A 54,274-nucleotide genomic window follows, 5' to 3' on the forward strand; every position below is an offset into this window, starting at 1 on the left:
CAGCGAGAGAGGGAACACAAGCAGGGGGAGTGGGAGAGGGAGAAGCAGGCTTCCCATGGAGAAGGGAGCCCGATGCGGGGCTCGATCCCAGGACCCTGGGATACCGACCTGAGCCGAAGGCAGACACTTAACTGAGCCACCCAGGCACCACGGCACTGTGATTTTCCTTTAGGGAACCACCCCTCCCTGCTCAATGCAATTCCTGTTGAGCTGACCCAGCCCTGACCCTTCAGAGCATGTCATCCTCTGCCAGGTGACCTGCGCCTACCCTGAGGTTTAATCTTGAGACTCTGGTTCCAAGAGTTGGGGAAAAAAAATCACTCCTTCCTCGTTGAGTCTGGAACTGGCAGAGGCTACCATATGGAGAGTGAAGCCAACACTGGGGAAGAGAGAGCCAAGAGATGGAGGAATGAGTGGGGAGAAGAGAGGAAATGAAATGCACAACATAGTATCCTGGAGCCCCAGGATTCAGCCATGCCTGAAAGCCATGTCAAGGCTACCCTTGACATCTTGAGTTATTGACACCTGTAAAGTGTTGTACTATTTCTCTCCCTACCACCCACCTCCTCCCCCTCTCCTTCTTCCTCTCTTCTCCTTCTTTTTGTATAAGCCATTTTGCAGAGCTTAAACACATTCGTTTCAACTTTAACTCCAGCTACTAAGAGGTGGAACGCAATTAAGAAGAACCTTCCAGTCAGCTATCTCAGATCCAGCTTCCTGCTGTACTCGGCTCCCTGGCTCTGACCTGTCTTTCTGAGATGGCCCAGACCCTCCCCTGGTCTGACCAGTATTTTCACTGCTGACTTCTCACCAGTGTGTGTGCTCGCTCATGAGAGGGCTCTGGCACACACCTCTGGCCTCCTTTTTGTGCAGCCCATTAGCTCATGTTCTGGGGCCCTTGGTAGCCGATTCTCCCAGCTGCCTTTGGGCCCCCGGCTCCTCCACCCACAAGGCTGGGAGTCACCGCATCCTGGAGCTTTGGCACTGAGCCCAGACCCAAGGCCGAGGGAGGCGGTCCAGCTGCCCAGAGACCCCAACAGTGAGAAGAAATGGAACACTCACACAGTGAGAAGAAATGGAACACACTGCGCACACACACGCATATGTCCCTTGTACCTCCGTGTGTGCGTGTACCTGAAGGGAGAAATCTGGAGGACACACTCAGAAAATAGTGGTGATTGATTGCTCTGGGTGGTGTGACTTTTGCTTGCAGAGTATCTTCCCAAATTACCTGAGTTTTCTAAAATGAGCATGCATTATCTTTGCAAATGGAAGAAAATATATATTCATCATTCTGTTTAAAAATTAATTGCAAATGTAATACATGTGAACAGTTGCAAAAAAAAGAAGATAAAAAGTTTCAAAGAAAATGTAATCATTATTCCCCAGAGCAAATGGAAGTGCTCATTTTATCCCAGCTTTTCCAAAATGAGAACTAATCAATTCTTATAATTTTTACCAATCCAATGGGCAAAACCTAGAATCCAATTTTTTTTTGATTTAATTTGTAGTTTTCTGATTAGTGAGATTGAGTGTCTTTTCATATGTTTATGGGGTGTTTGTTTTTCTCTGTGTGTGAATTTCCTGTTTATATTCTTAGCCATTGTTTCTTCTGGGCTGTTTGTGTTTTGCTTATTATGTTAGGAGCTCTTTATCTCTTGTGGATATTAGTGCTTTTCCTGTAATAAATGTTGTAAGTGTTGTCTCCCAGCCTGACATTTGTGTTTGAAATCTGTTTATGGTGTCTTTTCCCACATTGTCGTATGTTCTCGAAAGGGCTTCCTTTACAGTCCCCCGTCCTTGGTTTTGCTTAGAAAGTCCCAAGTTCAGACAATTTGTGCCACAATTTTTCCTCATGTTTTTATAGATTCTTTATGTCTGGAATTTTGATCTATCTGACATTTATTGTTGTGTGTGCTGTGAGGTAGAATGCCAATTTATGGTGTTCAAGATTACCATTTATTCAGCTCTTCAGAAAAATTCTGTTGGGTTTTTGCTTGCTGTTACATTGAATTAATTTATTAATGACTGTACTTAGTAATTGGACGCCAGGCAGGGGTAAGACATTGAGTTAATTATTAATACCTGATCTCACCGTCTACTATCATTCCTCCATGCAATGTCTTTTTCTTATTTTGTAGTAATTATTTTTCCCTTTCTTTCCTGATCCCATCTCCTATGTAGGCACCTACTAATTTGTTTGCTCAGTGTCTTTGGATAGTTCTTCATCCTTGTAAAATATTCAGTATTGTTTTGTGTCAAAATACTATACATTTTTTTCCAATCATCATGATGTTTTAAAAATATGTCCACGTGGCTGGCTGGCTGTATATCAAATCCGTTGCTTCCAGCAGGTGCATACTATTTCTTTGGCAGCAGAGAACAGTTTTCTTTTTCTTTTTTTCCTTTTTAAAAGATTTTATTTATTTAAGAGAGAGATGGCATGCACGATGGGGGGAGGGGCAGGCTCCCTGCTGAGCAGGGAGCCGGCTGGCTGCGGGGCTGGATCCCAGGACCCTGGAATGATAAGCTGAGCCCAAGGCAGATGCTTAACCAACTGAGCCACCCAGGCGCCCCAGCACAGTTTTCTTAAACAGTCTCCTAGTGGTGGGTACCGAGGATGCCTCCAGCCGTCTAATTCCATAAGTGATACTCAGATGAACCTCCTGGTACGTGTCCTCCTGTGGGTATCTGCTCACGTTTTTCGAGGGCCTGTAATCGGGAATGGCTTTACTGACTATATCACTTAATTTTCAGTAAACGCTGTCTGATTGCTCTTCAGTATGGCTGCACCCGTTTTTACTCCCACCCAATGCATGAGTCTTCCTGATTCTCTGTATCTTTGCCAATGCAGTATATTTTCTGACTTCCTAATTTTTGCCTCTGTGATGGGGTAATTGTTGGAACGTGCATGTTCTGATTACGAGTGAAGTTAAGCGTCTCTTCGTGCACTTAAGAACTATTTGGGTTTCCCCTGCTAGGAGCTGCCTCATCATATCCCGTGTCCTTTTGCTATTCGGTTGATTATCTTGTTGTTAGTTTGCAGGAGTTCCTTGCATATTCCTGGGTTTTAGATATTCCTCAATCTATCACTTGCCTGTATCTTTGCCTATGTGTGCTTATGGAACAAAAATGCTTCATTTTGATATAGTTGAATGCATCTTTTTTTCTACTTTATGATTTATACTTTTCTATCTTGTTTAAGAAGTCTTCCTTCATCCTTAGGTCACAAATATATTCTCCTGCACTGCTTTCTCTATTAGCTTGACAGTGTTAGCATTTGTGTTCAAGTTCACCTTAGTAAACAATCAATATATACTTCGAATATGAAGTTCTCTTTAGTATATAGCCAAAGGTAGGATTCAATTTTATTTTGCTAAATGTAACGAGCCCATTTCCCCTACTACTGTCTTCAGTAGTGCTTGGGCAAGGTTGAACAAAGTGCTCAGACAGGCATCCATGACTGATTTCTCATCTTAAAGAGAATATATCTACCGTGTTTGTGTCCAAAGGATGGTGGCCTGGGGGTCTGGGTGTACAGCCTTTACGTGGCTGAGGAAGTTCCTGTGTATGACCATACTTCTTGGAGTTCTTGTAATGCATAAATAAGCATTGGACATTAATAAATGCCATTTCTGTGTCTGTTGAGATAATTCTGTGATTTTCCCCTTAGGCCATAAATGGGCGGAGTTCATTGATAGATATTCTAATTTTATTTTATTTTAGTTTAGTTTAGTTTTAAAAAGATTTATCTATTTATTTTAGAGAGAGAGAGAGCGTGGGAAGGAAGGGCAGGAGTGTCTTAAGCAGACTCTAAGCTGAGCTGAGCGTGGAGCCCCATGCAGGGCTTGACCCCACAATCCTGAGATCAAGGCCCTGAGATCATAACCCTAGCCAAAACCAAGAATTGGACGCTTAACCGACTGCACCACCAGGCGCCTCTAGATATTCTAATTTTAAACCATCCTTCCCTTCCTTGTATAAATCCTACTAGGTATGTTACTTTTTTTAAAAAAAAAGAATAGTTCAGAGGCTCCTGGGTGGCTCAGTCGCTTAAGCATCCAACTCTTGATTTCGGCTCAGGTCGTGATTTCAGGGTCATGAGATGGAGCCCTGTGTGGCAGACTCTGCGCTCAGTGGGGAGTCTGCTCAAGATTCCCTCTCGCTCTCTGCCCCTCCCCCCCCCCCGCACGCTCTCCTTCTTTCTAAAATAAATAAATAAATAAATCTTTAAAAAATAAAAGAGAATTGTTCCTTGAAGTGTAACTTGCATACAGAAGAGAGAAAGAATAAGTGAGCACAATCCTGGGAGCAGAAACAGAACAATGATCATCTGTCCCCTCCTGGTCCTCAGCCGGCAAGGGTGACCACATCCTGTTTCTGACACCACTGATTAGTGTTGTCTGCTTTAAAACTTCATATAAATGGAATGGTAAGATGGATTACATTTGAAAATACACTGTTGGGTTTGATTAGCAGATGTCAGATTTCGAACCTCTGCAGCTATATTTGTAAGTGGCACGGCTCTGAGATTTTCTTTCCTTGTCTTGTCGTCGCCCAGTTTTGGAGCCGTTATCATTCTTCGTAAAATGACCAGGGCAGCTTTCTCTCTTTCCTTAGTTTCTGGAACAACTTGCTTCTTATTGAGATCTGGTCCTCGAAAGTTTGGCTGAACTCACTTGTAAAATAAGTTTGGCCCTGAGGTGTTTGCGAAAATGGGTATTTGAGACTATTTGGGCTTCTTTAATGGTTATTGATCTATTCAAGCCTTCTATTTCTTCTTGCTCCAATTTTGGCATTTTATGCTTTGCCAGACATTTATCTGTTCTGTCCAGGTTCTCAAATATATTAGACATACGGTTGTTCGTAATATTCATTTACTTGGAACATTTTTTCTCGTGTCTGTAATTATTTTCTTTTTGTTGTTGTTGTTCTGTATTTTATTTATTTGCAATTTTCTCCCCTTTTCAGATATGTGAGGAATTTTAAAAAGTTATCCCTTTGTTCCTGATTTCATTTTATCACGTTATGGTTAGAGAATGGATTCATATGATATTGATTTCTCTTTTAATTTAGAGAGGCTTCATTTGTGGTTTACTACATGGTTGATTTTGTGACTGTTCCATGTGCCCTCAAAAATAACACATTTTCTCTTTGTTGGAATATCTCTGCTTCTGTTTGTTGTTTGGCTGATCTGTTTGTTCTTGTGAGAGATGTGTGAAGATCGTCAACCACAGTTTTGGTGTAATCTATTTTCTCCATAGTTCTTTCAGTTGTTATATATTTTGAGGCTGTATTTTAGGTGAACACACGCTCACTGTTATTATTATAGAGTCCAATCCATTGTCCTTTTTAACAAAATAAAATGTCTCTTTTTGTCCCTTATGAAGTTTTGGCCTTGAATCCTGTTGTTTTCTCCTTCTGAGGCTACCGTTGCCGTGCTGGTTCTCTTTTCTTCCTTATTTGCCTGTTTCTTTTTTCCCCCATTTCTTTTATTTTCATCTCTTTAAGTGTGTCTCTGCCAGATTCATATTACTAGATTCTTTTTAAAAAATTCCTCTAAGACTTCCTGCCTTCTGTTTGGTGCAGTTATCCCACTTATACTTAGTTTAATCCCTGTTCTATCAGGATCTATTTCTCCCGCATTCTTTTTTGTTTCCTATTTATCATACTTTCTTTATTTTTACAAATTTTGCCATATTTCCACAGACAGATCTTATCTTCCACTGCTGGTGAGAAAGTTGGGCATTCCATTTTAATCTTCTAGTGCTTACCCCTGACACATTTAGACTCTGACTTAGGAGCGTTTTTATTCATTGCACATTATCAAAGTAGCTTCACCTTCTGATGGGAACTAGGAACTCCAGAGGGGAAAAAGGCAGCGTCCTGGGAGCCGGAAGACTTGGGGAGATGAGCAAAGGTAAACAAAGATCCTTCCTCGCTGTACTTGCCTGCTCTCACTCCTCGTGGTTCATAGGATAGGGCAGGAATGACAGTCTGGGCCAGGTGGCGAGAAAACTTCAAGCATCCTTGAGGCTTTTGGAATTCTAGTGCTCCATCCCTCTCTGGCCCTCACTGTCCTGAAGGGAGAAGCCAAGCCCCACGGAGAGGAGGCACCTGCAGGCACTGGACCGGCCTCCCAGCTGACCTGCCAGCCCACAGTCACTTTGGGTGTCCGGCCCAGGCTTCTGTGGCCGGAGCCACCACCTATGGGCAGCTGCATGAGAACCCCGGCTACGAGGATGGCGACGGCTGCCCAGCGGAGCCCAGTGAGTGCACGAGTAAATCGTTACTTTAAGGCACCGAGTTCTCGGTGGTTTGTTACCCAGCATTAGATACCCAGAACAAGTGCAACTAAGAACCAACCATTTAAACCCTTCTATTAGGGGCGCCTGGATGACTTAGTCATTGCGCGTCTGCCTTTGGCTCAGGTCGTGATCTCAGAGTCCTGGGATCGAGCCCCGCATCGGGCTCCCTGCTCGGCGGGAAGCCTGCTTCTCCCTCTCCCACTCCCCCTGCTTGTGTTCTCTCTCTCTCGCTCTCTCTCTCTGTCAAATAAATAAATAAAATCTTTAAAAAAAATAAAATAAAAATAAACCCTTCTATTTTAAGGACCTTGTCCTGAGGCGTGAAGGGGGAGGGGCAGGGGGATGTCTGGGACTGAGCCCTCCTTTTGTCATCTGCCCCACAGGGCAGCCAGGAGGGAGAGCGGCTTCACTGCTGTTTCCCCGGATGGTGACGCTGGCCTTTTCTTCCTCAGAGAGGGGGTGAGTTTTCAAAGGTCCCCGGAGACAGAGAGAGAAAAGAGCCAGTACAAATGAATTTCCTGTCCTTAGCCACTGCCACCATACCTGTCTTTTCCACTCCGGAGAATCATCCTTCCCCCTCCCTACATGCACCACTCACACACACACAGACTCACACACACCGCACACTCACACAAACACAGACTGTCACACGCGATCACACAGACTCATACACACCGCACACTCACTGTCACACACACAATTATTCATACACACGGACTGTCACAACCACTCACACACACAGACGCACACACACCACACACTCACACACACAGACTGTCACACACACAACCATTCACACACATAGTGTCACACACAATCATTAGGCACACAGATTGTCACACACGCAGTCATACACACACAGACTCTCACACAATCATTCATGCACAGACTCTCGCATGCACACACGGACTCACACACACTTTCACACTCCACACACTCACACGCACACTCCCACACACACACCGGCACTCAAACGCCTTCTGTCTCACAGTTTTCCGCTAGCTGCTCGGATCTGTCACCCTCCCTTCCTCCTCTGTGGCGTCACCGGTGTTGGGTGTCGGGCAGGGAGCCAGCAATCTGTGCTGGGTATCTTGTTTGCACTGAATTTGTAGACTCCTTGGGGGGAGAATTGATCTCTTTGTGTCCAAGAACCTAGTATGTTTTTCTACTCAAGTTTTCCTTTATGTAAAGTTTGATTATTTCTTTCATATGGATCGTGTTACATTTATTACTAATGATTTTTTGGGTTTTGTTTCTTTGGTGAATGGGATACGATTTTTGCCCAGATATTTTCTAATTGGTCATGGCTATTGAGTCTGACCACTTGCTTTACTCTTTTTTCCATTTTGATAGTTTTTCCAGGTGGGCAACCGTATCATTTGCAGATAATGACAGTTTAATTTTTTTTTCCTTCCAGAGACCCCTTTTTTCTTGTTCTTATTGCAGAGCCTTAGGACCCAGCCTTCAGGATTCCAGAACATTAGTTTCGCTGGCCCACCACCAACCCCCCCATCCCCAGCCTCCTGCAAGCCTCTAGGGCTAACCCAGACCCTAGGGGGTCAAGCCTGGGTACACCATCTTGTGCTGTGCTCTCTGGGATCTCTGCAGCTGGTTGAGTAGTTGGACGGAAGTAGGCATCCTTGTTTTGTTCTGGACCCTGACAGGAATGCTTCTCAAGATCCACTTTAGGTATCAGGTTTGCTCAAAGTTTATAATACACAGTCTTCATTAAATCAGGGAATTTCCCTTCTGTATCTAGCTTGCTAATGGTTTTATAAGTCAGAAACGAATGTCAAATTTGATCAAATGCTTCTTTGGGGGTATCCACGTAACTGGTCACATGCGTTTCCGTTTTCCTCTGTTAATATGGTGGACAATGTTACGTTCACGTTGTCGAGCTATTCCTCAACCCCTGGACTGATCGTGACCTGCCCATCTTTTGATTATGTTGTGGCTGTAATCCATTAAAATTTTATTTAGGCTTTTGGAGAATTTTTAATGTGTGAAACGGGTTTACATATTTCCATTTTTAAACTATCCTTTCCTAGTTCTCTTGGAAATAGGTGGAACGTTTTCCATCTTCCTCTGCCTTCTCAAAACTACGTATACAATTGGAAAAAAATTTAAAACTCCCTTTCATAAACAACTCTTGAGGCAAAAGGTAAGTCAAAAGAAAAGTTGCTTAAAAGTGAACAGCAATGAGAGCACAATATCAAAATTTGTGGGCTGTTGTCGAATTAAAGCAAACACTTATTTATAAGAACACAAAAGTGCATTTATTTGGAAACAAAAATGCCTGGAAGTAACTGTTGGCTGAGAATTCTCCAAGACACACTTTAAAGGAGAAGTAATTTTTTGAACTCTAGGGACGAGTATATGAATACATACGTAAATGTAAAACCAGGACTGAAAAATACCCCCCAAACTATCCACAGAGATTAGCTCAAGGAGGAAAATGAAGTTGGAGAGAATGACAGTGACTAAATGATTAATGATTATTTTCCTGTTTGATTCTATAAACATCTATACTGTCTGACCCTTTTACAGGCAGAATATATTTTCATATCACCTTTGCTTTTTAAAACCAAATTAATAAAAAAAATTAAACAGATCATGCCAGCCACTTTGTCCAACCACAGTTCAGATAAAACGAACTGAACAAGAGGCTAGCATCCCCAAATCTATCTGCTTGGAAACTTAAAAACAAATCTAAGTAACATGAATTAAATAATAAATCAAAACTGAATTACCAACTATTTTAATAAAGGCACTACATATAAAAACCCACAGGATACTGCCCCAGACTTGTGTACTTAGAGGAAAATAAATAGCTTAAATGTAGTCATTAGAAGAAAGATTGAAAAGACAAAGGAACTAAGTGTTTACTTCAATAAGCTAGGAAATGAACATCAAAATAAATCTGAAGAGAGCAGGCAGAAGAAATTAATGAAGAACAGGAACAGAAATTAATGAAATAGAATAAAACAACAGTAGACTTGAGCTATAAAAATGAAAAATAATTCTTTGAAAAAATTGAGAAACTAGACAAATCTAGCAAGCCTGATCAAGGAAACACATCAGTAACCATAAAAATGAAGAAGGGGTGTGACAGATACACAGATACGTGAGATTATAGGAAAATGCAAATTTTATGCCAATTCATTTGACAATCTAAAGTAAAATGCACAATTTTTAGGGAAAAAACATATAAATACCAAGTCGCAGATGTTGCAACCTGGCTAACCTGACATCCACCCCAATTCCCTCTGAGCTGCCTCTCTCCACTCCAGAAACTACATTTCCCATGTGCCCTTGCAGCTGGACTTGAGCATGGGACCTGGACCCAGACAAGGGGATGCACCAAAGCAGGACTCCAGAGGTGAAAGTGAGGAGCAGTGGGTGGAGTGGGTGGGGTGGGGGTGGGGGTGGGGGTGGGGCTGCTTGTGCAGAGACCAGCTCTTGTGGCAAAGGCACTGGGTCCCACCGCGGCAGCGGTGGCAGAGGTGGTTCCTGGTGGCAGGTGGTGGAGGCAGTGGGGTTTCAGCTAGGACAGTCTCTTGGAGAGGGTGGGAATTTCTTCTCACTCTTGTCCGTGTCTCTTACCCTCCCAGAAATTCAGGAAATTGTCTAAACCCTGTAGTATATGAGTTTTCTGCCTTACTTAACCAGTTGTGGTCTACAACCAGGCACTTTGACTGATATACCAAAATTGATTCAAGAAGAGGAAAGGAAAAAAAAAAGATCTATCCAAAAAAAGAAACTAAATCTAGCCTAATGCAAACCAGGAGGGGGGGAGGAGGGGGAGAAGAGGGAGGAGGAGGAGGTAAAGAGGAGGCATCAGATCCAGACAGTTTGACGGGAAAGTTCTACCGAACCTTTAAAGGAGTGTGGCTTCTATGGTGGTTATGTTCAATCTCCCAATTTTTATATGTTGTTAATGAATTCAAGTTTACAATTTAAGTTTACATGTGTTGCATTCTAACAGTGTAGATTGAACAAAACCGACTTCCAGACTGGAATTTGCTTGTGTGGGCCTCTAGTTTGTCCTTCTAATGTGGTCCAGACCCTCATGGTAAAGGTGGAAAAAATGGGGCCCAGAAGATGGGGAATGGTTCATGAGCATCCTGCCCTCTCTGAGCACCCCGCATACCCGTGCCATTCTAGGCATGAAGATTACAGCAGCGTGCAAAGCAGACAGATCCCTGCCATCACAGAGATCTGGGGATGCTCTCCTAGCAGAGGGAACAGCCAGTGCAAAGGCCCTGAGGCAAGAGCGTGCCTGTCAAATTCAGGGAACAGCCAGAAGACCAGGGTGGCTGCAGTGAAGGCCGGCCCAGGAGGAAGTAGGGGGAGATGAGTCAGAGAGGAATGAGGTCAGACCTGAGCGAGCATGGGAAGCCACCAAGGGGTCTGGCTTTTTCTTTGTGGTGCCATTGTCCAGATGAGGGGCTGGGGCCACGGTGGTAGTTGTAGTGGTGGGAGAGGGGGAGTCTCACCCCAGATGTCTACAGGTAGGGCTCACAGCATTTGTAAATGGTTCCATGTGGGGCTGAGAGAAAGAGATGTTGAGGATGGTGCCCAAGAGATGTATGCCAGGTCCGGCGCCTGAGCTTGGAAGCCCAGGCCCCCACACTGGGTTGTGGGGAAGGGTTTCCCTGGGCCAGGACAGGGGTGTGTGGCAGGGCTGCTGTGCGTGACTCTCCGCGGACAGAGGGGCAAAAGGGGACAGAGTGGGGGGGGGAGGGGGAGGTGATGAGTGGATGGCAGAATCAGGACCGTTTCTGGCCTCGATCATGCTTCTAACTGCATTTCTAAGCACATCTTTTTTTTTTTTTTTTTTTTTAATTCGCGTGCTCGGAAGTGCAATTTTGCTGCTATTGAAATACAATGTGCCTTCTCTTTCCTTGGTCTCTCTGCTTTAATTGTATACCCCTGGCTCTGCGCCTCTGTGCTGGCCGGCTTGGAGATTCATAATTTCAGGCTGACACCATAGTAACCACTTAGTTTGATTCAAGATTCCAGTGTCATCCCTGGCTGCGCTTGAATAGGACAGGGGGGAGGGGGGAGGAGAGAGGGGGGCCATCTGAAGACGGCTTCTTACAGCAACAGCAATTATTTCTTCGTTTCCAGGGAAAATGTAAACAGAAGGTCAGCTTTGGCCAGGCCTCTTAATTTCCCTCCCTTTGTGGTGACAGGTTGATTTGGGGAAACTGGGTCTGTTTGTTATTTCTCCTCCTGGCTTCCCCTCCCCCCTCCAGTGACAGAAGCAGTGGCAGCTGCAGTGACAGAGAAGGGACAGGGCACTGCGGGGTAATGCTGGTCCTTGCAGCTGCAAAAGCTGCCAGAGCCTGCCTGGTGTCCCCAACAGCCCCACCCCATGCTGTCCCCACCCTAGTTGCGCAGCCCCAGCAGGGAGCAAGGCTGGCTAACATTCAGGGAGTGGCCTGGAGTGGGCCCTCCCTGCCCACCTGCTCAGCAAAGGCCTGGAGCTGCCACCTGTGTGGCCCAGGACCCAGTCCCTGAGTTTGCAAGTCCTCTGCAGCTAAGATTCCGAAGTGCCTTCCCCAGCAGCTGGGGCAGGAGCCCAGCTAGCCGGGATACCCCCGCCCCTCCCGTCCCTGCCTCTGGCCTCAGGAGTGCCTCCCAGCCTCAGCCGCAGCTCTGCTTCTTCAGGCTTCCTGTGGGTTCCGACCCCCCTTGGCAAGACCGTGCTCTCTGGAGCCTGCATTTGACCCCATCTGTTCTGTGAGCCCCTCCAAACCTTGACACCGCCAAGTCTCCCCGTGGTTCTGATGCCTGCCCCTGTCTGAGACTGTTTCCTCATCTGTTAAATGGAGACTATAATAGCACCCTCCTTCCAGGGGTGTTGAGAAGGTTTCAAGCTTCTCACGGCACTCAGAAAGGGTGTCTCTAAACAAAGCTGCAGCCTCTTCCTTCTGGAGGTCAAGTGGGTCAGCCTGCTTCCCCCAGCGTGCTGAACTGAAGGTGGCAGGAGTGGCCAACACTCTGCGTTTTCTCCCCCAGCGCCCCCACCACTCAGCGTGGAAGCATGCAGCCTGGGTCCCAGGATGGCACTGCCTGCAGTTTGATGCAAGACAGGTCAGGGGCTGGGGCACTGCATGGCCTCCTTACCTCGCGACTTAGCCAGCTCCACATCGTGGGGTCTGTCTCTCATGACATCCCTTTCCAGGCAGCAATGACTGTGTTAATGAAGCCTCTTTTGGTTGTAAGTGGCAGAGCCTGGGAAGGCCAGGGGAAGTCCTTCAGGCACAGCGGGATCCAGGGCTCAGGTGATAACATCAGCTCCCCTTCTGTGTGTCTAGCTTTATCTCCCTCTAGCTGTTGGCTTCCTTCTGCGGCTCTCTAAGGAGAGATGTGGCTGTTGGCTGTTCCAGATTTACTTCCTGCCAGTTTAGCAGAAAGAAAACTTCTCTGCCTCAGCATTTGTAGGTCAGTCCCAGGGAGGGTTCTGAGCGACCTGATGGGTCCTGTGCCCCCAGCTTGCTCTGCTGGGACCAGTCTGTTTCCAGGGGGTAGTGGTCGAAAGTTGGTCAGTCCTGGGTGGCACGCCTCTGCCAGGGCTGGGGCTTGTGCATGTGTGTGCATCTATGTGTGTGTGTGTGTGTTTGCGCGCACGTGCGGCTTCCCCAGGGCTGCAGGCAGTGGAGATCATTGTCCTTGAGGCAGGGAAGGGATGTGACCAGAGGAAGAAGGGCAGACGTGGGGGGCTATTGTCCTGGCTGCCCAGAGCCCTCAAGGCCATTCCCTGCACAGGGCACCAGCCCCAACACCCTGAAACAAAGAGCTAATATGCCGCTCGCTGGTCCCAAGTTCACCCATGACTTTCCGGCTAGCCCAGCACAGGGAGCTCCCTATGGACTGACTTCGCCAACTGCCACATGCCCCAGTCCGGGCCATGTTCCCCAAACATGCAGGCCCCTCACCCCCATCCTCTCCCTGGAGCTGCTCTCCCTCCTCCTCACCCTTCCTGCCTTCTCTCCTTTCTACCTTCCTTCTTCCTGCCTTCAGCAAATGTTTGCTGAGCACCTACCGTGTGCTAGCGCTCTGCTATAGGCCCCGGGGGCCCACCCAGGAGCCCCAGGGACCTGTCCCTGCATTCTCTGCACTTAAGGGCTGGCGTGGAGGAAAGAGACATGAATTGGATGGTCACACAATTATAGGATTATACACTCTGGAAAGTTCTAGGAAGAAGGAAGTTGCTGGGAGAGCATCCGGCAGGGGCCCTGGCCTGGCTTGTGGTGAGGGAAGATCTCCAGAGGAGAGAGCTAAAATGTGAGTGAGAACTGGTTCTTCAGGGACAGTGGGGACGCAGGACTGTTCCAGGCAAAAGGTACAGCGTGGGCAGAAGTCCTGAGTTTTAGGGACGCACAGCCTGTGTGAGTATGGTGAGGGGGAAGGGGCAATGGGTGACGGGGTGGAGTGTGGTGAGGCTGGGGCCAGGCATCTGGCCAGCTACTGCTCCTTCAGGAGGCAACTGAGGTTTCGCCTCCTCCAGGAAGCCCTCAATGACTTCCCCAGTCCTTGCTGTCTGAGCATTTACATGCCAAATGGTGTTTAGTTGTGCACTTGTCTGTTTTCTTCTCTAGGCTTTGAGCTCTTTAAGGAAGGGGGAAGTCTGTATTATCTCAGAGTCCCTCGCGCCTGGTAGGAGTCCTGTCGCAGAGTAGGGGCTCAGGAAATGTTAAGGGGGGATCGGGAAAGGTTTCTTTCAAGTGGCAGCCGAGTCCTAGAGCACAAGCCAAAAGGACAGGAGCACTGGCAGTGGCCCTCTGGTTGAAGGACGTTTCCTTCCTCAGCTCTTCTGGATGGTCATGTCAACGGGGCAGGGGGCAGTTTTAGGTCCAGGCTGGGGAACTCAGAGCCACAGTTTCATTGAAATAGTCAGGACAAAGCAACTCAAAAATCCTGTGTGTCATTTGCTTCTACCAAGAGCTGATGAACGACTAGGAAGCTGCGGCTTCTGTGTTTGGCTGAGCGGTAGATGAGAGTGATCTGTTTCCAAATGCTGAAGGAGGGGTGCTGATGGGGGCTCCTCTCAGGAAAACAGCCAGGTTTATTCTTTCTTGATTCTACTAAATTACTGACCTCCTCATTACAGAACATCGGAAAATACTCAAAAGTAGAAAGGAGGTGGGGCGTGAGGTAAGGAGAGAGGAAGGGACAAAGAGATGAATGTCGGTTGCTACGGCTCACGGAAGATAGTGTCTTCCAGAAAGACTAAAGCAGCAACCTGAAATTCCAGCTTTGTCACCTGCCAGTTTCAGGGCTTGGGAAACTCCTCCCCCTCTCTGAGCACAGGTCCTTGCCTGTGGGGCATGGGGTGGGTGCAAGGGTGGTCACATGCTCCCGCCCCCGCCCCCCCCCCGCCCCCCACAGCCCGCAGCCAGGAGCCTGGCTCAGGAAGGGCTCCAGGGGCCTTAGTTGTTGGTATTCAGCACTCTCCCTGTTGCTAGAAAACACGTTTTAGCCACGTTTTTAAAAAGTCTTCCTATTGTGGAGATTTTGAGACCCCAAATTAACTGCATTCTGCTGCTTCATCAAGGCGGGCTGAGTGGCTGTGTCTTTGAGTAAGTTGGGTGCCTTTAGGGTCCCCAGAGTACCCGGGGGTACTCAGCCAGCAGTGGCGGCAGCCTGGGGGTCTGGGCTGAGCTCACCCGGCCTCCTGCCCCCACTTCTGGAGGAGCAAGCAGTGCTCATTGCTCACACCGCAGAAGGAGGTGTGTGGGGGAGGGGCTGCCTGTGGCAGGATGCACTTGGCCCGTTTCCTAGGAAACCCAGCCTTGAGTGAGAAGGAACTGTTGGCCGCTCCCCGGACTCTCAGGGCACGGGAGAAGGCCCCATAGCCGGCCCTGTAGCTGACCTGGAGTGCTGCCAGCTCACTGGGGTTCCAGCACCCATGCCTCCTCTGCGTCTTAGTTCCTACCAGGTGTGCATGTGTGGAGGGTGGAGGGTGAAGGAAACTCTGATGCTGTGATTTCTGAATGCACTGTGGGTTCTGCCTACCTGTGTTGCATGCTTAGTCTTGGGCCTGCAGAGGCACCGCCCCTGCTAGCATCCTCCTCCAGGAGCCCCTCACTCCAGTGGACTGGCTAGATCTTGTCCCTAGTGAATCCTCAGCCCCAACCTGCATCCACTGTGCCACAGATCTGCCCCTGCTGGGGTTCCTGGCAACAGCCAGGGGCAGGTGGTCTTTCTCTGCTCAGGGTAACTTCTTTACCACTCCGGGACACCCCCTGCGAGGTCAAGGGAGCCCTTGTGCCATGCCTGGTCAGGGGCAGGGGCACTGTTGGCCCTCACCTTCAACCATGCTCATGATCTCATCATTTCCTACCTTGCCTAGCCTGATCTCTTTCCCAGAGGCCCTGCACACAGCACCCTTTTCTGCCCACAATTTGGAATAGTAAGAGTAGGTACCACTTTCACGCTCCTGCTATGTGCCGTATGCATCACATCCATCACCTCCGACTTCACAGCAACTGGAAAGGAGGACATGAAGCCCATTGTGCAGATGGTGAAACTGAGGCTCAGAAAGACTTCGACTCTGGCAGAGCTGTGGTGCACATCAAGTTTTGGGACAGACCACACAGACACCGGGGCCAGGCCACAAGAAACGGGTGCAGTGGGGCCGGGGGGGCGGCGTGTACAAAAGCCCTTCCACATCCTGAACTTCAACTCAAGGGTCTGATCCCCTGAGAGACCACTGTGAGCACCCAGGTTGGCTCAGGGAGAAAAATAAACCCCAGGTTGTCAGCTGCAATTACTGAAAGCTACGGCCTTGTGCTGGTTGCTATTTTTGGTGATCTCTGTGACCGCAGAGAAGGCATTTTAAGACTGTGTTTGAAGAAATTGTCATGACTTGTTTTTATAAATGTGCATTAATGAGCTATGTCCTGGCTAAGACGTGGGTTTTTCCTTAACGTTCAGCTAATTTGCAGGAAGCACCTATACATTGGGAGCCTGGGTCCGGTTCACTCATTGCTGCTCCTCTTCGGAGTGAGGGACAGGGAGTTTTACTGTCTTGTGCTGCACTGGGAGCCGTCAAAGCCTGCCCTCTGCTCCCACCTGCTCCGGGGCCTCTCCCAGGGGCTCACGGGAGCATGGGCAATGAGGGCTCTGCCAGAGCCAGGTGGGACTGCCTGCGTGTGGATGCTGGCTCTGCCGCTTAGGAGCTATGTGGCTGTGCAAATCTGCTTAAACTTTCTGTGGTGTCTCGGCTTCCCCATCTGTTAAATGGGGAAACTAATAGCGCCTACTTTAGAAATAGCGTTCTTAGGAAGATTAAAAGAGTTAATATATGTCAAGTGTTTAGAACCATGCCTGGCACTATGGAGGTGTTTATAAACAAAGTCAGTAAGCAGGTGGAGATGTACTGGGCGGCGGGATGCCCTGAGGGTGGGCTACAGCCACAGCCCTCCTGCAGGACCCTCCTGGGTCTTTTGCTTAAGGTGGCTGAGTCTCTGGCCATGCGCCAGCCCTCTGTCCTTGTGGCGCTGATGGCACCCCGGAGCCCTGTGTGAGCCTAGGGTCCCCTGAGGTGAGGTGGCCATCCAGGCAGGTGCCCTGTTGGATGGTTGGTGACACACAAAGGCAGAGGGAAGAGGAGCCCCACTCCCCTGTCCCTGCCCTTGTCTGGTGGTGGTGGCGGGGTGCTATCAGAATCTCAGGGTGCTTATGGCTTTCACACTGGCTATCATCTTCTTCCCACCTCTCCGCACAGGGGATTCTGGCATTTCTCCTGTGGAGTACTTTGCCAGATCCCACGGAAGTGGCCTGGAATGTATAGTTGGAAAAAAGCATCTCAAGGAATTCTGATACATTTCTTCCCCTATTGAGAGCCACTGACATAGAAACAAGTTGACGCTAGAGAAGAAGAGTTTGCCAAGACTTTTGACACAAACACGGCCTGAGGTCTTAGACATGAGAAGAGCCTCAAGCTCCGGGAAAGGATGGGTGACAGAGTGGAGTGGGGCAGCCTGAGCAGGGCACCCACTTCCCAGGCCCTGCTGGGCAGGTCTGGCCCAACCTGTTCAGGCAAAGCAGGTGGAAGCTCAGCTGGTCACCCGCCCATCCCCTGGGCACTGTAACCAGACGGCGGGTGCAGCCCCAGGCCTCAGCAGCATGGCTCCAGCCACGTCCCCTTCACTGCGAGGCAGACCCAGGGCGTGAGGCTGGCATTGAGTGGGCGCATGGTTCTGGGGACCTCCCGTGTCATCATCTTGGTCTAGCTGTTCTCCTTTTAGTTTTCAGCCAGCTCCCCTTACCTGTTTCCCAGGCAGGACCTGAATCCCGAGTTCTGCTTGTGGTCCAGCTAGTCTTAGGGGAGTACCAGGAGACGTCAGTGGGGCCAGATGGTGAGGGCCTTGAATGACGGGGAGCAGAGCCAGGTGGGCAGTGTGTGGCCAGGTTTAGGGAATTCTCCCCTCAGCAGGTGTGGGGAAAGCAGTGAGGGTCGGGACATGGAGGGGGCGGCCCGGCGCTCTTGGCATGTGAGGGTAACCCCTCTCTTCTACTTTAGCTGGGGTATCTCCCTGGGGCAGTGGGGGCATTGATGGGGATTACGGAGAGGTGAGTTCCCCTCCAGGGGAGATGTTAAAAGCATTTATAACTGGTGCAGCAGGGTCACAGTGGATCGGAAGTGGTTATGGGCCCTATGCTGGAGCAGGGCCTTTTGGGCCAGACATCAATGTACTGGTGCCTCCTGGAGAGACCAGGGGTCCCAGGCTTCAGAGGCAGCTAGGTGATCAGGGGGTACAGACAGGGGTCATTTGCTAACGAGCTTTGACATATTTCTATGTTTTATTGTATTTTTTTAAAAGATTTTCATTTATTTATTTGACAGAAAGAGAGTGAGACACAGTGAGAGAGAGAACGCAAGCAGGGGGAGTGGGAGAGGGAGAAGCAGCCTTCCCGCTGAGTAGGGAGCCCGATGTGGAACTTGATCCCAGGACCTGGGATCATGACCTGAGCCGAAGGCAGGCACTTAACGATGGAGCCACCCAGGTGCCCCTGTGTTTTAAACAACAGGTACATAGCTATACTGGTGTGTGCAACTGGAGACCAGCTCTGACCCCAAGCCCCCACCTTGGGGCCGCTGCTGGGTGAGGGGATCTTCATGGGCAATTCACACGAGGGAGGGTGGGGCTGAAAGAGGGGAGGCAGTGGGGCTGGAGAGGAGGGTTCAGGTGGGAGAGTGCTTTAGGAAGGTGATCTCACCAGACTTGTGAAGATGTGGGTTTGCTGGGAGGCCCAGATCCTTAACTGGGGCCCCTGGGCCATTCACTGAGGACTTCCAAGAGCTTCACAGTGTCCACAGAGCTGGGAGTAGGGTATGGATGCCAGACCCTCCCGGCAGCTAGTTGGGGCATGGCCCATCCACACTGTACCACCTGGGTGCTTCGTGTTCATCTAGAGAGAAGGGAGGTGGGAGCCCCCAGGGCTGGGCAGGTGTGATATGGGAGGTGGCCCTCTTAGGGAGCCATCTTTCTCTTTATTCTTTTTTTTTTTTTTTAAGATTTTATTTGTCTATTTTGACAGAGAGAGAGAGAGAGAGAGGGACAGCGAGAGAGGGAACACAAGCAGGGGGAGTGGGAGAGGGAGAAGCAGGCTTCCTGCTGAGCAGGGAGCCCGATGTGGGGCTCAATCCCAGGACCCTGGGATCATGACCTGAGCTGAAGGCAGACGCTTAAGGACTGAGCCACCCAGGCGCCCCTCTCTTTATTCTTTAACCCTCCTCCAGGCCCTGGTGCCTCTCCCCACCCCCACCCCCAACCCACCATAGGGATCAGCCTCTTGACAACCTTTAGCTCTGCCGAGTGGAGGGAATTTATCCGCTTGGCTGGGCCTGTTCCCAGCCCCAGAGGACCATGGCACCTTCAATTACTCCAGGTGCAAATTCATTTTGTCCAGATTCACAGAACGGCTGCGGAGGGCTGTGCTCTGGCTTTATTGCAAAATGCATTACTTTCCCTCCTCTCTCAAAAATATTTATCTATGCTAATTTAGCACGGGAGCCAGCTAAGTTCTGCATGGGGAATTGCCCTATTAATTCTGCCGCCTGAAAATACTGCGTCCAGCTACAGAGATGTTCCTGCTGCTTTTGGCTGGAGGGTGAGGCTGGGCTGCCTCCTCTCTCAGATTGGACCCCTAGGCCGGAACGGGAGCAGGCTGCCTGGCTGACCATTTGCAGAGGTGCTGGGGAGCCCGTGTGTCCAGCATAACTCATACAGACTGAAAAAAAAAAGGAAACTTTTGCATTGGGAAGGCAAGGTGGGGAGGGCCCAACTTTTTGGGTAGCCAGAGATGAGTTCCGTTCTGGGGCAGGCTCCACCACTTACCCACTGGGTGACCTTGGCCACATGACACGACCTCCCTGAGCCTCAGTTTCAGGATCTCTAAAACACAACGATGACCTTGCAGGGAGGCCAGGCAGGCTATTCCACAAAGCTGAGGGCAAGAAGCAGGTGGCTGTGAAGGGAGGTTAGTGACGCTGCTCGCTTGTGCAATTGCATTGTCCAGAGATTGTTTTCACCATTTGCCCATGAGTTATGTGTCACGTTTCCTGTCTCACGGAGGAGCAAACTGCCTAACTGAGACCCCCCAGGTGGATGTCTCCGGGACCCCTGAGCAGACCTGATGTGCAGCCCTGGACCCACCTCATCTGAATGATGCCACCAGGTTCCCAGACCAGAGCCCTAGGGTCACCCTGGATGCCTCCTTGCCCCCCACCCTCTCCCACATCCAGCCAGCCCCCCAGCTCGTGACCCAGCCTGCTGCCTCTGGGGTCTTTCTCTTCACTCTCTCACGGGAAGAAGGCAGTTCCCTGTTGCATTTTTTCCAATTCCAGTCCATTTCCCAATGGCTGTGATCCTCTTAAAACATAATGGGGATCATGTCATCCCACTGCTCAAAGGCTTTGTGTGGCTTTTGTGGCACTTGGGGCAAAGCCAGGCTCCCGACCTCGCCCGCTGCTTGCTTCTCCCTGTGTCTTAGGCACTTGCCCCTTTGGCCCCTCTCTTCCTCCATAGGAGAGGGGCCTTGCCCTTGACTCCCAGCCTTTGCCATGCTCTCCCCTCTGCCTGGGGCACTCATCTTCTGCTCTTCATGCCCTAGGACTTGTCCCCTCATTTGGGTCTGGGCTCCAAGGTCACCTCTACAGAGAGGCCCCCTGGCCAGTCCCTCTCTCTTTCCTTGTGCAGTGCACACCCCACCCTAAGCATTTCCCTTTACCTGTCCATTTGGGGTCTGTCTCTTCCCAGGTAGCAGCCCACCTAACATTGGTGTCTCCTACCTTCTTTCTTCCTAACAAGACCCGGCTTTGGCTCCGTTGCCCATCCTCTGGTTGCTCCCAGTCCCGCAGCTGCTGATGGGTCTAAACCAATTGCCATGACTCTGTTCCTCTCACCCCTGATTGCTTTTGAAACCACAGGAGGCCCAAGTCCAGCCTGAGGTGTGAGGTTGTTTCTGGGAAAGGTTGTATTGCTTTTATTTTTTCTTTCTTTTTTTTATTAAGGTATAACGTACGCAAAGCAAAACTCACCCCTTTTAGTGGACGGTTCGGTGAGTTTTGACACATGCATATAGCCATGGAACTACCACTACAATCAAGCTGTAAAACAGTGCGTCACCCCCAGACTCCCTTGTGTCCTCTGTAGCTGCCCCCCTCAACCTGCTCCTGGCAACCACTGAGCTGAGTTCTGTCCCTATAGCTTTTTGCCTTCTCTAAAAGCTGCATAAATGGAATCACACAGTATGCAGCTTTGTGAATCTGGTTTTTTTGACTGGAATTTGAAATTCACCCATGTCATTATATACACCTTCTTTTTTATGGCAGAATGGCACACCATTGCACAGATGTACCCGAGTTGGTTTGTTTATTTCCTGGTTGAGGGATATTTGGGTCGTCTCCAGGTTTTGGTCATTAGGAACAAAGCTTCTATAAACATTCCTGTAGAGTTTGTGTGGACACGTTTCTGCTAACTTAGGTCAGTACCTAGGAGTGGGATTACTGGGGCATATGGTAGACGTATGTTTAGCTTTACGAGAAGCTGCCAAACCCTTTTCTGAAGTAGCTGTCCTACTTTGCACGCCTCCAGTGAGGTATGGGGGTTTAGTTGTTCCGCATCCTCACGGGCACTTGTAAGTTTTTTAAAAATAGAAATAGATGTGTAGCGTTATCTCATTGTGGTTTTAACTTACATTTCCTTAATGACAAAAGATCCTGAGCATCTTTTCAGGTGTTATTTACCATCTGCATGTCTTTTTCATTGAAGTGTCTGTTCAAATCTTGTGTGCATTTTCAAATTAGATTATTTTTTCCTTTTATTGAGTTTTGAGAGTTCTTTATATATTCTGGACATGGGTTTTTTTTATCAGACACATGATTTGCATGTATATTCTTTGAGTCCTTGCGGCTCTTAACAGTGTCTCTGAAAGAGCAGAAGTTCTTATTTTGAGCAAATCCAATCCACCGGTTTTATCTTTCATGAAATGAATTGTGATTTTGGTATTGAATCTAAGGACTCTTTGCTCATCTTAGGTCACAAAGATTCTTCTTATGTTTTCTTTTAGAAGTTTCATTGTTTTAGGTTTTCATTTAGGTCTCTGTTCCATTGTAAGTTATTTTTTCATATGGTTCAAGATACGGATTGAAGTTGTAATTTTTTTTTCTTCCCCCATCCCCCTTCTTCTTCCTCTTCTTCCTCCTCCTCTTCTTCTTCTATTTCCTCTCCTCCCTCCACCCCCTCCTCCTTCTTCTTTCATATGATATATAATTGTTTCAGCCCCATCTGCTGAAAAGACTGCCCTTCCTCCATTGGATGGACTTGGAAACTGTCAAAAATCAATTGATCATAAATGTGTGGGTCTATTTCTGATCTGATCCATTGATCTATGTGTTCTATCCTTTCTCTGATACCTCACTTCTCGATGATGGTGCTTTTATAATAATTCCTGAAATCAAGTAGTGAAAAATCCTCCAACTATGTTCCTCTTCAAAAAAATTTTCTCAATTATTCTAGTTTGTTTGCCTTCTCATATCAAGTGTAGAATCAGATTGCCAGTTTCTACAACAATCCCTCTGGGATTTTGATTGGAACTGCATTGTATATATGGATCAGTTGAGGGAGAATTAACATCTTGAATCTTCCAATCCAGGAATATGGCATATCTTTCCAGTTTTTTTAGTCTTTGATTTTTTTTAAAGATTTTATTTATTTACTTGAGAGAGAGTGAGAGCGAGAGAGAGCACAGAGGGAGAGAGAGAGAGAGAGCAGAGAGGGAGAGGGAGAAGCAGACTCCCTGCTGGGCAGGGAGCCCAATGTGGGACTCGATCCCAGGACCCTGGGATTATGACCTGAGCTGAAGGCAGATGCTTAACTGACTCAGCCACCCAGGCATCCCTCAGTCTTTGATTTCTTTTATCAGTGTTTTTAGTTTTCAGCAGGGAAATTTTATAAGATTTATGATTTATATATAAGTATTTCATAATTTTTGATGCTATTGTAAGTGGTACTTCTTAATATCAATTTCAATTGTTCATTTCTAGTATATAAAAATATAATTGATATTTGTGTATTGGCCTTGGGTCCTATACTATTGTCAAGATCACTCATTAGTTCTATCAACTCCTTTTTAGATTCTTTAGGATGTTCTACATCAATAATTATATCACCTGTATTTTTTCAATTTGTATGCCTTTTTTGTGTGTGTTTCTTGCTTTATTGCATTGGCTAGGATCTCCAGGACAATGTTTAATAGAAGCACTGAGGGTAGACATCCTTGTTTTTTCTTGATCTTAGGGGAAAGCATCAGTCTTTCACCAACACGTATGAGGTTAGCTGGAGGTTTTTCATCGATGCCCTTTATCAGGTTAAGTTTTTAATCATGCATGGATGTTTTACTGTTCTTAAAAGGAGTCAGAAGGAAGAAACTCCCTTTTCTTCCAAACAGTTTTGTATCTGGGTATGATGCCTTGAACTGTAGCAGTCATTTTGTGGTCATGAGGAGAGCTATTTTGAGGAGCAAAGCCAACCCACTGACGATGGGAGTGTGGAGAGATGGAAATAATCTGGGTCCTTTCCATCACCACTCCACTGAACTAGCTGGTCTTGGACCCTTGCCTACCACTAGAATTCTTGCTTTGGAGGGAAATAGTAAATTAAAAGCCTTATTGTTTAAGTCTTTGAATGTTTGGGATTTTCTTTCTTGAATCCAAGAGCCACTAAATGAATACATACCAACACTTGAGGATAGAGACTTTTTATTTTTCACTGTTTCATGCCCCATGCCTAGAATGGTGCCTGGAATATAATAGACACTTGCTAAAAGTTTGCTGCTTAGACCAATGAAGGCCAGGACCTGGAGTATTCTCATTTGGATAATCATTTTTGCTTCAAATCTAGTGGGAGAGCCCTGGGGAGAGAGCAAGAACGTTTAGAATATGGAAGGTGAACAAAGGATGAGAACGACTGCTCTGAACTTTGGAAAGGAGACATCAGAAACCCAAGTAAGAATGAAACAACAGGTTCTGGTGAGGATGTGGAGAAAGAGGAACTTTGTGCACTGTTGGAGGCAATGCAAAGTGGTGCAACCACTGTGGAAAACAGTATGGAGGTTCCTCAAAAAATTAAAAATAGAGCTACCCTGTGATTCAGTAATGGCACTACTAGGTATTTACCCAAAAATACAAAAGTAAATCAAAGGTATGCATCTCTATGTTTATAACAGAATTATCAATGATAGCCAAATTATGGAAAGAGCCCAAATGTCCATCAATTGATGAATGGATAAAGAAGAGGTGGGGTGTGTGTGTGTGTGTGTGTGTGTGTGTGTGTGTGTGTATGGGACTATTACTCAGCCATCAAAAAGAATGAAATCTTGCCATTTGCAATGATGTGGGTTGGAGCTAGAGGGCATTACGCTAAGCGAAAGAAGTCAGGCAGAAAAAGACAAATACCATATGATTTCACTCATATGTGGAATTTAAGAAACAAAACAAATGAGCAAAGGGGAAAAACAGTGAGAGAGGCAAACCAGGAAACAGACTCTTAACTACAGAGAACAAACTGATGGTTACCATAGGGGAGGGGCATAGGGGGATGGGTGAGATAGATGATGAGGTCTAAGGAATGCACTTGTCATGATGAAAAAAAAAAGTGATTAAAAAAGAAATAAAATAATTTTATAAAAAAGAAACCCAAGTAAGAATGGACAGGGGTTAAAATCAGGTCTCAGTGCGGACGTGTAAAAGGGAAAAGAAGAGGAGAAAGCAGCAGTTAACCCAGGGGAAGACAGGGACAGCTCCAGAGAGCCCTGCTCAGATCCCCTGTATGGGTCTAAAAGCCGGATATCTGCCATGTCAGGAACGGCATTTTTTTCCCCTCCTGGAGCGACAACGAGTGAGACTTGTTCTTCAGTCATGAGCCCTGTTATTCAGAAGATAAACTATACAGATTGCAACAGGGAAAGAGAACATGTAATGCTTGCAAAATTCCTGTGCGGAGTTGCTCTCTGCCTAGAATTTATGCTCGCTTGCAGTTTCATGTTTCAGTTAGATGTACCTCAATTGAGGTAATGGCGTTGTGACTGGCTGTCACCTCCCATCAGCCCATCACTCCTGGCCCCCAGGGAGGTGATAGACGGGGTCAGAACATGCCTCCCACACCGGCTTGTCGTGCCCACTGGCAAAGACTACTGTGTGTGCTGGGCTGGGGGTGGGCAGTTCCTTCTCTGTCACCACCCTCTTCCCCCCACCCCACCATGACAGCAATTGACTCAGGCTACCTTGGAATGTTCCGGACTATTCGGATTTATACTTTTGGTTGTACAGTACAGGGGTTAACGTTGGAAGCACAAGGCAGAGTGTTTGAGTTCAACTTGTCTCTGCCACATACTAGACTCTCTATGCCTCTGTTTCCTTATCCATAAGAAAGGGGGTGCCATCTGTACCTACGCCAGATGCCCGTGTGAGGATTAATCCACATGCATAGGCTTTGGCACAGATCAACTGTCAGTAGGTGTTAGCTACTATTCTCCCTGGTGGAGGGTGACCAGGCCAAAGGATACTGTGCAGGGGAGGAGAGAGGGTGATTCCAGAAGGTGACAACAATGAGTCCCAGAGAGGTGCCAGAATCCCACAGTGGCCCCAGCATCTCAGCCCGGAAGCCAGGGAGGACACCCTCTCGGTGACACTCAAAAACTGATGGGCATTCAGACAAATGTGGGTTGGCGGGGTGGGGGGATCCCGGACCATCAGCAGAGTCACATGTGGGCATTAAGGTGGGACTCTCAAGGTGACAAGGCGACTCCAGCGGGGAGCAGGCATGGTCTATGCTCCGAGGTGACACGATGCCAGGGAGATGTGTGAAGTCAGGGCATGTGAAGCTTGTACTGGGGAGCTGGGCAGGACCATGGCAGTCAGCTTCAGGCTCAGCCTTGATGTTGGATGTGGGGGAACGGCCTCATGGGGAGGGCCTTGGGGCACAGGTCAGAGGGACCCATAGAGGGTGATTCTTCAAGTGGGGTAGGGTTGGCAGCGGAGGATGGACCCCAGAACTCACAGGCCCCTGGCCATCCTGACTATGGGCAGGGAAGCCAGCAGCCCCATGGCCCAGAATAAAGATGCCTTGAATTCCCCTGGGGCTGTAGACAAGTGGAGAGAGGAACGGGAGATTGGGGCGGCAGAAGGTGGGGCTGGCCTCGCCAGTACCGTTAGACTGGAAGGGCTCCTGCTTCCAAGGAAGGGCAGGGCACAGGCCAGTTCTGGACTGAAGGGATGGGTTATGGATGGCTCCCCTCATCCAGCTTGTCACCCAGCTGCAGACGCAGGAATGTCATAAGCTGAATAACCTGTTTATTTGAGAATAGCTTTGAATTGACAGAAAGTTTGCAGAGATAGCGTAGAGAGTTCTGTAAACCCTCAATCCGTTTCCTCCGTTGTTACCCACACACCAGTGAGGTACGACTGTCACAGTGAACGAACCAGCACTCATATGTTATCATTAACGAACGTCCACAGAGGATTCAGGTCTCCTTAGTTTTTGCCTCATGTCCTTGTTTTGTCCTGGGACCCCGTTCATGACAGACACCACATTACATGTGTCCATTGCGTCTCCTTAAGCTCCTCATGGCTCTGACAGTCTCCTTCACTTCCCCTGTTTTTGATGACCTTATTAGTTTTGGGAAGCGCTGGTCAGGTATCTTCTAGAATGCTCCTCAACTGAGATTTGTCTGACGTCTTTCCTCATGACAATACTGGGGTTATAGGTTTGGGGAGGAAGACCCCAGAAGTACAGGGTCATTCTCATCATGTCAGATCATGGGAGCATGTTGTCAACATGATGTATCACTGTGGGTGTTGACCTTGAGCACCTGGCTGAGGTCAGCCTTGTCAGGTGTCTCCACTGTGAAGTTACTCTTTCTCCCCTTTTCTGCACTGAACTCTTTGGAAGGAAGGGCAAACATTTTTAATGCCCATTTCATGGGGAGGGGGAAAGCAAAGCACAGGGGCGTGAAGTTTCTTGCTCAGCAGCCAAGCTGGGAATCAAACCAGCCAGTTCTCTTGAGTCTTTCTGAAAGTGCCACACAATATTGCCTCGAGAAGGCACCAAAGAGCTTTAGATAGGCAGGGTGAGTGCTAAGGGGAGAAGGAAGCTTGGGAAGCCCCTTGTTTCTTTGACAAAGGAGTGCACACAGGCAAAGTTTATACCTGTGAGACAGGGGCCTTCTCAGGTAACTTCCTCGTGGATTTAGGGGAAGCCTGTGCTTTTTGCCTGCTTTGCGTTGCTTTTCCCCATTTTGGGAAAAGTTCTTGATTTCCCTTTGGGGAAGCACCCTCACCCCATGAAGTCAGCCCTGGTGGGTCTCTCCACTAGCATCATGTTCCTCTGTCCATAGGGTGGACACAAGATTCAAGCCAAGCCAGTCATACCTTCCTTCCCCGCCAGGATTTAGGAGCATCAGGTGCTGGGTTGGCATTAGTTGCCCACTCTGCTCTCCATGGGACGGATACCTTCCCAGTTCTCTTGCTCTCTGACTTCCAGTAGATTCCACCAGTGGGAAGCACACATAGATTAGCGAAGATGAGGAAAGTCAGAATCTCCCTCTTGCTGTGGTGCCTCCCATGGTGGCCCTAGCTTCCAGGTGGAAGCTCTTGTCTGCTGCTATTGCTGGGGTTCTAGCTCCCTGGGCAGCCCCAGACTCCAAGCCAGCACCAGCCCCTTCTCTTGTCACCTCTCTGCTCTTAGGAGTGGCAGGTTGTTCGGCTTGTCAGTGCACCATCAGCTACATCACCAACCCCCTGTATTAAATGCCTTTCTTCAATAGACCTGGAGTGGTTTCTCTTTTTCATACTGATACACGTGAGAGCTGGTGGCGTGGATGCTTCCCTTGGAGCATATGCTAAAGGCTGCCTGCCCATTCTTATAGCCTTGGACTCCACTCTTCTGTGGCTCCTGGCCTTCCTGAAGCCTGGCTGTCCAGCTGCCCTAGATCCTTCTGTTATGTTCCTTTTGTCATTTCTGTTTCTGCTGCTTTGGCCTGAAGACTGTAATGTATATGAGGAAAGGGCTTTTCCAGTTGGATCATGGACCATGGTCTATGATTGATGGTTTCCTGGTGAAAATAACACCTTGAAGCTATCTTCTTTCTCTCATTTTCTCTCTCCTGGCCCCTTCCCAGAGTCATAGCATTGCTTTCGATCTGGAAGTGTTACAAGTAGTACTAGATTGGTCCCAAATGTTCTTGCATACGGGGTTGGGGCTGGGAGCCTTCGGAGTTGTTTGCATCTTTGGGAAAATGGACACACAAGAGACAGAGACTGGAATCCCTCATCTCTGAAGGGGCCGGCTCCAGCATGAGTATCCTGGGGAAGGCTTTGGATGAGGGTGACTTGGGCCCTGTGCTCATCAGACACTGTGGCCATGTCAGTGGTTGGGCCAGCTACCAAGGAAGGGTAGCTGCGTGGACATGGCCCCTGAGGAAGCCAGCTGGTTAGTGTCTAGGCAGTAGGTAGGGAGAAATGCCCTTTGGACCGCATTTAGCCAGGGCTGCCAGAGTTCTAACAATAAAGTGGCATTTTATTTCCATTTGCCAATGTTTCCTCTGTGTACCTCTTTCTCAGGGACATTATTCCATGCTCGGACATCAGAGCTGCTCAGTGTTGCATGGGGTGACTGATAGGTAGGGGCCCCGTGCCCCAGATGCCCTGCCATCATAGGCTTTGTGTGGCTACAGTGCCATGCCGGTGGCCTCTTCCAGCTCTTTGCAATCCCCCACCCTCTGACTCTGGAACAGTGTTCCTTCTGTTGCTGCACTGCGCAGGCAGTGCACTCCCCAGGGAGGCACCATTGTCATTTCAAGGGGACAAAATGAGCAAGGTCTCCAGAGCTCCGTCTACACTTCGCTGCATTCCCAGAGATCCCTCTGGAACTCACTTCTCTGCCAGCTGTCATCTTTCCCCAGGAACGGCCAGAACCCTGCCGAACTTGCTCAGGAGTCTACCTGGATCTGCCCAGGGTAAGGCTGTAGAGGCATGTGGTCCCTGCTGTGGTTCTACCTCTGCACCAGCAGCCTGGGCTGAGAGCAGTGAGGATGATAGCATGGGAGCTTGGGCAGCCGAGAGCACCTTGTGTTCATCCTGAGCACCCACCAACTTCTTACCTCAACTTTACCTGGACAAGAGCCCACAAAGGCAGGTGCCAAGATGCTTGCAGTTGTCGTCTCTGCAGGAGGATGTCAGTCCAGAGTGGGCCGTGGCCACCTCACCGTAATACTGTGGGTCAGAGACATGCCTTCTGCTCCACGCCCCTCCCTCCGAGGGCAAAGGCTGGCTCCCTCTTTCTTCTCCAGTGGGGAGTGTCTAGAACTGTGCCAGTAAGATCCCTGCCCCCAAACAGAAGCCACCCTAGGTCTTATGAACAAAGAGAACTTAATACAGGGAATTCATTAGAGAAATGATAGAATTCCTAAGAAGCCAAACAATGGCTGGCAAATCAAATAAAGCCAGAGATTAGTGACTACCATCCCCAAGAGAGAAGGTAATGTCACCACAGCCTAGAAGCCAGGCCTGGCTGGATCTGGAGCCCTGGTGGGGGCCTCCTAGCAGCAGCTGGGACCTTGGAGGGGGTTGAGTTTTAGTGGACCAGAGATCCTGCCCACCGCCCACTGGGAGGGCAGAAATACTCCGGCTGTTCTCCTGCCTTCCATCTTTCATCAGTGTCTCCCATTGGATGAAGCCACTGGGAAACCAAGGGCAAGGGGGCCTGGGAAATGTAGTGCTTTGTGATGCCAGGGCCAGGGAAGGGAAGGGATCCGAGTGCAAAAAGACAAACCTCAGACATGGTATCCAACATCCTCACGGCTGGGCATAGTCTGGCTCAGCCTGGGGTCAGAGCTCAGTGGTCTCCTGTGCTTAATTGAGGCCATACCCTTGGCCTTGTTAGCTCTGTGCTCTAATCTCTGAGTTACATTGTAGACACAGATGAACAGGAGGAAGATGAGGGGTTTGCAAAGTTTAGGAGTTGAAGGGAGAAACCCCACAATGGGGCCAAGAGGACACCACCCCTTTCCACATACACCTGGTTCCCTCAGTCCTTAGCTGTGTGGCCTTGACTGTCACAAAGGTGGTCCAGTATCTCTGGGAGCCTCAGTTGTTTCCATGTCTTAAATGGGAATAACATACCTTCATGGACATAATACTGTAGACACTGAATGAGACAGGATCCTTTGTGAGATGTCCCAGCTCTGCCTTGCTCTTCCTTCCTTCCCTCAAGTTGGTGACAGTCCGTGTGGCTGCATGCTCTGGGGAGCGGCAGAGAAGGTCGGGTTCCACCTGACATAGGCAGCCAGCTGCAGGGCCTGCCCTACTTTGTAGGAGGCAGAGGGGAAGGGGGTGAGGCAGGGAGGGAGGACAGACAAAGGAAGGGGAGAGCAAGATAAATGAGCTCTGGATGCTGGAGGGAGGCAGCTGGGGTGGCTGATTTTTTCCGGGAAGTCAGCTTTCTTTTTTCTAGTCCTTGGCTGGGTATGTTCCAACGGCACCTTTTACAGGCATGGAAAGCTTCTGTCAAGGTGGGGAGACAGTTGTCCCCCGATGTGAAGGGACAGTGACCCCTGGGACAGGTTGTCTGAAGAGGCTGTCAGGAGGGGTTGGGGTTGCCAGGCAGAGGAGGGAGGAGGACAGAGGAACTGGTGGGTTTGTGGGAAGAAGGGACCCCCACTTTCCTTTAAGCTTTAAGAGAGACCGTGGGGAGAGTAATCATCCCCGATGAGGCTGCCTCCACCTTTTCCAGGTGAGCTGGCCAGCGGGGTTAAGTGAGTTTTCTAGGTGTCATTCAGTTAAGTTGGTCCTTGGGTCACTCAGTGAGCAAGGGTCCAGAAGCCCCAGGCAGAGGATTGCTGCCAATTGCCTACTACCCCTGCTGAAAAAGAGACCCATTGGCCAGTCACCAGCACAACGGGCTTTGTAAAGCCTGCAGCAGTCACTGTGTCCTGGGGACCCTGGGGCTGGGCTCATTAAGGGGCTGTGCCCCTGCCTGACCGACCCTCAGTGGGGGAGGGGCGCCGCTGACTGCAGGGTGCTCTCCAGTGCATTGTCTCTGTCGCCATGGCAACCCTGGGGCCTTCTGCACCTGTCACATGAGTGATAGGAGCCACGTGGGTCCTGGGCAGATCCCACCCCAGGCGAAATATGCGGACAGTTAATCCGATGAGGTGTAGGGAGGGGGTAGGGGAGACCCCCCCCCCCCCTCGCTGCGTGCTGGACAGCTCCTGGGGCTCACCCAGGCTCCAGACCCACCACCACACACGCTTTTTTTCCTTTTCCCTCCCACCTCTCTGGTCACGGTGGACTGCCATGTTGCTGAGGCCAGAACCTTGGAGTTCATGGCCAACCTCCTCTTCCCTCTGGATGACTGTTAGAGCCACCACCGCCACCCCCCTCCACCGCCCCGCCCCAGCTGCTCTCAGCAGTGCAGCCAGGGCCACTACAGAGTAAGCAAAGCAGGCCTCTCCCCTATGCAGAACCTCCCCATGAGGCCCACCTCACTCAGAATGAAGCCCACGGTCCTTATAGTTGCATGACCTGTGCGCCCCACCCCTCAGGCTCGTCCCTAAACCAGTTGGGCTTTGAGGGAGCCAGCCAGCAGGCTTGGCTGAGGCCATTCAACCCCGTGTTTCTGTTGATTTGAAAGCAGATGCCAACATTTGAGAACATTGAGGTCTTTGAATTAGAAACCTAGCTTTCGGAATTCTCTTGAAAGGGGGTGGTTTGGCCATGCTACGCCCACCCGCCCAGCCAGCTGGAGTTGGCTGGGGCCAGGCAGTCGCTGCCTCCTTAGGTGGTGCCCACTGCTCACTGCCAGCAACTTTCTCATCTCCTGAAGCGCTCAGCCCTCAGGGCCACTGGGACTTGGGCCCCCCCAGTGCTCCAGTCATCTTTCCCGGCTGGCGGGTCCCTGCTGCTCTGAGCCTGGCTCTGGGCTAGGCACGGGGGCCAGAGTGATGGGTCAGACTTCGTCTCTCTCTGGATAGGGGATAGAGGTGGATGAGGCACGGAGGGGGACCCCATCACCTAGCAGGGCTGGTGGTCAGCCCCAATCCCTGGTGGCCTGCCGGTAAGGAGGAATTAACTGACAGCAGAGGAGACTGTGCAGGGGTGGAGTGTGGTCAGAAGAGCAGAGGGCTCAGGGGAAGGCTTCCAACAGGAGAGGCCCGATGCCATGGACCATGAAGGCCTGGCATAGATGCTTGGCTGGATCCTGCCCTGGTGGGGAGCCATCCAAGGCTTTTCACTGGGCCTGGACACCGTGTGGCAGACCGGGAGGTGCACCCCAGCTGCAGGGGAGCAATCAGCAGAGGACCTCCAGCTGTCAGCTCTCCATGCCAGCCTCAGCTGCAGAGGGTCGGCACCTGAGGCTATGCCCTTCCTGCAGGACACAGAGGATAAAGGCCCCACCGTTCCCACAGATGGGGGACACTCTGATGGGAGGTATTTGCTCTAGACCTACCCCCTGAGTTGGCTGAGTTTCTGGATTTTGCACTGCACCTTGGCCGCCCCATCCTGTTCCCTTCGCCTTCTTGTCACAGGGGTTTATCCCCAATAGACAACTCTCACCCCAGCTCATCCGGCAGAGAGGAAGTGGGCCTTGTTGCGACTGTGGCGTGAAGAGCAGGAGCTTTTTAGCAGCGATAGGACTGCCCCGTGGTTCAGCCGCCGGTGGTGAAGTTGGACAGACCTGGGTTGGGATCCTGTCTCCACAGATTCCCGGTGACCCTGGGCAGCTTCCTCTGAGCTGTGATGGTCCTATTTTTTAAAATGAGAATGTTAGTGATAATGACCGCCTCTCGGGCCTCTGGCGGGGCTTCAGTGAGGGGGCATACTTAAAAAGCTCAGCCTGGTGCTTGGTAGGAAGTAAGCACCTTTTATTGACAGATTTGTATTAACCATAGAGCCATGTAGCCAATCATCAATACACACAGCTGACCAGTGTGAGCCCCCCACGCCCAGTGAGACCCCTCAGGTGGAGAGAGTTTCTACCCAAAGCAACACGACCTACTGTGGTCTTATTCTCCACAGATGATCGGGTCTTTTGATGTACTGGGAGCTGGTTGGGGACTCACAGGAGTCTTTCTGGAGCCTGAGGGGGTCGGGGCCCTGGGGTCTGGAAAGCACTGACTCCTGATCCTCAACAATGGGCTGGGGGAGTGCGACCAGGCTGCAGCTCAGCTCTGGGAAACTGACTTCCCTGGAGCAGGACGGATTTGGGGAGATGTGGGTTCCAGCAGGGCACAGGATGGCCCTGTCAGCCGCTGACCTACTGAAGTTATTCCCCGCAAGGAGAAAGGCCACTGTCCTGAGCTCTTGCGCCTTCTTCCATGCCAGGCTCTCCAAGGATGCCCTCACGCACTGGCCCGCCCTCCCCCAGCTAACAGGCCAGTGTCTGGCCCACGGCCCTTCCGATGGGCTGGCACTTCTGACAGCCTGTCCCTGCCTTCTGCGCGGCCACAGGTCACTTGTGCTTCTAGCACAGCTCGCTTCAAGAGGTATGTCCTGGGCCCCTACCAGCGCTCTTCCAGGCCCTGCCTGCCCCCAGCTCTTCCGAAGGACAAGGGACGGCAACAGCTCCCGGCAGCACTCTGTTCTCCTAAACCCAGGGAGCAGGGAGGGGTCCCAGAGGAAGGGGGGGTACTCTTTTCAGAAAAAAATGTCATTGCTCACATTTATCCACATTTATCTGGGGCTTTCCTTGCTTCCAAGGCTGTTGTAAGCGCTTTCTGTGTGTTAGCGCCTTCGGGCTGCCCGTTCTCCATGGGAGGTAGGGGCTGCAATCATTTTGCTGGTTCTCGTCTTTTAGGTGAGTTGTGCCCTTTGCCTGGGGATACATGGCTAGTGAGTGTGCAGCCGCGGCCAAACCCAGGCAAGTTGTGTCCCCAGACCATGCTCTTAGTGACAAACAACCACATACAGCAGAAGGGAGAATGCCCTGCCCTGCGTGCAAGGCCAGGGCTCTGGTACCCAGGCCAGGGCAGCCCGCCCCACCTCCTCTAGGGACTGGTAACCAGATTCGGGCTGGTGCCACAGCGGATGCGATGCAGCCCTGGCCACCTGGGAGCTGCCCACTGCACTCTCCGGGCCCCTCCAGACCCACCCAAGTCTTCCCGGGCCTCCCATCCCTTCCCGGCTCCTCCATCACCGCCTCTCTGGGGATCTTGACAGTAGATGAAGTGACAAGTCTTTGTGCTTAATTAAGACACATTGTCCCACCAATTGGGAAGTGGGAAATGGCTGGGCTGTTTTACAAATAGAAACAATTCTTGTTCATTATCCCTTAATTGAGGCAACAAAGGGCTCTGGAAAACATCCATCAGAAACACACTCATGTACATCATCAGAGGGGACTGGGTTTAGGAATGCACAAAAGCAACAGCAAATGTTCCAATCAGGAGCGACACAGACAAAGGGAAACAAAGGCCCAGAAGCACAAATGCTACAGAATTAGCCCAATTACACAGTTGATGTGGTGGGGAAACAAGTTTTCTGGCTTCTGGCCAGCTCTTCTCTTAGCCTCTTTTTACCCCTTCTACTTCCTTGATACCAACCAGATAGAGAGGGGCAAGAAAGGAACCTCCCAGACCCCCTGTAAACCTGGCTTTTGTCTCCAGGATGGGGAAGGGATGGGCTGACAGAATGCCCTGGGGGGCGGAAAGTTGTAATCCAAATTCCAGATGTGGCCCGCTTTTAATTGCCACCTCCCTCTTTCTGGTCAGTATGCTTCTTGTGATGTGACCTCAGATGCCAAGCAACTCTATCTCAGTGTTGATTTTCATCGTCAGCCTGTGGCTGCTGAAAGTCCCTAAACTACTTTTATGTGACTTTTTCTTTTCAGCCTGGACCTTCCCCATCCTATATGTATACAATTGAATTTTGGGGTCCAAGTTAGAAGTTTGCCTTGTCCCTGTTTGTCCCAGCCTGTTTGTCTTGTTGCTCTTTGGAGCTGTGTGGAAGTGGCATGCTGAGAGCCCCATCCAGGAGACTCCTAGAGGTGAGCCTCCTGCTGTCTCACCTCCCCTGGGGGCTGAGAGGAGAGACTCAGGAGCTTCAGATGGCAAGAGCTCTTCCTCCCTTTATTTTTTACAATGACTGCTCATTGTACAAAACCTGGAAATCACCAAAAAGTACAAAAAGCAGAAGTAAATAAGTAAGTCCCTCCAGACCGTGAGTCAATTTCTATGAATGATTTTGTCTATTTCCTCCCAGCCTTTGTTCCAGGTACACTTTCCCCGGTGGTTGAGAACATCCTACATATGACCTCAACTTTGGAACCTGTCTTTCCTGACATTTTTTCACACGGTTAAAAACTCTTTCTAATTCTCTTTTTTAATGACAACACAATATTCTGTCACACAGATGTGCCATTAGTTTGTTTCACGATTATCACTGAGCATTGGGATTGTTTCCAATTTCCCACTGTTTTTCAGTGTTTCTGTCATGGGCATCTTGGTGCCTAGAGCTCTCATATTTCAGGTGATTTCCTTATGACAGATCCTAGAAAGGAAATTGCAGGTTCAGAAGTTATGACTATTGCAAGGCCATTGCTACATATTGCCAAATTGCTTTCCAAAAAGGCTGCACCAGTTTATAGTCTCGAGCAGATTATTACTGTGCCTGTCCCAGTGTTGTAGTATTTATCTTGGGGAAAAAAGTTTTTGCTTAGGAATTGGAGGTGTGTGTGTGTGTATATATATGTGTGTGTTGGGATTTTGGTGGGGGAGTTACCACATATTCCACATATTTCTCTAGATTTGGGAAAGGGAGAAATCCCCATGTGCCCCACCGCCATTCCCACCCCAGGGGAGTTTACTCAAAGACTTAGCTCAGTCAAGGCTGTGTAATCAGATGTCAGCTGCCTGCTTCCCCCACTACCCCCTCCCCAATCCTTGTCTGCACCCCTCAGCCATCTGGTTAAACTTTACTCAAACCTCCATCCCTTACTTCATGACAGTCCAGTCTTGGCTCCTCCTGTGTGGCTCTGTGCCCCCACCCCTTGAGGGCTGGGTCTCTTTTGCTCCAGGACACCTCCCTCACTGGACTCAAATCCTGCCCCTCCAGCCCCCTATGACCTGTTATTCAACCTCATTGTACCTCAGTTACCTCATCTGCAAATGGGTATACAAACTGCCTAGCTCATAGGACTGTTCCAAATATGTAAAACTCTTAACTCTGCACCTGGAGCATAGTAAGTGCTAATTTGTGTTAAAACCAGGTACTTGTGGGTTTTATTAAAGGTCTGGGCCCCTGCAGGATAGCTGGTGGCTTGGTCCTCACCCCTCATCAGAGTTGCAAGTTTTCTCTGTCTAAGCAGAAGGGATTTCCTACAGGGGAGGAAGGGACTGTAACCCTGTGGGCGGGGGGGGGGGGGGGGGGGGGGGCAGGAGGAGGGGCTCTCCATCGGACCTCCCGGAATGAGCCTTGTATTCATAGCAGAACTGCCTTTACAGAAGCCCTGTTGTTCCTGCCATCGCCTGGAAGGAGGGGGCATATGGCCATCTCTGGAGACTGGCTCCCAGGCCCGCAGCAGCTCCTGAAAGCCCCGCATGCTGCCTCTCCGAACCCACAGAGCCAGTGCCCACATGCACCTGTGTAGACTCAGGATGCAGGAGAGGCCCTGTGTTTCCTGGGGAGGCACGGTGACACAGGGCTTTGGGCTGCAGCAAAGCTGGCAGGGCCTCTCTGCCTCTCTTCTGCATTCTGAATGTCACACAGTGTGGATGAGCGGCCGAAACACAAATCACACCCAGAACCCCAGCTGCAAGGGCATCTGACAACACGGTGCTCACAATCTGCCTTCTGCAGCATGGGAGGCCTGGCAAAGGATGCCCTTCTTGCCTCACCTCATCCACCGAGTGCCCGGGTTCCCCTATAGTCTTGCCATCAAGGTGCATCACGGGGTCCCCTCCACCTTAGCACAGTCTACCGCATGTTCAGACTAGCATTTGCCCCCGGGATGGGTGAGGTGGGGTTAGGCCCCAGGAGGGGTCTCTACCAAGGCATTCTCTCCCTTGGTGAAGTCACAACATCTCTCTCTTTTCTCCCATAAGGCATTTTCCCCACAATCAAGTCCCTTGGATTCTTACCTTCAAGCGTCAATGCTTTTAAAAACATTTCTTCCAAATAAAGACAGTGCCATCCCCAAGAGGAATTCTGGGGATGAGAAGATTTTCCATCTCATTACAGGTGTAATTGCTCTTTTCTCCTTTTTGTTTGCAAGTAATAGAAACTCACACAGAGTGACTTAAGCAAGGAAAGGAATTTATTGGTTCATAAAACTGAGAAGTCCAATGTAGACTTCAGGCATGGCTGGATCCAGGTGCGACAATGATGTCATCAACTCTCTCTCTCTCTCTTTTCTCTATTTCTCTGCTTTCTTCTGCGTTGCTCAGGAAAATATTTCTTCGTTTGAGTGCTATAACAAAAATACTGTTGACGGGGCCGGGGGTGTGCTTAAACAACAAATGTTTATTTCTCACAGTTTCAGAGGCTGGGAAGTCTGAGATCAGGATGCTGGCAGATCTGGTGTCTGGTGAGAGTCTGTTTCCTGGTTTGCTGATAGCCTGTCTGCTCCTTGGATCCTCACATGGCAGAGAGTATAGGGAGAAGCAAGCTCTGTGTCTGTTCTTAGAAGAGCATCGATCCCATCATGACTTCCCAAAAGCCCACCTAATACCGTCCCACTGGGGGTGAGGATTTCAACATAAGAAATTTGGAAGGGGACACAAACATCAGTCCATATCAATTCCCCAAAGCAGGGGGAAATGGCCATCATCAACTCATGTCTGTTTCCCTGGGTTGGCCACCCCACCAGAAAGAGCATGCTTCGCTCCCAGTAGCTCTTACCAAAGTCCCAGAGCAGATTCTTATGGGCCCAGCTTAGGTCAGTATCTCTGAATGAATCCCTGATTGGCCAGGCCAGGATCATGTGCCTGCCTCTGAAGGTAACAGAGCTGTGTGTGTGGGGGGGTCCCCATCCGAACCTCCTGCAGGAAGAGTGACAAAGGATGCAGATGTCACAGTGGCCAGGCATGGCCGTCTCCCTGGCGACCCCAGCTATCATTGCTTTCACTGCTCCTCAGGGGCCAGGGGCCATCTCAGTGCACCAGGGGATGGGGACGTCTGCCTCACAGGTTGTGTGGGCAGCCTGGGCAGACATGGGGAAGCCCCTCAGAGGGCCTTTTCTGACCTGGGTCCCAGCCCATGCCTTGCTTTCAGCCCCCTCCTCAGTGTCGCCTCTGATGTTCTCCCTGTAACAGGTAGAGAGATGCCAGGTTACCACCTCGGAGGCAGGAGCCTGGAGCTGGCCATGCAGAGGTTCCACCTGCCACAGCTTTGCTTACACATGGCTTCCTCCAACCTGTTTTCAATGATCACCCCAAACAAGATCATGCCAACATAGTGCCAGGAGTTACCGAAGACCTCCCCTGGAGAAAGATTTGCCCTAACACCTTCAGCTTCCTCCTCTCCATCCTTCACACATAGGTCAGAATGTTCTTTCTAAAATGTGGGCGCGACCTCATTCTGAGTTCGAGACTCTTCCAGTCTTCTCATTGCCATGTGCCACGGGCCTAAGCTTGAATCTCTGTGCCAGATTCACTCCTGGGACACTAGCCACTTGTTGGAAATAGAGGAAGTCAGGCCCTTCCTGTGTCTGGGCCTTTGCACAGCCTGCATCTTTGCCTGGGAGCCCCTGGCAGGAACCCCGAGAGCCTCCCTGGACCGCCCTCTCTCAGCTGCCCCATGGCTCCTGCTGTACAGTACCTGTTCCTGTTTCACTGTGGAATCACATTTTCCTTGTCTGTTTGTCCCTCTTTCAATGATGGTATTCTGGTTACTATTGCTGGGTGACAAAACACCCCAAAAATTAGTGGCTTAAGACTACAACAATCATTTTTTCATCTCTCACGGGAAGTGCCCATTTGGGCAGTTCTGGGCTCGACTGTCTGCCACGGTTGCTGTCAGACGGAGAGGCAGGAGCTGAGGTGGAGGTAGGGGAGGCCAGACCTACTGGGGACTGGCTGTGTCTCTCCGTGTGTCTTTGTACCTGGGCTGGTTGTGTGGGCAGCCTCTCAGCATGGTGGCCTCTGGGAACCTGCCAGCCCATCTGGTGGCTCAGGACTCCAAGGGAGAACGGCAGAAGAAGCCACAGCACCTTTCATGATTTTGTCTTGGAGGTCGCATAGTATTACTTCTGCCATGTCTGTTGGTTAACACAGCTGCAGGAAACCCAATCGCAGTCCCTTGCGGGGACGGGGGATCTTGTAGGGCCCCTATGCACAGGTGGGAGGGAGGGACCCTGTCTCTGGGTCCCCAGCATCACCAGGCTCAGAGTCAGTCCCTGGCATGCTCGGGGGATTCTGTTTTTCCCTGAGGAAAGCACAAATTCCACGTTGGTGAAGGGTAATCGTAGCCCATGGCATCTTTGACCCATTGGGTCGACAGCACCCTCAAGAACCCTCCTGGTCCTGCCTGGCCCCGGCCAGGGACCAAATCCGAGCATGGGAGTCGGGAGGTGGGCAGAGCGGTTGTCTGCAGCCCTTTCCCCTCGGCATCACCCCACTGTCCCTGTTCCTGCCCCAGGAGACCCAGAGAGAGCTGTGTGGGCCCCCACCGAGGCAGCAGGGGCCACTTGGCCCTGCCCTGTGGATCTCAGCCCCCAGGCTGGGGAGCGGGAGACCCTAAGACACCACCTAGCCTGAGTCTCTGCTTCTGCACTTGCAAAACCGAGATAATCCCCTCCTCTCAGAGCCTGGTCAGGATCGATGCAGATAATAGATGAGAGAATGCTTGGCTCCCGAGGAAGTGCGGCAGTGTTGGAGGTGTTCTCACCTGGCACTCCACCCCCACGCGGGATTTAATGAGAGCTGGCCGCTCCCTGGGATCTTTAATTAATTGTCCCAGCCCCGCAGCCCCAGGCCGGCAGATTGAGCCTCCGGTGCAGGAAGCGGGCTGTGCATCGCTTTGGATGTAAAGGCCCGAAGTGGAGGCTTCTGCGGGTGAAATGGCTGACTGGGTGATTTTAGAGCAGTTGCGGTCCTTCGCGGCCCCGCCGGGGAGCCCAGCCTCCACTCCCTCAGCAGAATGGAGGCAGCTGGAGGGTGGGGGGCCATGGGGAGGGTGGCCCAGCCCAACAGGCTCTTCTCTGCTCCTCCCACTGGCAGGGTGGCTCTGGCAGAGGCTCACTGCCTCAGGGGTCGCCTAGCCCTCCCGGCCAGCCTGCTCCCTCCACACTCCCTCCACACTCCCTTTCCAGAGAAACCTCCAGTACCCTCCAGATAACCCTCCAGCTACTTTCCAGATTGCCCTCCAGACACCCTCCGGATTAGCCTCTAGATACCTGCCAGGTAACTTTCCAGATCATCCTCCAGTTACCCTCTAGGTACCCTTCTAGATAATCTTCCAAGTACCTTCCAGATACGCTTTCAGGTACCCTCCAGGTACCCTGCAGATAAGCCTTCAGGGAAGCCTCCAGATACCCCTCAGGTACTTTTCAGGTACCGTCCAGGTGCCATCCAGGCACCCTGGCCGCCCTTCAGTTCTTGCAGCTTTGGGCCTCGGCCTCTGCAGCTCTCTCTCCCCATGTTCTCCCAGGCTGTCATAGTAGGAGGGCCACCTGTTCTACAGCCTCTGGGTGTCCATTTACCTGTCTTCTCCAGGGAGCCTCCTCTGCCCACCCTGGGCTGCCTTTCACACATCACCTAGTTGTTGGGCCCCGACACCCCGGTCCTGTCCCCCACAGCCCTCAGTGTAGCAAGGTGACCTTCACTTGGTGTTTCGTTGGGCTTGTCCCCTAATTGTCAGTCCTGTGGGTGTCCGGCTGGGTGGGTGCCCCCATGGAACATGCAGCAGGGTCCTCAGGAGGGCCCCGGCCAGACTGTGGCAGGAAGGGAGGAAGCAGGAGTGGGCAGAGGGGGAGGACAGCCGGGGTGACCCCTTGGGACCTGGAGCGGTCCTGAGTCAGGAGGTGGGCAGGCCTTGACACAGGCCTGTGTGGGTCAGTGACGGGACATGGGCCTGGGGAGGGCAGGGCTGTTGGGGGTGGCATCCACAGCAAGGGGTGATAGTGAGGGCACCCGCTGACAGTCCCCAGAAGCTGGGGCAGCACATCCTTCAAGAAAGGGGTCTGGGGGTACCTTCCTGTGTTCACCATAGAGGGTAAGCACCTTGACCTGTAAGTAGGACAAAGCACTTGTCACATGGTGGGAGCTTAGTAACTATTTGTTAAATGAATGACTAAATAAGATCCAGTTTCTGTGAAGCACCCCAATTCTGAAAGCCTTTTGCTGCCTGTATCTGAGTCCTGCTCTGCAGGAAGTGACCGCCCTGTTGTGGAGCCCCTGCCTGTGCTGGAAGCAGCATGCGCTCTCCTGTGGGTCTTCCTCATGGCCTCGCCCATGGGGCCCACAACGTGGTGCTCTCACCCCAGACCTCAGCCTGCTTCCTAGGGCTGGGCCTGGCCTCCCCACCATGCCCGGATTTGGTCCCTGACCCGAGGTCTGGTCTAGACCTCCCTGGGCTGGTGCGGATGAACCCAGGGCTGGGTCTCCTCCCTTTGCCCCTGGCCTGGCTCAGCTCCAGCACGCCTTGGGCGCACTGTCTCTCCAAGCCCCTGGGGCCCTTGTCTGTGGCAGAGGGTGACATCCTCTAGTGCCTGCATGTTTGCTGACTGTCCAACACCCAGGACACCCCCGGCGTGACCCTGGGGCTCTGAGTCATCATTCACACTGAGACAATAATCACAGAAATAGCATCACACACTCCCTGAGCACTTACCGTGCCCCAGCTGCATTCTGGATGAGCATCCTTGTGGTCTTTCTTCATAACAGCCTTAGCAGGGGTCCTGGCATCCATGCCTGTGTTCCCCACCGATCACCCGAAGACAGCGTGCAGCACTGGCTGGTCCCCCACTGCCTGGCGGCAAACAGTGCCTGGACCCAGAACTGTTTTAGACCTTTAGACCCAGAACTGCCATGGCTCCTCAGAGCCCCCCACACTCCAGTCCCACATCTCTTCGTGGCATCCTGGAGCCACCGTTGTGACCAGTGTGGACCCCAAGCCAGACACATGAGTGTGCAGTCCCTGTCCTGGGGGTGTCACAACCCTGTCGGGGGTGGTGAACTTTAGGGAAAGCTGCTGGAGGGGTGGAGTCTGGGATGCCTTTTTAGGATCACTCTCTCAGCAAGGGCCTGGCTACAGGACTGGAGGCCCTGGAGCAGGGTGGGTCTCAGGGGTCGGAGGGGAGGCTGCTGACAGGGTGCCTTCAACATCTGGGCCTGGTGGTGCCCAGTGGGATGGGCAATGACCACCTGGGCCAGTCCCCCTTCAGAGACTTTTGGGGTCTAAAGATATCATTCAAGTTAGTCTGGCACCCTAGCCCCCTACCAGGGCCCCCCCACATTCTGTGTCTCCTGACACTGGCTTTTTCTCAGCTCCTTCTGGCCACAGCCGGGACTGTGCACTTCCTGTGCCCTCTGTCTAGAATGTTCTCCCTGCCCTCCCTCAAGCCCCACCCTTGTGTCCATGCCCATTTAATTGTGTCTTATCCTTTGGTTTGAGTTTCAACCAGACTCACTCAGAGAAGCCTTCTCAGCCACACGTGGGATCAGCTTTGGGCCTCGGTTGTCACCACACTCCCCCACCAGGCCGCCCCGACCCCGCTCCCCACTCCCTGCCCCTGACTTCCCGCGACAGACGAAACTCTGTGTGTTCCCTACTGTGTGCTCCACGCCTCCTCGAGTTACTGACACACGTGACATAAATACTCGTCACATGAGTGAATGAATGGATCATCATTTGTGTGATGATTTGATTGATATCAGGGTCCCAGGCCAGCCTGTAAGATCTATGAGGCCTGGGTTTGGGTCTGTTTTGCTCATCATTGTGTCCTCAGTACCTAGCAAGGTGTTGACTCCAGTAGACAATAAATATGTGATGACATCATATTTTGATGTGTTAACAATTATTCTTTGGTTCATCCTAATTCCTCTTTCACCTGTAGCTCTTCCCCTATTAAAAGTGGACCATGAGGCATCATGTCACATGGAGGGAAGTTACAGCAGATGAACAAGAGTTACGCTCTCGGTTTTTTCATTTCAGAAGCCAGTGCTTTCCATTTGCAAGAGCCTGTATGCCACCTGTCAGAAGCCTCGAGGGTCTCAGAGCTTCATGATAGATTTGAAAGTGTGCAGGGTGAGCCAGATAGTTTCTGTCTCCCTAGAGGTGACAGTTCCCAGGCTGGAGAAGACATAGAAATGGGTGTATCAGTTTGCTTTTGTTGCATAACAAACCATCCCCAAACTCAGTGGCTTAAGTCAGTACAATTTATTATTTCTCATTGTTCTGTGGCTTGCCTGGATGTTTCTTCTGGTCTTTGCTGGCTCAGCTGGGGTTGGGTCACCTACAACAGCCTCACCCACATGTCTGGGCCTTTGCTGAGAGGTCCAGAAGGCTGGGGCTCAAAGAGCCTAGCCCAGCCTCCTTCCATGGCAGACTCAGGTCAGCTAAAGGCAGCAAGCTCTTTCTACCTTCCCTTGGCATGGGGAGAGGGGCTGGATCCAGGAGGAGGGGTGAGGAGGACACAGGGCCCCCTGGGACCAGGGCCTGGAGACAGCCTGGAAGACGCCATTGTGAGCCAGTGATGACACAGGGCCAGACACTTCGGAGGACCCCCATGCCTTGGCACTCAAGGGGCAGGAATCCTGAACAGAGGAGGCACAGACAGGAGTCTGGAATATCAGCTGAACGGATAGACACTCAAGCAGTCAGGACTCTTGACAGCCTTTGTGGGGCTGCCCCAGGCCACCTTTGTTTTTGTTTTTGTTTTTGTTTGTACACTGAGAAATATAGTGACAGATTTATTAATATGCTGCTGGATATTTAACGAGTTAAATAGTCCTGGTGCTCTATTTCCATAGTACAGAGGAGAAATTTCTGTCAGAGACAAAGTCAGCTCCTACAGAGAAAAGATCCTCCACGTGAATCTTTTACCAATTTGAGGACAACCCGACGATATTGGGCTCCTGCCTCACAGGCACATTTATAACACCTTCATTGATATAGAACTCACACACCATAAAATCCACATTTTAAAGCATGTAATTCAGTGGCTTTTTGCAACTACTGCCAATATCTAATCCCAGAACGTTGGGTCACCCCTGCAAAAGGAACCCCGGGCCTCTGAGCAGTCATTCCTCACCCCACCCCCTTTTCCTCCCAGCCCCCGGCAAACACCGGTCTGCTTTCTGTCTCCATGGATTTGCCATTCTGGACATTTCCTATAAATGGAGCCCATTTCATGCAATTTGCGGGGCCCCGTGATGGGCTTCCTTCACCAACCATGCCGTTTTCAAGGTTCATCCATGTAGCATTCAACAGTGCCTCATTTCTCTTTATGGCTGAGTAATATTCCACTGCATGGATATGCTGCCTTGTATTTACCCACTCATGAGTTGATGGATGTTCAGATCATTTCCAGTGTTGCCATTTACGTGGCTCTGCAAGCTTTTATTATTTTTTTTTGTTTGTTTTTTTTAAAGATTTCATTTATTTTTTAACAGAGAGACAGCAAGAGAGGCAACACAAGCAGGGAGAGTGGGAGAGGGCGAAGCAGGCTTCCCGCGGAGCAGGGAGCCCGATGTGGGGCTCCATCCCAGGACGCTGGGATCATGACCTGAGCCGAAGGCAGACGCTTAACGGCTGAGCCACCCAGGCGCCCGCTCTGCAAGCTTTTAAATGAATCTTTGGGCATTTTTTCCCTAATGCTTCAAATTAAAACAGTATAATGTATATATATACACACACACAAATATGTACATGTATAGATATTCTCTATAGAGAGGTTTATACATATATATGTATGGAGTCTCTCTATATATAATCTGTTTTTTTAATTGGCCATTTCCCATAAGCTCCTCAGGTAACATGAATACATAGGTAGCGAGAAACTATTGCTACGGATCCTCCCAGGATTTGCCTGTGGAAGGCGTGCTAACTCCCTGAGCACCTGACCAGCCTTCTCCACCAGCTCCTTGTCTCTGCAACTGGTCAGTTCAGCAGGTCTGGGTGACGTGGCCCCATGAAGCCTCTCCTGGAGACGAGCAGAGGACAGTGAGGACATGTTCATTTGGGGGCTGTCGGTGGGGCGGCAGCTTGTAATTTGCACATCTGACATACCCAAGGCACAGACCTTGATATCCATTTTACAGATGGGGAAATTGAGACCAAGGCAGGTCCAGAGCAAGAGGCAGAGCTGAGAAGCCCACCTGGTCCTGCCACAAGGGCTTCCCACTGTGTGGGGCTGCCTCCAGCAAAGCCCCACAGCCTGGCTCCGGTAGGCAGGATATAAAGTGGACCCTTGGCCTGAAGGGGAATCAACTAATTAGCATCCTTCTTTTCTCCACCTCCTCTCACTAAGGGAGGAAACTTCTCCTTAATCTTCAGACAAAGAGACAACTTAACTGCAGGCTAATAAAGAGCATTTAGCTTATAAAGCAAAACTCCCGGGAATCCCCCTGCTGGGACTGGAATCTGCTTTCTCCATTCCCTCCCTCCTCCTCGGTCTGGGGAGGCTGAGGTGAGTGGGGAACAGGATCCAGTCACTGCCCTCCTGGACACTTAGGGGCTCAAGGCTGGGTGCCTCCTGGACCCGCCGCCACCACCACCACCGCTACCACCATCATGATTCTGGGCGTGAGACGTGCAGTAGAGTATTTATAGCTTTAACCTCTCTGACAGTTCCAGAAAACAGGCATTATAACCCTCCTTCGCAGGCAAGGAGCCTTAGATGTGAGTCACCTCCTTTGTTAGACTGTGGGTCTTGAGGGTAGAGGGTGTCTCACTGGTCTTTGTGTGTCCCATGCCCAGCACAGGCTGCACCAGGAGGGGCTGCACCAACCTCCTTAAGTGCATGAATGAAAAATGAGTAAAGAATGAATGCATGAGAGCTCATCCAGGGCCCAGGACTTGGACTCGGGGCCCTAGACTCCCAACCAGGGCTCAAAGCAGCAACTAGAAGGGGCTTTCTTTCGACTAGATCTAGCTCAGCACTTATCAAGACCAAGGGGTCATGCCGGGGACCCAGGAGGCAGGACAATGCAGGTCTGGCCTCCCAAACATTTGTGCTGTTTCTGGGAGTCGGGCAGGTGGGTCATGAAATGGAACACTTAGGTCATGAAAAGGGCAGCGTGAGAGAATCACCCTTCGTCAGAGCCCAGGGTGGAGAGGTGTGGCCAGGACAGTCTGCTCCCAGTCCCACTCCCCTGCCCAGACTAGACTAGGCAGGACAGTCCTGGGGCTCCAGGACCCAGGACAGTGGGGTCAAGAATTGCCTTCCCCGGGGTTTGTCTGAAGGTTAGGCTCTTAGGCTTTGCCAAAGGTCATTTGAAAACCGATCACATGAATCTTCATGCTTTCTATAAAACAGTCAAAGGCCCTATCTGTTCTGTGATACACATGAGAAATAGCTTTTAATTTACTGACAGGAAAAATAATATTATTGCCAGTGAGATTTTATGCCTTCTTTCCAGACAGCAAAGACTATGTTGTTTAATAAAGAACCAAATGGATAAGTGCATTCATTCACCAACTGTTTATTGAAGAGCAGCCTGGGTTGGGTTTGGGCCCAGTGCTGAAAATACCGTGGTGGCTGAAACACCCTCTTTGCCCTCCAGGAATTCACGGTCTAGTTTTGCTTTTTACTCTGGCCGCTAGGCTGCAACTCTGTAACCTTCAGGGTTGAAATATGTGCCTCTGTTCCTTTTGTCAGTCCTGACTTTCTATTTCTATTTTAATCTTATTCTATACATATCCTTTATTATCTGCTGTTATAACATATTTTTAATAGGGGGATAAAAGAGGAAAAGCTACAGATGGCGGATTAAGCATACACTCCCCCCCTCCTCTTCCTGCTTCAAATCCCTGAAAATGACAGAACATATCTTTCTCTTGGTGTCTCTCATCCTCTGTCTTTTTCTCTCTCTCATGAATCTAGAACAGCTCTAGAAAACAATGACAAAAAGTGTCATAAATGGAGCAGAGATTTTGGGGAGTTCCTAGAAATGTAATGCCGAGAAGATTGGATTGATGAAGGACCCTTAACGTGGGCTACCTGAGGTGTAAGTGTCCTGGGGTCTCCTAACCCCAAGGGTGATGGACATAGGAGTTGGGGGGCCTGATAACATTCTTGAGGTGCCTGGTTGCAGAAGCAGGTTCTGAGTGATTGGTAGGAGCTCTTCTTTCCCTAACACAGGTCAAGAAGGGGGGGGTCATGGAAGTTCACCTCAGGTTGGAGAAGCAGAATGGCCATTTGAGAACACTCAGATGATGGGTGTGCAAGAGAAATGGGGGACAAGCCCTTGGGAAACCCAGTAGGTCATCAGCCCTGCACCCCTTTGCCACAGAAGCACCATCTACCAGCTGGGCAAATCAGGCATCTTATATCCAAATGTGAGCATCCATTCAAGAATCACCAAGGCCATGAGGGAAGTTTTCATCCTAACAGAGAGCAAGGCATTCAACAGCTGGAGAACAAACACTCAAGGGGACGCAGTTAACAGGCAAAGAGAAGAGCCGAGAAAAATGGAATTGCTATCTTCCAAAGGATCAGGATAGAATCATAGTGATATGAAAAAGAGCCAATTACAGATCTTGGAAATATAATCATTGGGTTTAAAGTTCAGTAGGTAGGCTGAATGGTGAATGGGCGTGTCTGAAGGTCACTTCATGAACAGGAAGACTGAACTGAAGAATACCCTCATGGCAGCACTGAAGAGATGGCAAGAAGGAAGGGAAAGTTGCTGGATATTTTCCTTTTTGGAGTGCATTAATAAGCCTTCTAGACAGGATGTGTTGGGAGGGTTCACTTCATGGTTAAGGCCTAGCTGGTCATACTTGGAGTCATATCTAAAACACATCTGTGTCGCTGGGAGGTCTGGGATTTGGAGCAGCAGGCAACACCTGGATGTGACTTTGGGTTGTTTCCTGCTGGCGAGAGGACTGTACTTTGGAATTCGGGGGGAGGAAAGCATAATTTAAGCAAGGGACAGTTTAAGGTTTTATGCATGGTGAGAAGCATGCATTTCTCTTCTGAGCAGCCAAGGGGTGGATTGTAGTGAGCTACTGCGGCTCTGTTTCCCATCCTTTCCAGAATGCTTGTTGCCTCTCTTTTCTTGGTGGTAATAGCACCTCCTGCCTTGGGAGTTCTTCCCCCGTTCTGTGTGGTTCTCATGAACTTGCCAGTTAAGGTCCACCTCCTCCACCCAGTGCAACACACACACACACACACACACACACACACACACACACACTTACTGGGACAGTCACGTGACCCTGGCTGGACTGCTAATGGCAACCTACGACTCATCCAGCATTTGGAATGCAACCCAACGTGGGCCACCAACAATTCTCTCTAGAAATAATAATATGTGAACAAGGTGAGAGAGAAGCACTTTTTCTGCCAGGATTGTGTGTCTGGCACTGCCAGTGGCCATTTTTCCTGATACTTATAAAATTCCTGTCTGTAGAATGGAGCCAGACAGAGACAGATGCAGATGGACAGAAAAATGAAAAGATGTTTTGGTATCATTAGAGGACTTGGAGGTAGCTGTGCCAAAGGTAAAACCATATACAGCCTGTCTAGTTAGTGAGAAAAAACCATTCTGAGTTGGGTAACCCTTGTGACCAGTATCATCCTGACTTATATAGGATCTTTGAAAGTCATGTTGTAATTTTTTTTAATCCTGAGGATTTAGAAACAACAGAAAAATTTATCTTTGTAATTCACTGTATCAGTACAGGAAAAAAAAATTACATGTTTATTTTAATAGATTCCAAATATGCATTTCATAATGACCAATACCTGTTGATGATAAAGAAAAATGATAAAAGTCAAATAGCAATAATCTATAGCAGCAGTTCTCAAAGTGTATTCCAAGGAAACCTAAAGATCTCTCTCTCTCTCTTTTATTGAGGAAAAATTGGTATGTAACATTTTATTTGTTTCAGGTACACAACATAATAATGTGATATTTGTATGCACTACAAAGTGATAACCACAGTCAGTTTAGTTACCATCCATCACCATATAACCGACCTGTTTCACTTTTTGCCCATTCTCCACTCCCTTTCTTTCTGATAACCACCAATCTGTTCTCTGTATCTATGAGTTTTGTCTGTTCATTTTTTTTAGATTCCACATATGAAAGAAATCATATAGTATTTGCCTTTCTCTGTCTAACTTATTTTGCTTAGCATATTGCCCTTAAGGTCCATCCATGTCACAAATGGCATGGATTTCCTTCTTTTTTATGACTGATATTCCATTATATATCAGCACCACACTTTCTTTATCCATTCATCCATTGGTGGACAGTTAGGTTGTTCCCCTATCTTGGCTATTGTAAATAATGCTGCAAGGAACATAGGGGTGTGTATATATTTTTGGATTAGTGTTTTTGTTTTCTATAGAGAAATGCCCAGGAGTGGAAGAGCTGGATCATTTAGTAGACCTATTTTTCATTTTGAGGAACCTCCATACTGTTTGCCACAGTGGTTGCACCAATTTGCTATCCCACCAACAGTGCATGAGGGTTCCCTTTCCTCAACTCTCTCCAACACTTGTTATTTCTTGTCTTTTTGATGATGGTAGCCATTCTAACAGGTGTGAGGTGATATCTCACTGTGGTTTTGATTTGCATTTCTCTGAGAATTAGTGTTATTGAACATCTTTTTGTGTGCCTATTGGCTATCTGTATGTCTTCTTTGGAAAAATGTCTATCTAGATCCTCTGCCCATTTTAAAATCAGATTGTTTATTTTTTTTTTGCTCTTGAGTTGTTTGAGTTCCTTATATATTTTGAATATTAACCCCTCACTAGGTCTATGATTTGCAAATATTTTCTCCCACTTAGTAGGTTGCCTTTTCATTTTGTTGATGTTTTCAACAAATGCTGTATAGAATTTTTAGTTTAATGTAGTCCCATTTGTTTATTTTTGCTTTTGTTGTTCCTTACCTTTGGAGTTAGATCCAAAAATTCAATGCCAAGACCAATGTCAAGGAGTTTACCACCTGTGTTTTCTCTTCTAGGAGTCTTATGGTTTCAGGTCTTACATTCAAGTCTTGAATCTATTTTGAGGTAGTTTTTGTGTATGGCATAAAATAGTGGTCTAGTTTTATTTCTTTGCATGCGGCTGTCCAGTTTTTCCAACACCATTTATTGAAAGAGACTGTCTTGCTCCACTGTATATTCTTGGCTCCATAGTCATAAATTAGTTGACCATATATGAGTAGGTTTATTTCTGGGCTCATTATTTTGTTCCATTGATCTATGTGTCTGCTTTTATGCCAATACCATCCTCTTTTGATTACTATAACTTTGTAGTAGAGGTTGAAATCAGGGAGTGTGATACCTTCAGCTTTGTTCTTTCTCAAGATTGCTTTGGCTATTTGGTGTCTTTTGTGGGCCCTTACAAATCTTAGAATTATTTGTTCTACTTCTGTGAAAAATGCCATTGGATTTTCAATAGGGATTTCATTGAATTTGTAAATCTATAGCTTTGGGTAGTATGGGCATTTTAACAATATTAATTCTCTTAATCCTTGATCATGAAATATCTTTCCTTTTGTTTGTGTCTTCTTCAAATTATTTCATCAGTGTCATACAGTTTTCAGTGTGCAGGACTTCTACCCCCTTGGTAAATTTATTCCGAAGTATTCTATTCTTTTTGCTGCAACTGTAAGAGGGATTTGTTTTCTTAATTTATCTTTTTGATATTTCATTATTAGTGTATAGAAACACAACAGATTTCTGTATATTGATTTTGCATCCTGCAAGTCTCATGAACTCATTTATTAGTTTTAACAGGGTTTTGTTTTGTTTTTTGGTGGACTCTTTAGGGCTTTCTCTATATAGTATCATGTCAACTGCAAATAGTGACAGTTTTACTTCTTCCTTTCCAACTTAGATGCCTTTTATTTCTTTCTTTTTTTTTTTTTTTTTGCATAATTGCTGTGGCTAGGACTTTCAGTACTAGGTTGAATAATAGTGGACATCCTTGTCTTATTCCTGATCTTAAGGGAAAAGCTTTTTCTCTCTTCACAGTTGAGTATGATGTTAGGTGTGGGTTTGTCATATTGACCTTTATAATGTTGAGGTATATTCCCACTATACCCACGTTGTTGAGAGTTTATATCATAAATGGATGTTGAATTTTGTCAAATGATTTTTCTGTATCGATTGAGATGATCATATGATTTTTACTCTTCATTTTGTTAATGTGGTGTATCATGTTGTTAGAATCGTGGATGTTGAACCATCCTTGCTTCCCTGGAGAAAATCCCACTTGATCTTGGTATATGATCTTTTTAATGTTTTGTTAAATTGGTTCGCTAATACTTTGTTGAGGATTTTGCCTCTATGTTCATCAGGGATATTGGCCTGTAATTTTCTTTCTTGTGGTGTTTTTGTCTGGTTTGGGTATCAGGGTAATGCTGGCCTTGTAAAATGAGTTTGTAAAAATGTTCCCTCCTCTTCAATTTTTTGGAAGAGTTTGAGGAGGACATGTTAAATATTCTTTGAATGTTTGGTAGAATTCACCAGTGAAACCATCTGGTCTTGGACTTTTGTTTGTTGTAAGGTTTTTGATTACTGATTTAATCTTCTTACTAGTAGATGGTCTACTCAGATTTTCTATTTCTTCATGATTCAGTCTTTAGAAATTTATCCATTTCTTCTAGCTTGCCCAGTTTGTTGGTATATAATTGTTCACAGCTGTTTCTTATGGTCCCTTGTATTTCTGTGTAACGGTTGTAGCTTCTCTTTCATTTCTGAGCTTATTTGAGCCTTCTCTCTTTTTTTCTTGGTGAGTTTAACTAAAGGTTTGTAAACTTTATTTATCCTTTCAAATAATCAGCTCTTAGTTTCACTGATCTTTTCTATTTTTTTTTTTTAGTCTTTATTTCATTTATTTAAACCCTGATAATTATTCCCTTCCTTCTACTAACTTTGGGCTTTGTTCTTCTTTTTCTAGTTCCTTCAGGAGTAAAGTTAGATTGTTTATTTGAGATACCTCTTGTTCTTGAGGTAGGCCTGTATCATTATGAACTTTCCTCAGAACTGCTTTTGCTGCATCCCATAGATTTTGGGGTTTTTGTATTTCCATTTTCATTTGTCTCCAGGAACTTTTTTATTTTCCCTTTAATTTCTTTGTTGACCCATTTGGGTCAAGTTTGGTAAGCATCTTTATGACCATTACTTTAAACTTTTTTTTTTAAGATTTTTATTTATTTATTCATGAGAGACAGAGAGAGAGAGAAGAGGCAGAGGGAGAAGCAGACTCCCAAGGAGCAGGGAGCCCGATGTGGGACTCGATCCCAGGACTCTGGAATCATGACCTGAGCCAAAAGCAGATGCTTAACCATCTGAGCCATCCAGGCGCCCTACTTCAAACTTTTTATCAAGTACACTACTTATCTCCATTTATTAAGGTCTTTTTCTGAGGTTTTATTTTGTTCTTTCATTTGTAGCATATTCCTCTGTTTCCTCATTATGCTTGATACACTGTGTTTTTTCCATGTATTATGTGAAAGAGCTATCTTGTTTGTTTAGTAGCATGTTGTTTAATCTCCACATATTTTTGCTTTTTCCAGTTTTCTTCTTGTAATTGATTTCTAGTTTCTTACTGATGTGGTCAGAAAAGATGCTTAATATGATTTCAATCTTCTTAAATTTATTGAGATTTGTATGTAGACTGTATGTATGTAGGCTAACATATGATTTGTTCTGGAGAATGTTGCATGTGCACTTGAGAAGAATGGGTATTCTGCTGTTTTTGAATGGAATGTTCTGTACATATCTATTAAGTCCATCTGGTCTAATGTGTCATTTAAAGCTGATGTTTCTTTACTGTCTGTCTGATCTATTTATTGATTTAAGTGGGGGTGTTAAAGTCTCCTACTATTATTGTATTGCTGTCAGTTTCTTCCTTTAGATCTGTTTGCATTTGCTTTATATATTTGGGTGCTCCGACGTTGGGTGTGCAACTATTTACAAATGTTTTATCTTCTTGCTGGAATTGACCCCTTTAACATTATGCTGTGCCTTCTTTGTCTTTTATTACCATCTTTGTTTTAAAGTCTATTTTGTCTGATGTAAGTATTGCTACCTTGGCTTCCCTTCCACTTCCATTTGCATGGGATATCTCTTTCCATCCCTTCACTTTCAATCTGTGTGTGTCCTTCAATCTGAAGTGAGTCTCTTGCAAGCAATATATAAATGAATCTTGTTTTTTAATCCATTCAGCCACTCTGTAGTTTTGATTGGAAAATTTAGTTCACTTACAATTAAACTAATTGTTGATAGGTGTGTACTTATTGCCATTTTGTTAATTGTTTTCTGGCTGTTATTATAGTTTCTCTCTGTTCCTTTCTTCTTCTCTTGCTCTCTTCCTTTGTGGTTTAATGATTTTCTTTAGTGTTTTGTTTAGATTCCATTCTTATTATCCTTTGTGTATCTACTCCAGGGTTTTGCTTTGTGGTTACTATGAGGTTCACATATAATGACCTATATATATAATGATTTATTTTAGGTTGATAACAACTTAAATTTTTAAAAAAGATTTTATATATTTATTTGACACAGAGAGAGAGCACAAGGAAGAGGAAAGGCAGAGGGAGAAGGAGAAGTAGGCTCCCTGCTGAGCATAGCACCTGATGCAGGGCTCGATCTCAGGACCCTGAGATCATGACCTTAGCCAAAGTCAGAAAGCTTAACTGACTGAGCCACCCAGGCACCCAATAACAACTTAAATTTGAGGGCATTCTAAAACTTGTACATTTTTACTCCTCCCCTCTTACATTTTCCATTTTTGATGTCATATATTACATCTTTTTATCTTGTGTATCCCTTAACTAATTATTGTAGTTATAGTTAATTTTACTACTTTTGTCTTTTAACTGCCATACTAGCTTTATAAATGGTTAATCCACTACTTTTACCATACATTTACCTTTAGCAGTGAGATTTTTACTTTCATATGTTTTCTTGTTATTAGTTCGTACCCTTTTTTTTTCAGCTTAAAGAAGTCCCTTTAACATTTCTTTAAGGCAGTTTAGTAGTGATGAACTGCTTTAGCTTTTGCTTCTCTGGGAAAGCAGACAATCTCTCCTTCAATTCTGAATGACAGCCTTGCTAGAAAGAGTATTTTGGGTCAGAAGGTTTTCCCTTTCAGCACTGTAAATATATCATGCCACTCTCTTCTGATCTGCAAGGTTTCTGCTGAAAAGTCAGCACATAGCCTTATGGGGTTTCCCTTGTACTCAACAAGTTGTTTTTCTCTTGCCCCTGTTAAGATTCTCCCTTTATCTTTAACTTTTGACATTTTAATTATAATGTGTCTTGGTGTGG

At 48.5% G+C, this 54,274-nt stretch overlaps 1 long non-coding RNA gene across 1 annotated transcript; it reads right to left on the reverse strand.

Moving 5' to 3' along the window:
* Positions 1 to 30,076: 30,076 nt before the first annotated feature.
* LOC113918354 lies at positions 30,077 to 35,894 on the reverse strand. The gene is made up of 4 exons (XR_003518530.2): positions 35,818 to 35,894; positions 33,544 to 33,697; positions 32,440 to 32,628; positions 30,077 to 30,187 (listed from the first exon to the last, which is right to left on the reverse strand). It is a non-coding gene; the product is annotated as an uncharacterized LOC113918354 (long non-coding RNA).
* Between the last annotated feature and the right edge of the window lie 18,380 nt (positions 35,895 to 54,274).

Source organism: Zalophus californianus, chromosome 1 (genome assembly GCF_009762305.2).
Source record: "Zalophus californianus isolate mZalCal1 chromosome 1, mZalCal1.pri.v2, whole genome shotgun sequence".
Lineage (NCBI taxonomy): Eukaryota > Metazoa > Chordata > Mammalia > Carnivora > Otariidae > Zalophus > Zalophus californianus.